This window comes from Centruroides vittatus, unplaced genomic scaffold (genome assembly GCF_030686945.1).
Source record: "Centruroides vittatus isolate TY-2023 unplaced genomic scaffold, ASM3068694v2 contig_880, whole genome shotgun sequence".
Taxonomy (NCBI): domain Eukaryota; kingdom Metazoa; phylum Arthropoda; class Arachnida; order Scorpiones; family Buthidae; genus Centruroides; species Centruroides vittatus.
Window position 1 is genome coordinate 2,738,836 of NW_027122572.1, and position 72,089 is coordinate 2,810,924.

Genomic DNA, 72,089 nt, shown 5'->3' on the forward strand with positions numbered 1-72,089 from the left:
CAGATGCCTTATTTCCTGGGCAAGTTCTGTGTACTTGCTAATTTTTTCAGTGCAAGCGTATTGTATATTGTGAGTGTTCGGAATGGATATGTCTATAATGTATGTGATTTTATTGTGTTTGTCAATGAGTGTGATGTCTGGTCTGTTGTGGTAAATTGTTTTATCTGTGATTATGGCTCTGTCGTAGTACAATTTGTGCGTGTTGTTTTTCAATACTGTCTGTGGAATGTATTTGTAGTATGGTTTGTGGATGTCTACTAATTTGTGTTTCATTGCAAGCTCTTGGTGTATTATATTTGCTACTTGATTATGTCTGTGTAGATAATCTGTCTGTGCCAAGAGCTTGCAACCAGAGGTGATGTGTTGTATAGTTTCTGGCATGATGTGACATTTTCTGCATGTGTCATTTGTGAGTGTTGCATCTTTGAGTATGTGTTTTCTGTAGTTTTTAGTATTTATGACCTGATCCTGTATGGCGATCATGAATCCTTCGGTCTCACCAAAGAGGCATCCCCGAGCTAACCAGCTGTTTGACGCAGTTTTGTCAACAAAATCATGGGCCAGATCATAAGGATGCCTGCAATGGAGTGCCTTTCGAGCCCACGATTGCTTAATGGTGTCTATGTTTTTTATACGTTGTGTTGTGTCCATATGATGTGAGTGTAAGTTTAATGGTGTGTTATTTGAGTCTGCAAGAGTTACTGCTTTATGTAATTGTGATGTTTCTTGTTTTTTGTAGAAAAACTCTCGCAGTGACTGTATTTGTTTGTAGTGAAGGTTAACTATGTCAATCAGGCCACGTCCGCCATCTTTACGTGGAAGGGTTAATCTTTCTGTGGCGGATTTAGGATGATGTTGTTTATGCTTAGTAAGTGTAGTTCTTGTTTTTCTTTAAAGTTGCTCAAGATCTGTGTGAGTCCAATGTATAACTCCAAAAGAATATGTGAGTACTGGAATGACATATGTATTTATTGCTTTAACTGTGTGTTTTGCATTTAACTGTGTTCTGAGAATAGCATTTAACCTACTTTGGTATTCTTTAATTAATCTTTGCTTTATTTGTGCATGTTCTGTTAGTTTGGCCTGTTGGAATCCTAAATATTTGTAGAACTCGCCTCTTCCATGGATTCAATAAGTCTCCATTTCCAAGTGCAAAATCGTCTTTCTTCAGGATTCCTTTTTCTATGTGAAGTGTTTTGCATTTATCTAGGCCAAATTCCATTTGTATGTCCTTGGTGTATGAATGTGTGATTTGTAGGCGTTGATGAAGTTGTTTTTGTGTGGATGCATAAAGTTTTATGTCATCCATGTACATGAGATGTGACAGTGTAAACTGTGTTGTTTTTTCATGTCTGATATTGTAACCATATTGTCTGTTGTTTAACATGTTGGGTGATGGGTTCAGGGCTAAGCAGAACCAGAGTGGACTCAAGGAATCTCCTTGAAAAATCCCTCGCGTAATAAAAATTTTGTTTGTTTGTAGGAAAGTGTTACTAACTTTGAGATGTAGTGTTGTTCTCCAGTACTGCATAGTGTTTTGAAAGAATGCAATGAGTGATGGATGTATTTTGTACATGTGTAGAATATGTAGCAGCCAACTGTGTGGAACACTGTCGAACGCTTTTCTGTAGTCTATATATGCCATGTGTATGTTTCTGTGTTGTTTGTGTGCTTGCCGTAGAATGACTGAATCTATGAGTAACTGTTCTTTGCATCCCCTGTGGTTTCTACGACAACCTTTTTGTTGTTCTGTAAGAATGTCATGTTCTTCAACATGTTTGTATATTTTGTTTGCAATACAGGATGTCAATAATTTGTAGAGTGTTGGAAGACATGTAATTGGTCTGTATTGTGTGGGGTCTGTGGTATTGTTGTTTTTAGGTTTCATGTAGGTGATGCCCTGAGTAAGAAAATTTGGCATGTCTAGTGGATTGATGATGATGTGTGTTAGGTGTTTTGCTAGTTCCTGGTGCAGTGATGTAAACTTTTTGTACCAGAATTTGTGAATGTTGTCTACACCAGCTGTCTTTCAGTTGTGTGTTCTGTTAACAGTGTATTGGAAATCATGTATGTTTATTTCAGCACAGGGCATAGTTGGTATGTTGTGCAAGTTTCTGTTCTCCTCCTCGATCCAGCCTGCATCGGCATTGTGTGTGACAGCACTGGACCAAAGAGAAGATTAGTATGTTGTGAGTTCTTCTTCTGTTAGGTGTGCCACTGTGCTGTGTATCAGTGTTTGCTTTGTTATTAATTTGTCTGTAAAAGAGTTTTTCATTGTTTGTAAATAATTTATTTTGTTGTTTTCGTAGTGTACATGTTTTGTATCGTTTGAGTCTATGTGCTTTGGCTGCGAGTTTTTGTTTTAGTGTATCAATGTATTCTGTAATGCGTGTGTTATGATGTTCGTGTTTTGCGTGTGTTTTTATTTTCTTGAAAATGTTTTTGAGTTGTTTCCTTAATTTGGGTGTTATGTTGTTTTTAGTGTATTGTGTCAGCCTGCCTAATTGCTGTCTAATGTAATTTATTTGTGTATCTATTCTTCTCTGCCAGGCAAGCTTGTGATAGAATTGTGTTTTCTGTGTATTTGTCTGTGATTGTACTTTCAGTCCATGGTGTGTCACTACTGTGACTGCCCCAGCATAAACTAATGTGTGAATGTCTGAGAGTGTATAAATTAAATGAATATAGTGTGGTAGTAAGTGAGTGTTTACATAGTTTAGCGTTTTTCCTACTTTCTTTGACGTGTTGATTTTTGGTATTCGTGGCCGTTGTATGGGATCTGTGTTTGTATATTTAGTGAGTGTTTCCTGAAATATAAGTGAGAGCGTATTAACTAAATCCTTGTCTATTATCAGTGATGGACGAGGAAGTGTCTGTAGTATCATTAGTGGTAATTGTTGTATGTGTGGATTATCAATGCTTGTTGCTGGATTATCCTGACAAGTTACGTGATCTTCATTAATGTTAGATGTTTCTGTGTGTCGATGTATTTGATCAGCAACCTGTTGTTTGATAAGTTCAAGTGTTGTTTGTGGAATAAGGTTGTTGTGTATAATTGTTCTTTTTTGATCAATAACCCTTTGTTCGGTGACAGTGAAATGAGGATATTGTTGTGAGAATCTATGGTGTAGTTGTTGTCTGTATGCTGTCATGTTTGTTTCGAGTTTTGTGATCGTGTAGTAAGTACGGATGATAAACTCGTTCATTTCTACTGTCCATTTCATCCGTTGGCGTGGTTTTCCAGCCTTTGTGGTCTGTGGATGCATTGCCACAGAAACACCAAGGCTGGGTTGGTTCCTCACATCTGTTGAGGGCATTGCAGTAGCCATGCTTGTGTGAGAATTCGAACCCACCGGAATTTAGCCGGTAATGATACATCCCTTTCCGCGCGAGTAGAAGGAAAAGGGATATGAGTCAAAAGATAGAAAAAATGAATCAGGAGGAACAAGAGTCGAAAAACGCGGGTTGGCGAACCTGGAACTCGTGACCGAGAGAATAAAAGGGCGACGACGGAGAAAAGGGGGGTCGGTTACGTTTATCTCTTAGCCTGTGCGCGTGCGGCCAAAAAGTCGAGGGGAACCGCCGGAAATCCACGAAATCGTATCGACTGTGAAGATCGACCCGGATCACGAGGTATGACCCGAAGTTTTGTAAACTCTCCCTCCGCGAATACGAACTCAGGCGACCGACGCTCGCCGTTATCTGTAATTGTCAAGTTAGCTTTAATAAATCTTTGTTATTGTTTTATCCGTTGTAATGTCCTTTATTCGAATGTCATCATCCGCCGCTCTACCGTCGAACCCATTCACTTCCTCCACTCGCATCCACTCGCGTAACGCGTAACTCCTCCGAACCGCCATCTTGACGTGGGCAGGTCTCACGGACCTGTTAGCCGACAAAAAGGAGGAACGAGAAATCGGCCACCTCCCGGCACCCACAAATTGGTTTTTCAGGAGTGGGGTTCGACTCCTTCGAAATATCGATAGAGCGGAAAGGATCATATTCGAATAAAAGGGACCATTCCAGTCGAAGTAGGGACCTAAGTCATAGAACTACTTCCGATACTGTTCCTAGTCTGTCTTCCTAAGCTAATTAAACCTATCGCAAAAAAAATGGAGGGCAATCCACAACCCGCGGTAGGGCCAGCTCAAGCGAATCCGAATCCAAACCCCCTCACCCTAGGAGGGTTGGGCGGAATCATTCCACTCCTGCCCGTATTTTCCGGAGAAACGGGAGGTCTCCGAATTACGGATTTTTTTGACTCGTTAGCGGACGTAACGAAAGTCGCGGCATGGTCAAAGGCCCAAATGCTGGCCGTAGCCAAGCTCAAACTCACCGGGATAGCTCGGGAATTCGTACGGAAGGATAGAAGAATTAAAGAGGTCGACGAATTTGACGAGTTCAAGCGCTTAATGATCGCGCGGTTCGAAAGGGAACCATATTCGTTTAGGCTTAGTAAATTTTATACCTGCGTCCAAAAACGGGACGAGGACGTACAAACGTACGCCGCCCGACTTCAAGCGCTCGCGATGGAAATCGAGATCACGCCGGAGCCCGGAGCCGACGCCGCAGAAGCCGCTATTATTCAGCGCATTCAAAGAAAGGAGTTAGATGAACGGTTAAAGGCGCAATTTCTTAACGGAATAGATATAAAGATCCGTAGACGAGTAATGAGTCGCGAGGCTGAGACCTTCGATGAGGCGCTCAAAGCCGCGATCAGTGAGGAGACGATCGAACAGCTCACCTCCCATCCGCGGGGAATATTACAAACAGTCCGGGACAGCGAGCGAGTGACCGACCCCCCCTCACAGGATCAGATAGCTCAATTGACGTCGGCTATGCAAGAACTGCAAGCCAGAGTGGAAGGGTTAACCCGAACCTCCGCGACCGGTAATGTTAGAATCCCTCCAGGGAGGCAGGGGACGAAGACAGGTGGCCGAGGGCGCCGCTCCAGTACCCGGCCCAGCCGCGCGAGCTCCCCAGTCAGCGGCCCCAGCGGAACCAAACACTGGCTCGTCCTCTTCTCGCCGCCGCCCTACCGACAGAAACCGAAGCCGAACGGCCACTTAAGAAGCACTCCCGTTTGTTTGGATACTTCCGGATCCTACATTGTAGTCAGAAGACATTGTCTCTGTACATTATATTACTTTACATTACTTTGCTTATAGTACATTATTTACATTATATATTATGAGTATTTATCTGTACATATAGTGCTCAATAAATTGTGCCTTATATTAATCCACCCCTTCGTTCCGTGTTCGTTATTTATCCGGTTGTATTCGGGGTCGCCCCTAACTGGAATAATTAGTTAAAGGTTTCGTAACCTACTATGATTTGGTTTTCCTGTTCTTTGCAGAAACCAACCTAAAAAGGTATAATGCTGTTCCTGCCACTAGGCCTTCTTATCTTAAGTAGCAGCTATACGGCGCTGCATCCTCCCTCAGACCCAAAGACCTTTACCAAAGGCGTCCTTTTCTTACATCGGGGCAACTTCCTCATCACGGCAAGCCACTGGACCCTAGTCACCGATATCACATTTGAACCGTTGGAGCGACAATTGCAATTTGTCTCCGAATCGGTAGCCTATCTGAAAGCCTGGATTCAACAACAAGAACAGCAAGCACCAAATCAAACCGGAACCGAATGGAAACTTCCCACGCAAGGCCTCGAATTAATACAGGCCTCCTTCCGGAACTATCAACGAGAATATCAAGAACTCCTCGCGTTAATCACACTTCGTCCTGCTCCACAAAAGAAAAGAGGACTCATAGACTTCGGAGGGAAAGCACTTAAATTCCTTTTTGGAACGGCCACCTCCGAGGAGGTCGAAACGTTAAATACAGAAGTCGAGACTATCAAACGGCGGACCGAAGGAATCGTTCACCTAGTACAATCCCAAACTACCTTGATACAAGACACGTTAAACATAAGTAAGCAAAACAGACACCAAATTTACGTTCTGTTTAAACGAGTAGAAAGCTTTGGCGAGTTGATCAACCTATACCGTTTCAATCTCGCCTATGAAATTATCTTAAGAACTATTGAATCATCCCTCCAAGAGTTACATTTCCAGCTGTTAGAACTACGCGAAGCGATAGATGTCCTAGAACAGAAGCGATTGAACACCTATTTTGTTCCTCGCGAAGTTCTCCTACGTACTCTCCGAGATATACAAACGAAGCTCCCCGACGGCTACGCCATGATCGAACCAATAATACCAGATACGCTCTTCAAGTACTACCAATGGATCACTACCATTGCTGTAGCAGTACCGGGGAAACTACGAATTTTCGCCAAAATACCTTTAATCACTCCTAGTGGATATTTCGACATGTACGAAATTGTACCGTTTCCTACTTACATCCCCACGATAAAAACTTTTATTCAATTCCGTACTGCGTACCCCGTCATTGCGTTATCGATGGATCGACAGTCTTACATGCTGCTACAGCGGCATGAGTTAAGCACCTGTACAACTGCCCACTTCGCCATTTGCTCCGTGGATCTTCCCATCCTTAGGGCTCCCCAACAAAGTTGTGAATACGCCCTCTTCAGCGGGATCGAACTACAGGTCAAGGAACTCTGCAAGCGACAAATTATCCATAATTATGCGCCAATTTTTAAGAAATTAGACCAACCCGGAGCGTGGGTCTACTCCACTCCTGAGCCTCTCACTCTAACTATTAGATGCCCTAATAGGTATCAAAAGACCCCTTTTTCCTCTACAACTCAAAAATTAAATAATACTGGAATCATCAGTCTCCCAAATGCTTGCACTGGCTACTTGCCCGGAGTTATCCTTACCTCACATTTCCAAGGCCAATCAACTATATCACTACAGTGGACCCACCAATTGGTCATTCCACCCATCGACCAGATTATCAATCAAACGGAGATGCAACTCCTATTGAACCATTTTAAGAACCCCGCAATGCAGGAAAAACTACCATCCGCGACGGACTATGATATCCAGATGGCTGAACAATCTCTCTCTAACGTCAAATATGATCTCAATCATTTGTTGCGAATGACGGCAACCCCCGAGCCAGCCTCCTACATGCACCCATCCACTATACTTGCTAGTTGCCTTGGTGCTGCCATAATTCTGATTGGCCTCATCTGTATTTTCCGATCGGTTATACGCCGCCGACTACAACTCTCCGGCGGACGATAATATTCGAATGGAAGACATAAGCAACCGACAACAATCGCAAGATAATCGACCCGAAGAAATCCGTCTTCAAGAAAGGGAAACTAACCCGCTTCCGGGAAGAGACACACCCTTACAGGAAGCACCCCGGAGCGATCCCACCCGCCTTCACCAACGGGCCATTGTTCAAACCTATTAACACCGCCATTTTTAGATCCTTTGTTCAACTTCTTCTTTCGAAGTTTTGTCCTTATTATAATCCATTATAATATATCACCATATATCGCATCTTAACCTATATTATTACTTACTATTACTCAAATATTATATTACTTATATTTCGTTATATTAATATCGTTCGAATTTTATTTAACCATGTTAACCACCGTTTTGAATTGGACCAACGTGTTAGCTTATCTCATTTAGATTTAAGTTAGAATTTTATTATCCTAGCGACCTGAGGGAGAGTAACCCCATTTATAACTTTTTGTAATGTGTACCTCGATCCGAGAACAAATCATCTTTTCATTTCAAATACTGTTTTAATTAACTTTTGTGAGTACCAATAGGACGACATCCTCGCCGCAACGGACTAAGACTATGACGACCCTCCACCAAAATTAATCACCGCTCCGAGTTTCATACCCGACGACACCGCCACACTACAACAAAACGATATCAAGACACCACTCACCGGAATCCTCCAGCCCTCAAGTTCCTGTTTAACTTCGACATTTGTGCCAGACATAGAACTATTACCAACACTACCGAACTACCAGTAGATACACTACTTGTTGCTGTAGCCCGAGGCGAACCCAAAGTTTTCACATAACGTGCGAGAACAACGAACACTCAAGACCTTGAACTTTACTCTCGTGCCCAAGTGACGAAAGAAAACTACGTCTGCACCACGTGCCAGCTAGGAAGCAACCCTACTTCCGGGAACACCGTTGTTATTTACCAACCCACCGTGGTCGGTTTAACATAACAGCTTATTGTAACGCGCGCCCGATTAATCCTTGATTGTCGCGTAATCATTAAATTGTTAATGTCGCCAAGTAAATCGTGAAAAAATTTTTCGCCATATAAATCATTGTCGCGACTGAGTAGCGTCGCCTGCTTCTTGATTCGTCGGTCTTTCCGGACGTCTCCCGTCGAGAAGAGGCAGCCACTTAAATTAGTTCGTGAGCCTCCTATCCGTTTTACTCCGGATATTCTCGCGGATATTCTTGAAAATCGAACCTGCCCTTCAGGGACAGCTTCGATTTTAGAAAGCCCAAGGTGGTGTGAAAATTCGAACCCACCGGAATTTAGCCGGTAATGATACATCCCTTTCCGCGCGAGTAGAAGGAAAAGGGATATGAGTCAAAAGATAGAAAAAATGAATCAGGAGGAACAAGAGTCGAAAAACGCGGGTTGGCGAACCTGGAACTCGTGACCGAGAGAATAAAAGGGCGACGACGGAGAAAAGGGGGGTCGGTTACGTTTATCTCTTAGCCTGTGCGCGTGCGGCCAAAAAGTCGAGGGGAACCGCCGGAAATCCACGAAATCGTATCGACTGTGAAGATCGACCCGGATCACGAGGTATGACCCGAAGTTTTGTAAACTCTCCCTCCGCGAATACGAACTCAGGCGACCGACGCTCGCCGTATCTGTAATTGTCAAGTTAGCTTTAATAAATCTTTGTTATTGTTTTATCCGTTGTAATGTCCTTTATTCGAATGTCATCATCCGCCGCTCTACCGTCGAACCCATTCACTTCCTCCACTCGCATCCACTCGCGTAACGCGTAACTCCTCCGAACCGCCATCTTGACGTGGGCAGGTCTCACGGACCTGTTAGCCGACAAAAAGGAGGAACGAGAAATCGGCCGCCTCCCGGCACCCACACTTTGGGCCGGTGCTGCTTTCGCCACCGGTAACCAAGGGAGACTGTGGCCTATTTTTCGAACGTGAGCCTCTGCCTAACCCACGAACGCGGACCTTGTTAACCCGGGCGACGTCCGAACCGATATCACACTTTGATCTGGTTATTACCATAATTAATATCTCCACAGAATGTGGGTGTGGTCACTCTTAGCTTCATTTCTCCTCATAGATCTTACTGGCATGGGTGTCCCTACCAGGAGCTTGTGATCCAGCCTGCACTGCCTTATGGACCAGTAAGATTACTGGGCTTTCCCACCACGACCAGGTGGTGACCCCGGGAGAGTTATTATTATTATTATTATTATTATTATTATTATTATTAACGAGAATGTTATTGTTAATGGCATTCAGCGTTAATGTCTTTTATATTAATGCTGATACTTTTTCATCTCCCTGATTGTATTGAAAAAACTAGTTTATTTTTAATCGATTATCGTAATAATAAGTTAAAAACAGTAAAGTACAGTAATATAGTATATTCCTTCAGTTATCATTTTTATTCTGCTAAGGAGGTAAATTTAATATAGATTTTTCAACTTATTTCTAAATGAATTGCTTATAATTTATGTATTATATATGAATATATAGTATAATATAACATAGGAATTATTCACGTCACATTAATTCTTTATAGCCTACTTGAGTTTGGGCCTGCGGGCCGCATGTCCCTCTGAGACTCTATAATGTGTCCCGTGGTTCTGAGTTTGAAGACGATGTTATTAAAATAATAATAAGGAATTTTAAAAAGTAAAAAATAAATCATTAATATATTGCAATTTAATTGTCCAGTTGGTGACTAAAAATTTTATTGTTCCATATAAATTTTTACTTTTGGCAAGTTCTTGCCTCAAAGTTGTAGTAACATTGCTCGATGTGGTCAGTCGTCAGTTATTAGTATTAGACAGCATACATGTCAAATCTGTTTTGAAATTCATATATTGAAGAATTAGTAATTCAATTTGAAAACATTTTAAAACAGACTTGAAGGCACAAGGCATGTGAAAATGATTATTTTTTTTACTAATTAGTGTTTCTTTTTCTTTTAATACCGAAGAAGCAAAAAGAAACATCCTAATGGAATTGATTAAAATTCATAATAACACTGTGCTAAAGAAAATCATAATGAAATTAATATTTCAGACTTTTATTTGTATTTGCCAGAATATTTTATTGAAATGTGTGTGTTTGTTGCTAGAAATATTGGCAATACATTCTATGTTTGGTAATACGTACCTATATAAAAAATTACTTTCTATTTTTAAAGACTAATAAGAGAAATACAGGAAGAATACAAATGATTTTTAGAATATTCTTAGAAATGTAGAATTTTTTAAAAAGATGCCTACTTAACCTTATGTGTCTATTTTACTTATAGAGATATAAACTTTACATCTGCACTGAAGAAAATACAACAATAATGGTACCCGAATTAAAAGGATGGTTTACTAACAAGTAAGGTCTGTTATTATGCTTTCTGTGAAATTACTTGAATGTTAAAACTCGGAATAAGAAAAAACTTCGAATCAGTATTTAACTGATAATAAAAAAGTTTTATAAAATTATCTAATCAAATTATTATAGTACATTTAAATTTCATTTTAAATACTCTATAATAATGAATTAATTCAAAATAGCACTAAAAATAAACAGAAATAATAAAAAAGAATATAAATTATTTTTGTATTAACCTATAAAATAATTACCTGTTAACTTGGAATTTCATTAATTTACATGGTATTAAAATTTAATTAAAATTTCAATTAGGCTGGAAATGGTCGAAAATTTTCTAATAATAAAAGTTTATACTAAATATCCTATTAAAAGAGTTTTCAATGTTGATTTATAAACTGTATTGTGCTATTGGCTGTTTTAAAATACTTTGAATGTATAAAACGTAGAAACTTAAAAATGAAATTGTTATAATTATTATCATAGAGAGTTTAATAACATAAAAATAATACAATACAAATTAGCAATACAAAAAGAGAACAATTTATTCAACTTCTATTTCATAGGTATTGATCGCCTTTTTACCGAATCAACTGATGGAATTGAAATAGGAAATAGAATCTTTCATTATATTCTTTTTGCGGATGATCTTGTGCTTCTGGCTCCAACAACGATTTCATTACAAAGGAAAATTAATCAACTTAATAAATTTCTTCAATTACTATATTTAACTATAAATTCGACCAAAACGAAAGTCATAATATTCCGTAATAATTGCAAAATATCTGAAAATAACACTAAAATATATCATGAAAATACTCTTTTACAAACTGTAAATGAAATAGACTATTTGGGAGTCAAATTTGATTGGAACCTATCCTTTAAAGCGCATTTTAATAAAATAAAAATCAAAGCAAAGCAAGCCATAGATAATCTACTATTTGTATGTTCCAAGTTGAAAACTACTAATTTGAAAATTCATATTAAACTATTTAACTCAACTGTCATACCCATAATATATTATGCAAGTCCAATATGGAGTTTACATTATATTTATAAATTGGAATATCTTCACGTCTATTATTTACGCAGATTATTTCATCTGGAAAGAACTATTCCGGGATATGCTTTGCGGCATGAAGTAAACCGAATTTGGTTCTTCCCGTTCTTACTGAAACGTTTAATAAAATTTTACTACAGAATCAAATTTAAAAATGACAATACTATAATATATTTACATCAACAAAATATTAATCAAAGTAAAAATCAGAAATTTAAGCATCTATGGCATTACAAAGCCAAATCCTAAATAGTTTTGGTGTATCGGAGTCATTATTTAAAGATAACATTAATGATTGGAAATTTGGATATTCACTTTTAATAAACTTCGCAATTTCCCAGGCAATAAACAAAGATCAAAATTCACTATACCAAAGTACTTATCACCCGTGGTATATTGATTTATTACAAATTTCGTCTTCACAACCTTATATGTCACAACTAGCTAGTTTAAATGTAAAACGATTAATAATTCAACTCCGTTTAAATAAATATACTCTTTTTATTAATAATATTTATATTGATTTAGCAAGATCTTATTGCCCTTTATGTAATTCTGAAGAATTTTCATTATATCATCTAATTCACAATTGTCAAGAACTTCATAGCTTGCGTGACTATTATAAAATACCTCAAATATGCAATTATAATTCATTACTGGACTTCCAACTTAATTTAAATAATCTCAGTAAAACGAATCTTTACAAAATATACAATTATTTTGTTAAAATCTCCGAAAAGTACTATTTGAAACATCAAAATTAATGATTGTTATTGTATTCATTGTCTTTGTAATTATAGATGAAACATTATGTATGCAATCATAAAATCGTTGTTTATAGTGTTTATGACTTATTTTTGTATCTTTGTATTTTAGATTTGCTAATTTGTAATTCTTCGAACCACTTGTATTATTCCCCCCATAACAGAGAAATTGTTCTCTTTTTGTATTGCTAATTTGTATTGTAATATTTTTATGTTATTAAACTCTCTAAATTGTTATAATTATTTATAAAACAATAAAAAATCAATTTATTAAATATCTTAACAAAAGATAAGCAATGTAAATCATAAAGTAAAATAAGAATTACTAATTTTAAGAAAAATATTAAATTAATTACATAAAAAAATGGAAATCAGTTTTGAATAATTTGAAGATCTTAATGTTAAAGGATCATTGATAAGACTTTTATAATATTATTTTCTTTTCGACTGAGATTTATTAATGGAAGTAATTATTACAATTAAATAATTTTTTTAAAATGTAAGCATTTTAATTAAACTTTTCATTATAAGATAATTTAATCTGTTTATTATTTGATATTTTTGGATAATTGGCGTACAGCTTGATATTGTTTCTGTCATTTTTCTATTTTTTTTTCTTTCCATTGAATTGCGACATTTTGAGTATAAGTTCATTGTCCACTTAATTTACTATATTCGTAATTTATTGATGATATTAAATCATGATTACTATTTTATTTTTTTTAATTCTAAGACTTTTAATTTCTTTTATTTATTAATACTTTCATTTCTTAATCCATCTTTACTAATCTAAATAGGCGTGGGTCATTGTAAAACTCACAGATATGGTTTAAACTTTAAATTTAGTATTTATTCTTAAATTGATATTTTTTAAATTTAATTTAAGAAACTGTGATTGATGATGATTACTTCTATAAAATTAATTCTACTAAAAATTAGAATTAATTTTATAAAAGTAGTGATCCTCACAGTTTAAATATATATATATATATATAAGTTATAATAGTTTTATAGAGTTAAGATAATATGATAAATATTTATTAGGTAAGATAAGTTATAGAATATTTATTAGGAGATTTTATTTTATATCCTGAAGTATATATACATAATATATTTGAAGAATAAATAAAATCTACTAAATAAACACAGTTAAAGTTTATTATTTATTCAAAAACTAACACTTCATTTTCTTTTATTTAAAAAGAAAAAAAAGAAGAAAATACATAACATGGAAAATCAAATGACAAAAATTGAATGCTTCGTTTATCATATATGGAATAGAATTTTTTGATATAGAACTAGTAAATTCTTATAAAAAGATGTTTTCCAAATACAATCATTTGTCAGAAATTTAAAATTTATATTTTTCACTTGGAAGGTTGAAAATGAAGTTATGTTCCGGACATATGTTGAAACTCCTTTCGAATGTTATTATAAGAAAAAAATGCCATTTGTAGAGTATTTTCCACCAAATTACTTTCTGTAAAATTTAAAATTTCTATATATAATTTTTTTAAAGAACAACAATATAAATTCTAAATCCGAAGAGAAGAAAACACTCTGAACTATTCTTATCTTTTTCATTTTTAGACAATTGTAATTTGTTGTGATTTTGTATGACTGCAGGAATATTTTTATTTTTTTCATTTAAGCTTAGTTATAGCTAGTATTATTTGCGAAAACATGTCGTAAAAATGTATTACACGATAAAATATTAAAACTTTTATTTTCGAAATTTTTATATAAATCTTGCTTTGCAATGCATTTTCATAAAAGTAATTTTATGCAATTTTGTTTTCTATTTAAAATTTTAAAAAGTTACATACACTTATCTCTACTTTTTATAAGTTAGAATTATTTAATTTTTGCTTTCAATCAGTACTCTTACTACTTTTTATTTAATTTTTCGTTACTTCGGAAGTTACTTTATTTGAAATGAATACAAATTAACGATGTAAATTTATTTTGCTTTCACTGTGTGTTATTCAGAAGAAAAAAAAATAAAGAAATAAATATGATTAAACTTGTTAACGCAAAAAGCCGTTCTAGATCCATAAATAATTGTAAGATATCTTCGCGCAAAGAATATTTTAGTAGCATGTTATATAATAGTATATGTATACTGTTATATCTTATTTTTGTTGAAATTTCAATGAAAATTAAACATTTTTATTAAAAGTTTTAAATAAAGTAGATATAAAGTTGTAAACAAATTAGATTCATTTGTTTATAATACTTACTCAATAATTAAGCACTGTAAAAATTTTTTGATCTTTATAATAAAGTATTTTATACGATATAATAAAATTCATAAAATATTTTAAAATTCCATAATTATTTACTCATGCTAATATAAAATTTATTATAACAGAAAGTACATATACAGTCAAACCTCCAACAATAGCCACCTCTAAATGTCAGCTTTTTAAAGGAAAGTTTCTTTTTGAAATTCATACAGAATCACCTGCAACAACCGCCATTTTATTTTCCCATCAGTTTCCGTTGTTCAGAGGTTTGACTGTGTTAATGTTTTGAATTTTTAAAAAGTGTATGTACAGTAAAACCTGTCTATGGCGACCACCCACGGTTCCTTCAAAAGTGGTATTTTAGACAGGTGGTGCTGTAATACCGTATTTCCGTATTTATTTTGCACACTTTTTAACCATTTCTACTAAGCAAAACACGAGGTGAGCAAAGATACGCGAATTTTTTCAACGATAGTGCTATATTAGTATTGTATTTTATTCTTATCCTCTATTACTCGATTTACAGGAGTCATCGGGATTTTATAAGACAGATTTAATACCAGTATTTTAAAGATTAATACAATACTCACAAGATTAATACAATTTCTCGATTATAATGCACGCTTTCTTTTTCCCGACTTAATTAATTCAACTCGGTTCTTTTCGTTTGCTCCTCAGTTACGTGTATTACTTCATCGATATACAACTGCGTCGTATCTCTCCATCACTTTGGTTTTGGTTTTCGTTAGTTTAATCTTATTTTAACTTTAAAAATACCGTAATTTTTTAATATTTAATATTTTCTTAAGTACAATAAGAAAAATTATTAATAATAAAACGATTTTATCATTTTTTGTGATAATACGATTTCATTACATTTCGCGATTGTCATTGAACAATGGCAGAATCGAAAAAGGAAGGTTGCCTGTAAAACTGATTTTTGCGTTAATGCCTTTATTGTTTTTTTGAAAATTTTGCGTGGAAAAATTACTTGAATATTATTTTTCTAAAAATATCGTGGAAATCCCTCTCTTGATTCAGAAATAAGTCCTCAGAAACCAGAAATCGCCTTAAAATTTTAAGGCGATTTCTCATATTTTATCTGTTTGATTTGTTTCTTAAAAGAATGAAGTTTCGTAAATCGCCTTAAAATTTTTAAGGCGATTTCTTAAACAGTATTTCTCTATCATCAATTATCACAGCTGGTATAGAAAATATGAAAAGTTGAAATCCTACAAGAAATGAGAATTTTTTTATAAGCGGTTTCTTATATTTAGGCATTAGAAATGTGTTAGTTTTTGCCGTGAGAACGTTGTTTAACAAGTTTAAAGACAAAACATTCTTTGAATCGATGACACCGAAGATAAGCATAGTATTCTTAAATTATTTTCATGGGAAACATGTAATTTATTGTACTGTCTGTCGATAGCGGATCTAGAAATGTTTAGAAGGGTGCAGAAAGAAAATAATATGTCTTACAAAATGTTTTACTACCTGAGGAATCAGGGTTTACTGGAGAAAAACTCTCAGAAGGAAATTGTACTGCGCCGTGCGCACTTTCTAAACACGGCTCTGTTGTCCGTTTAACAGAGACTTCGGAGAATGGGAAGAATAGGAAATTTTTGTCTATTAACCTCAGAAGCTAATGTTTGCTTAATAAATGTAAAAAAGAAAGAAAGACAATTATATATTTGTTTTATAATTTTACAGAAAGTCTGTATTTTGTAAAAATATAACTAAATTAGCGATGGTCGGTTTATGTCAATGATATGAACGAAGAAAAATATTGATTAAAACTAATTTAATTATTCACACATTTTCCGACACTTGAACATTTTTGCGTATTCAGCGACTTCTGTTTAATAACGTTTTTTGAGTTTTCCTGTTAAGCATTTAAATAAAATCTTTACTACCATTATAGACATCGCTTCCGTCAGGGGTGGCCAACGTTTTGCATACCATGAGCCAAATTTTTGACAGAAAAGTTCAGATGCGCCATATAACTCGAACACTTTTTATACCGTCTTACGTTCATTGTTAGGGGTTGATAAATAGAGATAAGAATAAATCTGCTTCGCTTAGAGGAAAAAAAGGAATAACTTAATCACGCAGTTAAATTAATTTATGCCAGTTTATTGAAGCACTAATTTACAATAATCAGCAATGATATCCTGTACGAGAGGATGATCGCTTCATGAAGGTGCTATGGCTGCCAGAGTCTCGTTTGGTGAAGATTACGCTGCACCACAATTGTTGGCACTGAGAACGAGATCAGCTTGGAATTTGGATCTGTCTGTTCTCTCTGCTTGCTAGAAGTCCTGGTCCTGGCGTATGTTTAATAACCTGTTTAATATATAATAGAAGTATGTTTATAGATATAATTAACTTTTTAAAATGATTTAATTATTGTATGTAAAACAATATCTATTACAGCACATACACATTACTTACCATTAATGAAGCTTTTGAGCCTGTTTGGATTTCGCTAGTTTTTTAATGTTTGCTGTTAAATTTGTTACTGAGAGCAGCAGAGAATTCTTCAAATTTGAATCAGTTATTCGCGATCTTGTTTTACTTTTAATCAATTTCATTGTTGAAAATGCTTGTTCACATCTGAATGTCGTTCCAAAGCGACATATATAATTTTTTGCAAATTTTCTTAGCACTGGAAAATGTTCACATGGTAATGATCGCCAGAAATTAATTATGTCAGATGCATTTTGATCTGGAAAAAGCTCATCAAATTTGCTTTTTAAGAATGAATTTGTTTTTAAATCAATCAGTTCCATTTGTATGTTACTAGGCATCTGCATTATGTTTTGTTCACTAAGTGAAAATGGGTTTATAAAAGCGAGAATGCAGTTTTCTTCTTTAGCAAAATCATGAAAACGACTTTCAAATGTCCCTTGCAATATCTTAATTTTTTCAATACATTTGACCAGATTGCTATTATTCTTAGCACATTGACTTTGCTCTTTTAAGCATGGAAATTGACTCAAATCTTCATTTTCTAACTGAGAGATGAACTGTTTTAATTTCATTTCAAATGAACTAATGCTATTTACTACGCTAGGAAATAATTTATTCTTGACTTGTAGTTTTAATTTAAATCATTCAGATGGCTAGTAATATCAACTAAAAATGTCAAATCAAATAGCCAGTTGTTGTCAAATAATAGTGTTCTTTCATCAGGTAATTTATTTTCCTGTTCTAAAAAATTAGAAACAGCATTTTTCAATTTCCAAAATCTACTCAAAACCTGCCCTCTAGCCTAGATAGCCAGCGCACTTCACAATGAAGGTTAAGATCACCATATTCCAAATCTAACAATTCACAATATTCTTTGAATTCTCGTCTGTTTAATGCGCTTGCTCTAATTTAATAACCGGTAACATAACATGATGCATATTTAAAGTTTTGGCACATAGTGTCTCTTGGTGTATAATGCAATGATATTTTAGTATAGGACGATTTAAAAAATTTTCAAGCAAATGTTACAGTGCCATTGACTTTACCTATCATTGATGGTGCTCCGTCAGTACACACACTAATGAGTTTGTTACAATCTAATTTTAGATTTTCTAGGCATGATATTACTTTTTCAAATATGTCTGATCTTGTTTTACCATGCAATGACTCCAGACTGGCAAGTTCTTCAAAGACATTAAACTTATCATCAAGTCCTTTTATAAAAATGTTTAACTGTGCAACATCAGATATGTCCGTTGATTCATCCAAAGCTAGAGAAAAGAAAGTACAAGAATGGATAAGGTCTTCCAATTGCTGGGATACATCTTGAGAGAGTTCCTCAATACGTCTCATAATTGTCTGCCTTGATATAGCAATTTCGTCTGCTTTCCTTTCAATAACTTTATTATCAAGATGGCGTGCAAATATTTGAAGACAAGACTTAACAATTTCTTCTCCATCAGAAAAAGGTTTCTTTTTTTTTCGCCAATGCCAAAGCAATTTCATATGACGCTTCTGTCATTGCTAAGTCTTCACAACTTACTTTAGCAAATATATTTTGTCTTCTTCTGATTTCTTCCTTTTTCTTACTCACATATTCTTTTCGCAACTCAGATCCAAGAACAAACTTCATTTTTTCTTCTATGTATGTCTGATGCTGTTTTATAATGTCTATTAAGATCATGATTTCTATTATGTGAAAAAGTACTTTCACAAACAATGCACAACGGTTTTCCTGATGAATTTGCTATAAATAATAACTCATTTTCCCACTGTTCATTAAATTCACGCCCACTATCATTCCTTGCGCTTCTTTCAGTCATTTTATTTTGCACTGTAATGGATAAAAGGAATTTTAGTAAACGTAGAAAAGTACAGTACAAAACTCTAAAAAAAATGTTGAAATAGAACAAACACTTACGTACATCGTATCACACGAAATAAAAAAAAAACACAAACACACAAAACGCTCTCGAAAAAATTCTGTTTCCAAACTGGACACTACCAGGGCTCACTCAGAACTAGTGTAACCAGATGTTTTTAGTGTTTGTAAATAAAATTGTTTTTAAAAGTAGCCCAAAAGTAGCCAATCCCTAAAATATTCTTTTAATAACCAAGATTTGACGATAAAATTAAAAAAAACTATTCATGATTTTCCGGCAATAACTTTAATCACAATAAATATTTTTGGCCATTACACGCCTGTAAACTGATAGGAAATAAAGATAGCAAGACTCAAAATACACGCGTACACCGTAATTTACTATGTGGAGAACGCTCATTTTATCTGCAAAGTAGATTGTAACGAATTGTGCAACAAATGATCTTGCCAAGACAGACTATAAAAAATTAATTTTTCTATGTAATATTCTTAATCGCATAGAAGCCAAATCTGGCAATGTTGTGGCGCTTCAGTCAGAACTGACTGAAGCCCACTTGTAATCGTCCAATGCGCCAAGTTTGGCGTATGCGCCACGTTTTGACCACCCCTGGTCTATAGGATCTAAACAATTCTGCTTAGTATTCAAGTATTGTACAGTACTGTACAGTACTTAGTGTACAATACTTGAATGGATTCTATTGCAAATAACTTGCTTTCATTGTACAGTATATACAGTATATCACATATTTCTGTGCTTTATTAATCAGTATTGATATATTATTCTGTATGAAAGTTTGGACTAATGTGTATTAAAAGGAATTTTTTAATTTTATTTCGTTTTATTGTGTATTTTTATAATCTGTATTAAACTTTTAGCAAGATTCAATACGGTATTCTGATTACAGTTCTGTATGTCAATTTTTCATAACCCCACTTAGGTGACCACCTCACTTATGTGATCCAAAATTGGTTCAAAGGTGACCACATTAAGTCAGATGTCAATTATATACATATATCGCAAAAAACAAAAACTGAGGTCTTCTCACTCAAAAATTATATTTTTAAAGTTTATTGAACAAATTAGTTTGTTAATATTTATTCGCAACCATTCTAATTCATTACGCGAATAAAATATTAATATAAATCTAGTACTATATACATGGCTAAATAAATTTAATTAAATTGATGTTTTCGAATTTCATATTTTTCCTTGAATGTTCAAATAACAAATTCGTTTAAATTGTAGATTACTCAAGATTGTGAACAAATAAGCAGACAGGTATTAACTTAGAATTACCGCCTCTCAAAAAAATCGATTATTCGAACATAAAATGTTTGAATGTCGAGAACGTGACCTGTTATAAAAGAAACGTGCTGTCTTCGATATAAAACTATAAATTGCATTCTCATAGTTCGAATAAAGTAATAACGCAACTCTTTGTCACGTTGTTATTTAATTCTATTTTTTTATTGTAAACTTTCACAAAACAAAACTGAATAACAGACAAATTATGTAATATAACAATGTAACAATGATTAATATAACAATTATAACAATGATTGTAACAATGATTGTAACCTCTCAAAGTAAATTATCAATTTTTTACATTATTGAAAGTAATTTTATTATTAAAATTGTATATCACAAACTACTTAATATTTAATTGTTTTTACTTTTATTTTAATCGATTGGAATAAAATCAGAAACTTTTTAAACATATAAGAATTACATTTTCTTTATTTTTATATGTTAAAAAGTCATGAAACTTTACATAAATTCAGTCACTCAGCTGATGATAACGATTTTTTTCTTTGGTGTGATAAAACACTATTGATGTTTACACAAGAGAAGAAGCGATAAATACTGTATTTTAAAATAAAAGTTTATTATCCGAAAGTATTCTGCATCACCTGAACTTCATTTTGTTTTATGGCTTATGGGTGCACTTTATAAAATTACTTCTAGTTTTATTATAAAAATCTTTGTGTATAATTTTGAAAATATCCTTAGAAAATTCGTTTTTGAGAAGGAATATAAATACAAATTTCCTCATATCTTTATTACAGTAACGTAAAATAAAATCATCAAATGTTATTTTAATTTAGTTTTGATTCTGACGATGAATGACATAGATTAATTTTAGTTATTTATGAAAATCTAGTTTATTTAATAACTGATTTATTAAATTTTCTCAAAAAATTTAATAAATAAATTATTTTATAAAGTAAAACAAACACGACGAAGATTAATGAATTAATTATTTAAATTTTGACTTTAATTCAGACAAGGGGAAAAGAACTGAAATAAACAGTAAATATAAAAAATATTTACAAATAATATTTAGAACATTTTTATGAGATGATTAGAATTGCCCACTTGTATAAAAGTGAACAAAAAGTTTAATTAATTTGAGTTTTTTAGAAAAATAAATAACATTTAGATATTTCTCATGGTTAAAATTGAAATTATTAGTTATATTAATTGAAAGTAATAAGAAAAATTTTCGCAGATGTTGCAACTGTTCTGAGATATCACAGATTGCTAAAACACTTAAAAATAAACAAAGAAATCCAGCAAGGAGTTGCTTAACTCTTCCGGTGACATTTGATGGCGCCATCTGTTATCACATTTTATTTAAAAACTTTGTATATTTTCAACTATTATAAAAGCCAAAAAGCTTAATTTTGACGGCAGGGACGGGATTTATAAAAAATTGTAAATGTTAATAACGTGTAAAATCGTCATTAATTCTGATCGACAACTATTATCTTTTCACCCCCTCGATCTTTAACCACCATAATTTAACAGCATCAATCTCCCTAATAAGCAAACCTCCCTGCAAAATTTCAGAAATTTTCGACAAAAAGTACAAGAGTTATAGCTTTAGATTTTTAGGAATGCAGTACCCATATATTTATTCACAATATAATCTTTGATATCTATAAAGAAAACATTGCACAGAACACAAAATATAGATCTAATTTCAAAGAAATATTTACGATATGATTCAATACTAATTATCTTTGTATAAGCATGTTTAAACTTAGGCTAAATATTTTGATACTGAAGAAAACTAATTAGATATATATATTTAACTATGAAGCCGATTAATATTATTATTTCGTTCCATAAGATTTTTGTCGCGTTATTAGTTCATATTGGTCCAAGAATTTCGATTCTCAACTTTCATATTTGGTGTTGTTTAAAGTGCTAAAGCATACGATGTGTGCTGTTTTGCCGCTATGCCAATTTTTGCCTAAAAAGTTTGCTTAATGGGGCCCACTAATTTGGGTGAAAGCAAGTAGTTGTGATTAATTTTAAGTACTTTAATAAATTCTAAAATCTACCTGAGAGTAGAAATCACAAAAATAAAAATATAAATGAATTTTAAAACATGCACACGTGCAACAGCAGGATACGTATCTGCGAAATTTGAAAAGATAATTTCGTTACGTGATCGTGCATGTTAAATGCAGATCATAAAGATCAAAATGAGAAGTTGTCATAGAGATTAATAAAAATCAACAGCAATCGTTAACTCTATTGACATCTCGCGTGACGAGCTAAATTTTACTTTATTAATATGAAATTCAATTGTTTAATTATAACAAATTAGTGGGAAGTTTATTACTGCTTTTCGAAATAAGATTATGTATTCTTGACTGTTTTCTACGAATGATGACAATTACAATTCACATTATATATTGATTTATTGAAATTATTATATATTGATAACAGACATTTCGTGTTTGGTTCTAGATTCGAATAAAAAACCCAATGAATGAGAAAATGCAACCGAACATTTTGCATTTCTTTCATAATACTTTGCGTAACCTTGAGTTGATGAATGTCCAAATTTCTCCACGGACTACCAAAATTGTCTCGCGGACCATTAATGGTCTACGGACCAAAGGTTGGCAACCGCTAGTTTAGATCGAAGTGCCTCTATGCTATCAACATAAGAGAACAATTGACCAATAACAACTCTAATGTGATCAATATGATTTTACTTTTAGTGTAACACTTGTTTGGGTGGACTACCCTTTTTTTCTCTTATCTCATAAAATACGACTGGGTTTTCGGATTGAAAAATTGAGCTACAAGTAACAAATTGAAAAATTTGCAGGTCTCTCGCTACTAAATTTGTGCTACTTAATACTTTTTGGGCCACTTTAAAAATAAGTTATGTTCTTCCGCACATAACTTATCTATAACATATCTATCGCACAAATCATTATATGAATTTATTTATAACATATATGTAATAAAACAGTGACGTCTCATTCTTAAATTTAATTCGTTCCGGGAAGCCGTTTACATTGTTCGAAGAACGAATCAGCATTCCAATCTAGAAATAATGGAAAGTTAATTAATCCATTCCCAGACCTTAAACAGCACCCATTTCGATGAACTTAAAACAGCGAATACACGTAATTTAAAGTGAAAATTACAAAATTAAATGCCGTGAATTATAAATTAAAACACGAAAACAATAAATAAAATATGTAAATACTGTATAGTAAAACCAGCAATTATTTATTGTGACATCGTCATAATGCCGGGCTGCAATTTTTAATCATATTTCCTCAAATTAATAGTGGCTTGCCCCTGTATATGATACTTTTTCTGTAACAGTAGAGTCGTGCTGGTCATCTATCTAACAGCTTTCAGCGGAAAATTTGAATTGAAATACATGACTTATATCAGATGTTCGTACATAGTTAATTGGTTCCTCGAACTTCACATTCACCTAAAATCGAGTTTCTACATCTGGTCTCAACTTTCAAATACCGAACATAATTTATCGTACAGTTTGAATTCGATTCTTGACACTACTAAACCCTGATCTGTAGTACTTAAGATACAGTACATCTGTATCTATATATATAATCGAGACGAGTTGATGATGATAATATTAATAATAATAATAATTCTCCCGTGGTCACCACCTGGTCGTAGTGGGAAAGCCCAATAATTTTACTGATCCATAGGGCAATGCAGGCTGGAGCACAAGCTCCTGGTAGGGACACCCATGCCAGTAAGATCTATGGGGAGAAATGAAGCTAAGAGTGACCACACCCACATTCTGTGGAGATATTTATTATGGTAATAACTAGATCAAAGTGTGATACCGGCTCGGACATCGCCCGGGTTAACAAGGTCCGCGTTCGTGGGTTAGGCAGAGGCTCACGTTCGAAAAATAGGCCACAGTCTCCCTTGGTTACCGGTGGCGAAAGCAGCACCGGCCCAAGCATGGCTACTACAATGCCCTCAACAAATGTGAGGAACCAACCCAGTCTTGGTGTTTCTGTGGCAATGCATCCACAGACCACAAAGGCTGGAAAACCACGCCAACGGATTAAATGGACAGTAGAAATGAACGAGTTTATCATCCGTACTTACTACACCATCAGAAAACTCGAAACAAACATGACAGCATACAGACAACAACTACACCATAGATTCACACAACAGTATCCTCATTTCACTGTCACCGAACAAAGGGTTGTTGATCAAAAAGAACAATTATACACAACAACCTTATTCCACGAACAACACTTGAACTTATCAAACAACAGGTTGCTGATCAAATACATCAATAGACAGAAACATCTAACATTAATGAAGATCACGTAACTTGTCAGGATAATCCAGCAACAAGCATTGATAATAACAAACATAGAACAATTAACACTAATGATACTACACACACTTCCTAATCCATCACTGATAATAGACAAGGATTTAGTTAATACGCTCTCACTTATATTTCAGGAAACACTCACTAAATATACAAACACAAATCCCACACGACGACCACGAATACCAAAAATCAACACACCAAAGGAAGTAGGAAAAACGCTATACTATGTAAACACTCACTTACTACCACACTATATTCATTCAATTTATACACTCTCAGACATTCACACATTAGTTTATGCTGGGGCAGTCACAGTAGTGACACACCATGGACTGAAAGTACAATCAAAGACAAATACACAGAAAACACAATTCTGTCACAAGCCTGCCTGGCAGAGAAGAATAGAAACACAAATAAATTACATTAGACAGCAATTAGGCAGGCTGACACAATACACTAAAAACAACATAACACCCAAATTAAGAAAACCGCTCAAAAACATTTTCAAGAAAATAAAAACACACACAAAACATGAATATCACAACACACACATTACAGAATACATTGATACACTAAAACAAAAACTCGCAGCCAAAGCACATAGACTCAAACGATACAAAACATGTACACTACGAAAACAACAAAATAAATTATTTACAAACAATGAAAAACTCTTTTACAGACAAATTAATAACAAAGCAAACACTGATACACAGCACAGTGGCACACCAACAGAAGAAGAACTCACAACATACTGGTCTTCTCTTTGGTCCAGTGCTGTCACACAGAAGACTGACGCAGGCTGGATCGAGGAGGAGAACAGAAACTTGCACAACATACCAACTATGCCCTGTGCTGAAATAAACATACATGATTTCCAATACACTGTTAACAGAACACACAACTGGAAGACACCTGGTGTAGACAACATTCACAATTTCTGGTACAAAAAGTTTACATCACTGCACCAGGAACTAGCTAAACACCTAAAACACATCATTATCAATCCACTAGACATGCCAAATTTTGTTACTCAGGGCATCACCTACATGAAACCTAAAAACAACAATACCACAGACCCCACACAATACAGACCAATTACATGTCTTCCAACACTCTACAAATTATTGACATCCTGTATTGCAAACAAAATATACAAACATGTTGAAGAACACGACATTCTTACAGAACAACAAAAAGGTTGTCGTAGAAACCACAGGGGATGCAAAGAACAGTTACTCATAGATTCAGTCATTCTACGGCAAGCACACAAACGACACAGAAACATACACATGGCATATATAGACTACAGAAAAGCATTGTTACTTAACACTTCCATCAACAATGGAAGTGTTAAGTAACAATGGAAGTGTCAAGTAACAATGGAAATGTCAACAATAGAATGTTACGTAACAATGGAAAACAAGAAAAAGCGACATGCAAGATTTACCGGCACTGGAGGAAAAAAAAAAGGATAATAGGTTAGAATATATTCAATTTTCAAATTTAAAGACATTAGTTCGGTTTTTTCGACCTTTCTTCTTTAGAACATTCGATGAAAATCGAACGATATTAGAACATTCGATTTTCAAATTCGACCTTTTTTTAGAAATACTTAGTTCGTTGATGAAATTACTCTTTTTCTTTTGTGACTGTAATGTAATAATTTTAATCTTCGCTATCGTTACTTTTGCCCGAGCAACGCCGGGCCTACCTGCTAGTTATAAATATTATAGATCAGCTGCTTCAAAGAAAAAATATGACTATTAATAAGATTTTAAATCTCTTAATACTAAAGTAATTTCTAAAATTTCGATTCGTCTAACTAAAGTTACTATCTTTATTTTTTGAATTGAAAATGTTTTTGAAAGTTGTTTGGAAAATTTTTAAATGTAAAACACGAAATTTACTTAAAATATTCTTAAACAATTTATGATATTCTTAAAAAAATAAAAAGTAATATTGAAAATATTATTTTAAATAAACTTGTTTTGTATTTGTGACATTAACGTTTCGATGTTTCAAGAAATGTAGACAAAAACGAAAAAAAATGTTACGAGATGAAAGATAGATAAACAGATAAACTTTACTAACCACCAAGGAAATGTAATATTAGAAATCATAATAGCAGAAATCAGTTCAATATGATTTATCTAAATAGAGAAAATTCACTTTAATAAGAATAAGGATAGGTTATTGAAGATGACAATAATGATAACAATTAATCAAGAAAAACTTGATCAGAATATGATTCTTAGTTTTTATCAGTAAAAAAAAAAAATCCAGAAGCGAATTGCTTAACTTTCACGGGAATATTTTAAACTGCGTGTGTGGCGCCATCTGTTATGATGTTTTATTATTAACAACGTTTTATATTGTTTTTATTCTAAAATGGCAAAACAATTGTAAATGCAATATTAATAATGAGGAAACTTGTCATTAAGTCCTATCCTACTCGAGATATAACGCTCGACCCCTTTTATCTCTTTACTGCATCGACCGTTAACCACCAAAAGCTAATAATGTGAGACCGCAGATTTTAGCGGGAAAATCTGTGTAAATGAAAGAAAACTTTCATTTTTTTTCTCACAAATTAGTGTAAACAATCCTGGAGAGAAACAATTCCTTGCGGAGAAACAGAGCAAAGGTCTCTGCACTATCAACAGTCAGGTGGGAAATTTGACACTTGGCTGTCAAGAATTCGCAAGTCATCGTCAACAATGGACAGCTTCCCACACTGACTCTATAAAAGCTCGCACAACCAGAACTTTGTGCGCTCGCATAGGAAGTTGTTTCTATATTTCTGTCTATCATTCTCCATGTCTAAGACCGGAATCCCGTCAGAGAAGACCTTCAGCGACTCTTCCATATCTTTGGGGACCGCTACACTTCGAGATATCGTCCAATCTCACACACACAGAGCTATTTTGTTAGAACCTTTGTAAACTCTCTCTCTCCCGCAATGGCAATAGGCTTAACGCATAGCCGTCTTAGTTAGAATATATTTACTTGCATATAACCGCATTTAATCTCAGTCTATCGTAGAATAGTTTGTAATCGCCTTATATGTTATTCTAGGTATTCAATAAATGTTTTATTTGTTAACCTGTCTGCTGTCAATCCAAGATGCCTGCCGACTTACCGACGCACCTCCCCACTCACTCTTTTTTGCCCTCCTAGCCATCCAAAACGACAACGAGATTGGGTTTTACCAACCCGTGCAGTGTAAGTGGTCAGCGAGGATAAACCCCTGAGCCTCTGCTTATCTCACACTGGTGTCAGGAGTGGGGTGAAGCCAACTTCCAAGCTTTCGACAGGTTTGTCTGTCAAAGACAGGTTTTGTTCGCTTTAGACAGGTTTTCGTAATTAGCTAGAAATGGAAGGAGAGAATCCACGAGCTACACTCGGAGGACTGGGATCGCTTGTCCCGTTACTTCCCTCTTTCACTGGAGAGACGCAAGGCATCAGAATCACAGACTTTTTCGACTCCTTAGCTGATGTTGCAAAATTATCAGGATGGACCAAGGCGCAAATGCTAGCTGTCGCTAAGTTAAGACTCACAGGCATAGCAAGGGAATTCGTTAGAAAAGATCGACGTATTAAAGCAGTGGTAGACTATGAGGAATTTAAGAAAATCTTAATTGAACGTTTTGATAAGGAGCCTTTCGCAGTTTGGCTGAGTAAATTTTATGCTTGCTTCCAACGCCCCGATGAGGATGTGCAAACCTATGCGGTTAGGCTACAAGCGCTAACCTCTGAAATAGAGATAAAACACGAAGGTGTGGATGCAGCTGAAACTGCAATTGTTCAACGCATACAAGCGAAGGAATTGGAGGAACGACTGAAGGCGCAATTTTTAAATGGCCTCGATATGCGGATCCGAAAAAGGACCATGAGTAGAGAGCCTGAGACTTTCGATTCTGCTTTAAAAGTCGCCATTAGCGAGGAAACCATTGAGGGCCTAACGACCTGTCATCGCGGGAGCCTTCGAACTGTTCAATCGAAGCCGGAATCATGGAAATTCACCTTAAAGGACCACATAGAGAAATTAGCAGAAGAAATGGACGCCCTTAAGAAAAACTTGGCAAGCCTCCAGAAAAGGTCGGCAACTCCGGAACCCGAGGATCGAAAGAGATGAGAGAAAAGACAGTGGAAACTCAGATCAAGTGAACAAATCCAACAAATTCGTCAAACAGACCCAGATTCAGAGGATGAGGAACGGTGGAAAGGCGTTGTTCGAGCCATAGGGACTCAATCGAATTCGAAAATTATTTTAGGATACATAAATAATGTCCCAGCGAAATTCATCATAGATTCCGAGTCGAATGACACAATGTTGTTGAATGAAGTGGCAAATCGGCTTAAAGGAAAGGCATCTGTTAAGTTTGGCATGCGAAGAAAAATCAACGGCTCAAGAGGAGAGTCGATTCAAACAATTGGCATGGCAGTTTCCACTTTCAAGTTTAGGGGACACACGTTCCTTATGTCATGCAGCATAGTTCAAGAAGATGTTACTTCCCTGTGTGCAGGAATCATCGGAAGGGACCTCCTTGAGCAGGGGAATCTGACGATCGATGAGGACCGAAAGAGAGTTCTCTTGCCCAATGGCAAGGTTGTTTATTTTTGTTATTCGAAAAAGCCAACGAAGACCAAACGTAGAAGAAAATCTGAGAACAAAGAAGAATTGAACGTTCTCCGATTCATGCATCAGTCTCAACACCTCTCCCAAAATCACAAAGATCAACGACCCGGAAAGAAGAGAACCCAATCACTTGAACTGAGCTACATTCGCATCATCCGAAACAACTCGATCAATCCCGAAAGGTATACAAACACGGAAATAGAGCGAATTAAGGTCGAGACAGGAGAAACTGAGCCTCCCTCGGACCCCGAAGAACGCAGTGAATCCGAAGACACACGACAGCGGCACTACAAAACTGAGTCACTAAAAGATACGGAGAAACAAGAACGAGGTCAAGAAGGAGCGACACGTCGAATTAATCTGCTTCACTTCATATTATTCATCCTATCTCTGATTAGAGGAACCTTCCCCGGCAAGAAAGCACGGAGAGTTCAACAAGGCGGCAGTTTTAGAGAAAATGAGCTGAATGCAAGCTAGAGGCGAATTAGCAAATGCGATGCTGAATTAGAAAAACCACCTAGACTTAACCCTTCTTATCCTTTAGAAAAGGCCCTTGAACGTCAGCGCAAGCCTTTGTACATTAGCGCATGTAAGCGATTTTATTTAACCCCAAAGTTTGTAAGAGAGAGTATTTAGCTTTTGACTTTTTGTATCACATTTACCTCTCACACATCGAGAGAAAGACATCGTCGAACTTTTTGTGAACAAGTGAACTTTAGGCATCGAAATCCTGTAACTAGACATCCGGAAGGTGAGACCGACGTCGATTCAACGACCCACACCGCAGTCTACAAACACCGACCACTGAAGCTACATCGAAGAACTTTGAACTGTTTCAACAACCAGCCACCTCAGCAGCTGTGACCATAGATGAAAGACCTTTGTAAATCATCAATGAAATTTGTAAACGCGTCGGAAGTGCCGATTGCACATGTCACGCGATGATGTTTGAACTCGTCCCGCGCAGATTTTTGTCGAAAAACATTTGTATTTCCGTGAGAAGACCTGCGCATTCCTTCGTGGCGTTTCAGTTTCACTTTTGAAAAGTAAAATATAATGAAAATATATATAAAGTAAAATTTAAATCTAATAAAAATAAACATAACTTTCCCTGATATACATGGCTTATTTGAAAAATACAAAAAGTATTTTAATAAATTTGATATAGTATAGGCCGCGAAAATTAAAACAGGATTAATTTAAAATGCGTCAATCCAGTAAAAATTAATTATTTAAATATTAGAGTAGTAGTTTTCAGGCTAAACTGTACAGTAGAACCATTAAAAATAAGATAAAAAGTGCATGAAACGGCCATAAGATTAAAATATCAACTGTCTCTTTGGGCAATATATTGTGAAGAAAATAAATGTATTATTGATAGAAATATTATAAAAATTCTGCATAAAAAAATTTATATTTGAGAAGATTCAAGGAACGTTTCGTGATAATTCATTGCAAAAACAATTGATTTAAATAAAAAAATGGAGATCGATAACACGAGGTCATAGTTGACTATAAAAAGTATTGTAGACACGAGGCAGAAAAGCAAATTAATGTATTATATAGTTTGTTTTTATCGTTTTCTTGTGAAAGTTTTTATTATTTTAAGAAACATATATAAATTTTTTAAAAAGTTTTATAGCCCGAAGAAGGGTTAAAACAATTTGTCACCTCGAAATGCATTGCTGAATAAAAGTAAAAAAGGAGTTAATTTTTTAACCTTTATTCTGTTTTACATTTTTGACTATATATTGTCTACTTGGACCATGTTTATAAATAGGACTTATTATACTGGCGTAGTTTCTGATTAGAAAAGAGAGGAAATCTTACTCAAAAGTCAAAACAATATATCTTTAGTTTCACCTGTATACTCTTTTTGTGTATTTCGGACCTGAAGGCCCCTATTCAGCAGGTTTACAACATTATTTTTTTTATTGTTCAATATTAATATAACACCAATACTGACATGTATCCAAAACAGAGCTTATTATACCTATCTTAATGTTCTTTAAAATACGCTGATCTTGGTTGGTTATTTTATCAGTTCGACGTCTTTTCATTTTGTTATTTCCTTAAGCCCTATTAATAAAAAAAAAAGTTGATTAAGCATCTTGGTCTCTGTTCCGGCTAACGGAAATCTTAGCCGGCCACAAGTTCAGGGTGGTCGACACTCGAGAGTCCGTACCCCAAGGTTCAAATCTATTATGGGGTATACGTTCATTCTTCTTGCTTCGCACTCGCCGACGTCCTAGCAACATATGACCAAGTAACAAAGTGTTTGAACTTGCGGTTTCTCTCGTACCGCGCAGGATTACTCTCGCAACGACTTCCGTTGTCGGAGCTAGGGGTCTTCTTCCTTAGGGGCGTTTAGTCATAATCTCATGAACAATAGCTTCGCGCCACTGGCCACTCGAATAAGCACATGTACGAAGTGTCCGTTACAGTCGCTAATCAATTTTGGGAAAGGCTTACTATATCACTCGTATCCAAGATTAAAAGAAGAAAAGTTTATATAAAAGTTTAATATGTTTAACTTACTAAAAGAGGGGAAGTGAGATGGATGTGGTTCATAAATATTTTAGACCTATTGTTGTATAGGCCTGCTATGTTTAGACATTGTGTAACATTAATAATAATAACAATAATATCATCTTTATTGATACAGCTTCTTGCTTTTACGAGGGGAACCTAAAGTATATATAATATATTTAATCATCGAACGAAAAAGTTATAAAATTTACACAATATCGGCGTGCAAAAGAAAGTTATAACAAAAATCTTTAAACAAAAAATCAAGTATAACATCTTTTAAATAGGAAAGACATATGCATGAATCAAATAGGTCATCCTCATTATCACCATTAATTCTGAGCTGTATGCCCGTTGGTGTCTTATGCCTTTTCCACTATTTTCTTCCATTTCTCTATCCATTGCCGATTTTCTATGGTCTGCCTCTTTGTTAGATCTATCCATAAGTACATAGACTAGTCTTAATTTTTCTGTTTTTATTCATTCTTTTGATGTGTCAAACAGTTGAAGTTTTCGATGAATAATTTTTGTAAGAGATTCTTTTTCATATATATCTTATTATAAAGTTCTCCTTTTGTGAACTTCTGCATCCATCCTATTTGTAAGATCTTTCTGTAACAGTGTCTTTCAAATGCTAATATTTTTTTTCCATGTCTTTTGTTATTACCCTTGTCTCACAGGCATGCAGAAGAAGATGCAAGTGTTCAATACTTGTAATTTTGTCAACAAAGTAATTGCTTTACTTTTCCAGATTTTGTCTAGTGCTTTCAAATTTGCTTCTGCGTTGACTATTCTAATTGCTGTTTTTTTTTGCAATCCAAATTATAGGTTAGTTTGCTTTCTAAATGTGTATAGCTCTACTACATTTTCAATTTCTTTCCCATCTACTAGCATGTTTCTTGTCATGTTGTTATCACCAAATATCATTGTCATAGTTTTTTCGCTATTGATAGTCACTCCATATCTTTTTCCTTTTTCATTAAAAATACGTAATGGTTTCTCTAGTTGTTTTTCATGCCTTTTGGGAGATCGTTTTAACGGTAACTGGCTCTTATTCAGGCGATACAGACGAGGAGAAAACACGGAAAACTACACGTGGCCAGCCCATCCTGGAGAGGCACGAACCCACGACCGAGTTCCCAGTATATAGGGAACGAAACCGCTTGGCCACGGGCGATTTTAAACTTAAAAGTCGTCATCAGTAAACTGCTGGCGACACTTCCAGGTCGATCAAAAATCACGAGGTTTCCACAGATCAATTTTCTTTTGTTGTTCAATCATACTTACAACGATAAAATTGCATGGAAACGAACGATTTTCATGCAAAATGTCATGCAAAATAAGCTTAAATTTATATATATTATAAAACATTAAATTTATGTATATTATAACTTTTTATAGCGACTTTACTAAAGGCGTATCGATAACGTTCAATCAGCAATCGTCGCGTCGCCTAGCATCGACCGAACTTTAAGATACGTCATCACAACACAGTCATTAACCAAAAAACCATTTCATATTCAAACAAAATTATCTGATATTGTTCCAAGAAAAGAATTATGACAATGTGGATGGCAGTCAAAGTCTTTTCTTTTTATTACTTTTTCTTTGATAAAAATAAGCTTGGCGTTTTGAAGTTTTACCCACAAGATTTACCTGTATTAATGTTTTTTCCACTTCGCTTCGAAACACCAAACTTATGTTTACTAAAGGAAAACTCTTAAGAAAAAAATTGACTGACATCCAAGTATTTATAATTTCTTACTTAGCACAAGTTTTTCCTTCTCACATGTGTTTGTTTGGTTTAAAAGTTATAAACATAAAAGATTCACGTGTAGCACTTTTAAGCCTCTTTTTAATGTCTTCAACATTCTTTAATGAATTACACTATAAGAGTAGTAGCACTTGCAAATTTTATTCGGATAATCAGGGTTCCACTGTAATATTAATTATACTAATGTTGTTCAATAACATACATTTTATATATTTTCTGTAGAGGAAATCTTTTGACTTATTACATATGAGCAGATATTTATTGAAAATATTTTATTACATATTACTTATGTCAATTATGTAAAGCAGTTATAATCAAGATGTTAAAACAATTTAACATTTTGTATACATTTATCAAACTATTTCTGAAATTTTTTCTAAAATTTCTACAAGAGCTTTGGTTTGCTCAATTGCAGCTTTTAACATATCTACAGCCAAAGAAGCTTTACCCGTCAACCGTCCACTGTAAGGAGTGATTACAGGTTCAATACCAGCTTTGCTGAAGAGAACTACGAAGCATAAACAGTTTATATTAAACTCTTAAATAAAATATTAAATCACTTTAAAAAATTATTTCGGTTAAGTTATGTCTACTTAGGATAACAAGTAATAGTTCTTACTTTCATTAGGTGGTATTATATGTCTCATATCCGTACCTATATTACGTAGAAAGGTAGGGAGGTACCTATTTCTCTTAGTTCTCGTGTTGAATGTCTCTCTCTTATATCTAGAATCTACGAGTGAGTAAATTGACAAAAATTAAATAATGTGTAAATCAAAAACATAATAAATAAATAAAAACGGTTACTGCAGACAGGCTCAAAAGTCAGTTAATCATCATATATTTGTGATTTGCAATAACTTCATGTTTTTATCGCGAATTCACTTGTTTCAGTCGGTTTCAACAGTTCTTAAAATGTGCATCAATTAACGGGTATTTTTCCATCCGGTATAGGTTAAACAATCTATCATTAACTCAAAAGAATTTACTAATATTAAGATAGAAATATCTAAACAAACAAGGAATGTAGAAGTTTTTTCCTTCTTTTGATATATCAAAACTAAAGAGCAAAATACGTTTGCTTATACATATCAAAGCATACGCATTTCCTTTACTCCTTAATTTAAAACCAATGATCTCTGGCTGAAGATTTCGGATTCGCGCCTGACCGACGGACTGGCCACGTCACATTTTATGGGTAATACCTAAGTAGGGGTCAATTTCTCGTAGAATATTGTCCCGAAAAGCATCTACTTTTGGTAGATAGCCCAAGTGCTGCTTTTCGTTATCCCATCATCTTCAAGCATTTTCTAGGAATTTAAAGATTCACTTTTGCTAAATGTTGGAATTTGAAAATTCGTTTTTCTAAATCATATAATTAAGTACAATTGTTCAAAGTTCCTTTTGATTATCAATGGATCTTTTGAAATTATACTTTGTTACTGCACTCGTCTGCACCTACTCATTGTGGTTCCTTTATACAACTCGATATGTAACGCACACTCGAAAAGTTTAAATAATCATTATCTTAAACTGCTGCTCATTGGCATCAGTTATGTTATAGTGCATCAGTCTACAGAGTGTACAGTACTAAAACGAATATTTTGTAAGTAATTAAAGTTTGAAAGTAATTCCTGGCATCACAGCTTGGTAGTTTATGATTTTTAAAAACTGTATGTTTCTTACTGTTATGTAATAATGCTTTTTTGAAAAGTGATCCAAATTATCAATATATATATAAAAAATTCATTATTATTACTTTCTGATGAAATCAATGGGCATAAGTTTAACGTCTATTCTCTGCTTTTCTTCTTTAAATGAAATCGACTTAATGCACTCGTTTTGCATCTTTGAATTTATAATGTTATAAATGCACATTCCTGCTGAACAATATTACAGCTTTGGTAATTTGAATTTAGTATTCAATGCGTTCGGCCGAATGGCGGTGGCGATAAAAAATTCAGCCTTCAGTCACTGGATAAACTGGATCGAATCCAGGTGCTAATAACTTCCAGAAATTATTTATTCTCCACCGTCTGTCTCGAATATGTCGAAACCTGTTTCTGAACATCGATCGTTCTCATAGTGGGCCAGGCGAATCCATAAGAATTATAGAAAATCACCTTGTTAGTACCCGTGAGAGATACTGGCCGGAAATAAGAAGCAAATTCAATAAGATATGATTATCTGTCTCTAGACAAATTTCGACAATGAACGACTAAATGTATCGTAGAATAGCTCACATAATACACACATTTATAGCTAAATCAAACCGACTTATATTATTAACTACTGATTAATTTACGTGTTTTCTATTAATACTTAAATAATTCTTAGACCTACCATTCTTAATGTCGTTGAAAGTAGATGAGACTGAGTTTAATCCTTCTTCAGTAGCATTCGCTGAATCTACAAATAAACGTTTTAATTATTAAGACAATTAAATTGAGTAATGAACAATCATTTATTCACATTCACTTACCAGAAACGTCTTGAACATTTTCTGAAAAATGTAGAAGATATTTTGGTTCAGTAAGCTTATTCACAATCGAGAATTGAGTTTCCGATTGTTGAAGTTTGCGAGATTCGTCGCTTTTTCCAGAATAAATCATCGCCTGCACGATGATAACTAGTAGAGTTGCGCGTGAAATCATCATGCATCAATGGACGTTACTGAATTGTGGCTTGTATTCTAGTTTAGACGCATTTATATATTGTAGAGTATTACTGACATTGATATATATTTAAATATAAATATTTTAAAATTACATGTTCATAATAATAATTGCGTATCAAATAAAAAATATTCGTGCATCTACATGATAATATTATACAAATGATATATCGGTGAAATTATGGATACTGCTTTAATGTTTGATTTATTCAAAGTTCCATAGTTTCATAAACTTTATAAAAATAAAAAAATAATTTTAGAAATAACACGGTTGATTTTATTCAATTATAACTTTGAAGTTCATAAAAAATTTATTAGATGTTTTTGGAATTTTCATAAATATGAAAACTTATCCATCGTATTGCCGCGGGAAAGATTATAGCTAAACGACGTGGCGAATTGTTGTTTTGAGTTAAAGTTAAGTGGCGGTCTCAGTTCAACCTAAGTTGTCAAGGATAATATAATCCTGTACAACGTTTTCCATCACATTAATCGATTTCATGAGGCTTAAAATAGCTATAACCGTAGTTACGTTACAGCCTATAACGTACTGTGCCTTGGGATAATCAATCAATTAATTAAATATGAATATATAGTCTACACATTCAAACCAAATTCGTTTATTTTCATAATTGTAATGTGTAATTTTAAAAATATACCCAAGTAAAATAAAAAAAGAACATTACAAAATAACTTGATTTACTACCTTTCCTGCTTTTTGTATGTAGGAGGGAAAGTGTAGCGATAGGTGAAAAAATGGTTTCCTGAAAATTTTTATATTTTTGGACTCAGAGTGTCTTGAAACGCCGAGAAATTCGAAAAAGGTTCAAGGGGTTTTTCTGTATGTATGGATGATAGTGTGTTTGTGTTTGTGACACAAATTTGTTTATCCTCTTTGAAGCTTAATAATTTCTATGCCTTTTGTCGAAAATTTCTGAATTTTGCAAGACGATTTCTGTATTAGGAAAATTGATGTTATTGTGAGATAAGCAGAGGCTCAGGGGTTTATCCTCGCTGACCACTTACACTGCACGGGTTGGTAAAACACGATCTCGTTGTCGTTTCGGATGGCTAGGAGGGCAAAAAAAGAGTGAGTGGGGAGGTGCGTCGGTAAGTCAGCAGGCGTCTTGGATTGACAGGAGACAGGTTAACAAATAAAACACTTATTGAATACCTAGAATAACATATAAGGCGATTACAAACTATTCTACGATAGACTGTGATTAAATGCGGTTATATGCAAGTAAATAGATTCTAACTAAGACGGCTATGCGTTAAGCCTATTGCTGTTGCGGGAGAGAGAGAGTTTACAAAGGTTCTAACAAAATAGCTCTGTGTGTGTGAGATTGGACGATATCTCAAAGTGTGGCGGTCGCCGAAGATATGGAAGAGTCGCTGAAGGTCTTCTCGACGGGATTCCGGTCTTAGACATGGAGAATGATAGACAGAAATATAGAAACAACTTCCTATGTGAGCGTGCAAAGTTCCGGTTGCGCGAGCTTTTATAGATTTAGTGTGGGAAGCTGTCGGATGACTTGCGAATTCTTGACAGCCAAGTGTCAACTTTCCCACCTGACTGTTGATAGTGCGGAGATCTTTGCTCTGTTTCTCTGCGAGGAATTGTTTCTCTCGGGGATTGTTTACACTAATTTGTGAAAAAAAGTGAAAGTTTTCTTTCATTTACACAGATTTTCCCGCTAAAATCCGCGGTCTCACACCATCCTTTGCTTTCTTTAAAATTATACTTGGAGTATAATTTTAACTTTAAAATTCTCTCTCTCTCTCTCAAAATGTCGGGGTCGACAAAATTTCTGACAGACATGTAGCTACGTTCAAATTGAATGACTGGTAGAGATGACAGAGATAACCATATGATTTCGCTTGCGTGCGCATCTGGTAATGTGGTACCCAGTTTCAGGCTAAAAGACCAACAGTCGGAACGGGTCGTAAATGCGATTGACGCAAGAACATCTGCGAACACGCTGGAAGAAAGAGTGGATCGCACTGGCGACGACAGAGTGCATAGACTGGCAGATTCGCCAAACGGTCTGTCAGGACCCGTTCACCACGGCACGTAACATCCAAAGACGCCTGACATCTCAGCGGGTACTTTGTGTCCGCCCAAACAATTTGCAACAGGTTGCACGAAGTAGGGCGACCAACAACAGGGATGCCATGAACCGCTCTTCGTAGGGCTGTATGCCTGTCGTGGTGTCGTCATCATGGTAACTGGACCACTGAATGACATCAGGTATTATTTATGGATGAATCTCGCTTCTGTCTGTGGAGAAATGGATGCTGTCGATGGGCTCGACCCATCCACAGCAGCCATATCTCGGCTTTTTTTGCCAAGTGTATCGTGGTTTGGGAAACCAGCATGTTCGATCAGCGGACAGCCCTGGTACACATTTCCGGTACTCTACAGCGGGCTCGTAAATCACGAATTGTGAGGCCTGTGGTTCGGCCACTGGTGCAGGCTGTACCCGACACGTTGTTCCAGCAACATAATGCTCAACCGTGCGACACATGTGAACTCTCACTAGCCTGAACAAAATTCACATCTTTCCTTGGATAGCAGCCTCGCCGGATCTCTTCCATCAAACACCTGTGGAAACTCGTCTGACGTCAGGGGCACCGGGAACCACCGGGCACATATCATAGATGACGTGCGCCTCTCAGTGGACGCAGCTTGGCAAGAGATACCTCAGGCAATCATTAATCGCCTCGTTGATAGTATGCCTAGCCAAATAGCGGCCCGTGGAGCCAAATTTATTACTCAATAAGCAGGTGTCTGTTGTATTTCTTTGTTTGTTCTTTTAATTATTTGCATATCTCTGTCACCTCTACCGGTCTTGCAATGTGTATGTGGCTACGTTCATTCTTATGTGATGTTGTAATTTCAGTTTTGAGGAATGTATATCGTTATTTAATAATTTATTTAGATACCCATTAAAAATTTATACTGGCGCTAGTTTTTTTTTATCAAACAAATAAGTCTACCATACATAATTTTGCAAGTTTCGGGCCTATTACTGTCACCATGCTAATATTATTTGATTGCCTAAAATTTATTACCCATTTTAAAATAATTATTACGAAAACGATATTTTATTAAATTTATGAACCAAGCTTATGTTTCTTAACATATTTCCTATTTTACTCCATTTTATTGAAAACTGCATCGAGACTATATCTTAATTTAAAATTCTATACGTAGATTTAAATTTAATGCTATTCTTCTTATTAATTTATCAGTTTTTTTACACAGAATTCTAAATTTTTTGTAATCACATAATTTTCGTTTAATGAATCATTAGAAGTTACATAAATCTGAGTTTCTAAAATTCAAAAGTGGATGGCACTTCTCTTCAGATTTATGCGTTTTCAATCTTATTTTTAAATACGTTGTTTATATTCTGCAAAATTTGAAATTCTATAGACCATTTTTTTATTATTTTTGAATGTTTTTATACGTCGATTTCTTTAATTTCCTCCTTTCGGTTTTCTTGCAATTCTTTAAATTTTTTGCTTGATGTAATTTCGAATTTTTATCCTCTTTCCATTGCAACGTCTGCTTTATAATAGCTAGATTATTTTTTTAAGTAATGTTTTATTAAATTATATTTTTTATGATAGTTTATCCCTTTCTTGTCTTAAATTATTTATTTATCTGATTTTCACGGTTTGTCATCTTAGCAAAATTATTTTTTATACAATATTTCAGATTCTTTTTCTCTTCATCCGTAATATCTGAAGTACGTATCATTTGCCTTTCCGATACTATTTCTATTGCTTTAGTAGATGTAGGAGCGTATTAGCCGCAAAATACAAAAAACGATTCGGCTTAATTAAAATGTCACAGTCCAAAAAAATAAATAGTTTGAATATTTCAAAAGTAGTTTTCAGGTTCAATTGTACAATACTTGTAGAGAAAAAGTATATTATGTAGGAGAAATCAAAAGACCAATAGAAGTAAGATTAAAATATCAATTGTCTTGGGCACTACATTGTGAAGAAACTAAATGTATTATTGACAGAAATAATAAAAAACTCTGTACAAATAAAAATATTATATTTGAGAAGATCCAAAGAACATTTTGTGATAATCTATTGCAAAAATAACATTAATTTAAATAAAGAAATGAAGATCGATGACATATGGTACGACGTAATTGTTGATTATAAAACGTCTTGTAGACAGGAGATAGGATAGCAAATTAATGTATTATAAAGTTTGTTCTTATCGTTTTCATGTGAAACTTTTTATAACGTTAAGAAATATTTATATACATATATTTTAAAAACTTTTGTAGCGTGATGAGACATTGAAACAATTTACGTCAATTCGAAATGATTTGCCGAATAATAGTAAGAAAAGCGTTCGTTAAGTATCTTAGTCTCTGATCAATACGGATTACAAGAAAAGACGAGTCAAATTACTAATCAAAGACATAAAGAAGAAAAGTTTACATAACTGATATCTGTTTCCATTTTTAGAAATTTTATGTATATTATTAATTAAATTATTATTTTGAAAAAATATATCACAAGTTACCAATTCGACAATAATCCAGTCTGAGTTATTTCAATTAGAATCTATTTTAAATATTTACTATCGTATATACCACACCTGACTCTCACATTGAGGTTACGCTTCTTCGAAGAAACTGCTATTCCTTTTGATTCATTGTTCCTCTTACCTATTAACATTATTGGTTAAAAAAAAAAAAAAAACTTATGGTATGATGTTATACGATGAATGTAGGAAGTCTGTCGGAAAGCAACCTGTGTTAGAATTATCACGTAATCTTATCTGCGTATAATTATAATAGCCTATAAATAATAACATAATAAAATTGAAAACAAACATAGTAAATTTTTATATTTTTTTTGTACTGTTTATAAAGCTTTCAGATGAATTAAGAATTTTGAACACGTGCTCAGAATCCCTAATTCATCTGAAAGCTTTATAAACAGTACCAAAAAAAAAATATATATATATAAAAATTTACTATGCTTTAGTAAGCAATCTTCAAATTCCTGGCAAAGTTTCTCTCTTATATATAACAAGGCAGATAAGGTAATAAATCAAATCGTTATTTTGCAAACCTATATAATATTTTAATTGGGGATATTTGTAAAATTACACATAATCATTATAAAAATAGATGAATTTAGTTTGAATGTATACACTATATATTCATATTTAATTAATTAATTAACGCGAGGCACCAACATTATAGGTTATAACGTAACTACAGTTATCGCTAATTTGGGCCTGGTGAAATCAGTTAATGTGATGGAAAATGTTGCACAGAACAATATTATCCTTGATAATATTGTTCTGTGCAATTGAACCGAGTTCTAGGTTGAACTGAGACCGCCACTTAACTTTAACTCAAAACAACAATTCGTCACAACGTTTAGTTATCATCTTACCGCGCGGTAATATGATGAATAAGTTTTCGTATTTATGAAAATTCCGGGAACATTTAATAAATTTTTTATGAACTTCAAAGTTATAATTGAATAAAATCGACCGTGTTATTTCTAAAATTATTTTTTTATTTTTATAAAGTTTATGAAACTATGGAACTTTGAATAAATCAAACATTAAAGCAGTATCCATAATTTCACCGATATATCATTTGTATAATATTATCATGTAGATGCACGAATATTTTTTATTTGATACGCAATTATTATTATGAACATGTAATTTTAAAATATTTATATTTAAATATATATCAATGTCAGTAATACTCTACAATATATAAATGCGTCTAAACTAGAATACAAGCCACAATTCAGTAACGTCCATTGATGCATGATGATTTCACGCACAACTCTACTAGTTATCATCGTGCAGGCGATGATTTATTCTGGAAAAAGCGACGAATCTCGCAAACTTCAACAATCGGAAACTCAATTTTCGATTGTGAATAAGCTTACTGAACCAAAATATCTTCTACATTTTTCAGAAAATGTTCAAGACGTTTCTGGTAAGTGAATGTGAATAAATGATTGTTCATTACTCAATTTAATTGTCTTAATAATTAAAACGTTTATTTGTAGATTCAGCGAATGCTACTGAAGAAGGATTAAACTCAGTCTCATCTACTTTCAACGACATTAAGAATGGTAGGTCTAAGAATTATTTAAGTATTAATAGAAAACACGTAAATTAATCAGTAGTTAATAATATAAGTCGGTTTGATTTAGCTATAAATGTGTGTATTATGTGAGCTATTCTACGATACATTTAGTCGTTCATTGTCGAAATTTGTCTAGAGACAGATAATCATATTTTATTGAATTTGCTTCTTATTTCCGGCCAGTATCTCTCACGGGTACTAACAAGGTGATTTTCTATAATTCTTATGGATTCGCCTGGCCCACTATGAGAACGATCGATGTTCAGAAACAGGTTTCGACATATTCGAGACAGACGGTGGAGAATAAATAATTTCTGGAAGTTATTAGCACCTGGATTCGATCCAGTTTATCCAGTGACTGAAGGCTGAATTTTTTATCGCCACCGCCATTCGGCCGAACGCATTGAATACTAAATTCAAATTACCAAAGCTGTAATATTGTTCAGCAGGAATGTGCATTTATAACATTATAAATTCAAAGATGCAAAACGAGTGCATTAAGTCGATTTCATTTAAAGAAGAAAAGCAGAGAATAGACGTTAAACTTATGCCCATTGATTTCATCAGAAAGTAATAATAATGAATTTTTTATATATATATTGATAATTTGGATCACTTTTCAAAAAAGCATTATTACATAACAGTAAGAAACATACAGTTTTTAAAAATCATAAACTACCAAGCTGTGATGCCAGGAATTACTTTCAAACTTTAATTACTTACAAAATATTCGTTTTAGTACTGTACACTCTGTAGACTGATGCACTATAACATAACTGATGCCAATGAGCAGCAGTTTAAGATAATGATTATTTAAACTTTTCGGTGTGCGTTACATATCGAGTTGTATAAAGGAACCACAATGAGTAGGTGCAGACGAGTGCAGTAACAAAGTATAATTTCAAAAGATCCATTGATAATCAAAAGGAACTTTGAACAATTGTACTTAATTATATGATTTAGAAAAACGAATTTTCAAATTCCAACATTTAGCAAAAGTGAATCTTTAAATTCCTAGAAAATGCTTGAAGATGATGGGATAACGAAAAGCAGCACTTGGGCTATCTACCAAAAGTAGATGCTTTTCGGGACAATATTCTACGAGAAATTGACCCCTACTTAGGTATTACCCATAAAATGTGACGTGGCCAGTCCGTCGGTCAGGCGCGAATCCGAAATCTTCAGCCAGAGATCATTGGTTTTAAATTAAGGAGTAAAGGAAATGCGTATGCTTTGATATGTATAAGCAAACGTATTTTGCTCTTTAGTTTTGATATATCAAAAGAAGGAAAAAACTTCTACATTCCTTGTTTGTTTAGATATTTCTATCTTAATATTAGTAAATTCTTTTGAGTTAATGATAGATTGTTTAACCTATACCGGATGGAAAAATACCCGTTAATTGATGCACATTTTAAGAACTGTTGAAACCGACTGAAACAAGTGAATTCGCGATAAAAACATGCAGTTATTGCAAATCACAAATATATGATGATTAACTGACTTTTGAGCCCCCCTGCAGTAACCGTTTTTATTTATTTATTATGTTTTTGATTTACACATTATTTAATTTTTGTCAATTTACTCACTCGTAGATTCTAGATATAAGAGAGAGACATTCAACACGAGAACTAAGAGAAATAGGTACCTCCCTACCTTTCTACGTAATATAGGTACGGATATGAGATATATAATGCAACCTAATGAAAGTAAGAACTATTACTTGTTATCTTAAGTAGACATAACTTAACCGAAATAATTTTTTAAAGTGATTTAATATTTTATTTAAGAGTTTAATATAAACTGTTTATGCTTCGTAGTTCTCTTCAGCAAAGCTGGTATTGAACCTGTAATCACTCCTTACAGTGGACGGCCGACGGGTAAAGCTTCTTTGGCTGTAGATACGTTAAAAGCTGCAATTGAGCAAACGAAAGCTCTTGTAGAAATTTTAGAAAAAATTTCAGAAATAGTTTGATAAACAATGAAATGTATACAAAATATTAAATTGTGTTTTAACATTTTGATTATAACTGCTTTACATAATTGACATAAGTAATATGTAATAAAATATTTTCAATAAATATCTGCTCATATGTAATAAGTCAAAAGATTTCTTCTACAGAAACTTTATAAAATGTATGTTATTGAACAACATTAGTATAATTAATATTACAGTGGAACCCTGATTATCCGAATAAAATTTGCAAGTGCTACTACTCTTATAGTGTAATTCATTAAAGAATGTTGAAGACATTACAAAGAGGCTTAAAAGTGCTACACGTGAATCTTTTATGTTTATAACTTTTAAACCAAACAAACACATGTGAGAAGGAAAAACTTGTGCTAAGTAAGAAATTATAAATACTTGGATGTCAGTCAATTTTTTTCTTAAGAGTTTTCCTTTAGTAAACATAAGTTTGGTGTTTCGAAGCGAAGTGGAAAAAACATTAATACAGGTAAATCTTGTGGGTAAAACTTGAAAACGCTAAACTTATCTTTACCAAAGAAAAAGTAATTAAAAAAAAACTTTGACTGCCATCCACATTGTCATAATTTTTTACTTGAAATAATAATTTTACTTGGAGCAATATCAAATAAGTTTGTTTGAATATGAAATGGTTTCTTAATTAATTAATGACTGTGTTTTGATGACGTATTGTACAGTACTTCAGCGTAGGCGACGCGACGACTGCCGACCGAACGCTTTTCATACCTTGTTAGTAAAGTTGTTATAAAAAATTTTAGTATACATAAATTTCAGCGTTTTTTATTCTAGATCAGGGGTGGCCAACAAGTCGATCACGATCGACCGGTCGATCGCCTAGCCAATTTTGGTCGATCGCTAGCGATGTCTTGACTTAATGTATTATATTTGTAACCGAACGCAACTGTATGCATGCAGTTATGACTCGACTCATAAGCAATGAGTGCACTTCGTACTGAAACAGTGTATAAACATAGTATGTATTTCACACTTTCCCCACCCCACTTAGACTATGCCTATGACAACAAGTCGATCGCCACACATTTTTACGATAAAAAGTAGATCTTATGTGCACAAAAGTTGGCCACCCCTGTTCTAGATGACATTTTGACTGAAAGTCGTTCGTTTTCATGCAATTTTATCGTTGTAAGTATAAAATTAAAGGATAAAAATAAAATAGATACGTGGGGAACCCTGTGACTTTGACCTAGCGACCTGGAAGTTTCAACGGGTTTTCTCTACGTGTGTAATGTCTACATCCGTCACCTTGAAAGAGGAAACAACAACCGACAAGTCCCACCGCTCCACAACTCTGCTAGAAACTAAATTGTTTCATATGTCAGGCTATGTGCCCTTGTAACCGGTCTCTCTCTGTAATTCTCCACAGCTGGCATCCAGAGCCCTTGTAATTGTGTCTCCTTTACTTTGTCACTTTCTACAGGCTATGCGCCCTTGTAAAACGCGATTACTATTACTATGTCTCGGGTCCAATACCCTTGTATTAACGCGCCTTTTCAGCTGGCATTTTGTGCCCTTGTATACGTGATTTTTGTTATCACCTATCGGGTCTATATCCTTGTAAAAACGCGTTTTCTCAGCTGGCATCTTGTGCCCATGGAGCGCGTCTTCACTCTTGTACATCTCTGGCTTGGTCCATGAGATCTCTCATCTTGACCCTTGTTTTAACTCGATCAGGGTCCTACTCGCGTTTACCCAGTCACTTCTTTATGTGACTCTGCCTCATTGTATCAATAGCTGGCTATGTGCCCTTGTTGCGCGCTTTGTACATTACGTCTACTCATCGTTTTTTCTTTAAATACCATACTGTATATATTTATCATATCAATAAAAGGCTTTTAAACCTGAATAGGGTCCATTTACACTTAAAAACACCTCCCGGAAGGTATTTCAGTATGCAGAGCGCCCAATTGTTGCGTTGCCGTTACTTAACTAAACAATCAAACAAGTTCACAATTTGAGCTTTACAGACCGAAACGGTTTTTATCTAGAAGCGTGTAAGTTCTGGATGAAGAAAAGAAGAAAATGCGGCTTTTTGGACGATTTTTGCACTTTTCGATTGGTTATATTTCGGCAACCTCTTTATAAAAAACCTGAAATTTTGCACCCTACCTAAGAAAGCAAGTAACTTTAGAAGGAAATATTCAGAATTACTATAGGAGTTTGGGAACGAAAAAATCCCCCCTCCCGATAATCGAGAACTCTGATTTTTGTATATAAAGTCAGTTGGTGATTTTCGCTTGGCAAGAAATCACTTCCGTGAATCTCTGTCCGAAACGTCTATTGGCTGTGCGATTACCCGTGTTTTCGGTTATCTAAAGTAGTGATTCTCAAAGTGGGGATTGTGAAAAATATTTGGGGGGGTAACTGAAAAATTGATGCCAGATCAATTTTTTTTCAAATATTTTATAAATTTTGGATTTATGTTTAGAAATAATAGAAATAAAAAATATATAAAATAATTTTTACTTAAATAAATTGCACATATAAATAATAAAAACAATATAAATATTTAAATACGAGCCTAAATATAACATTCATAAATTTGTGCGCTATTGGGGAATTCCCCGAGTTCCACTCTCTTCCTAAACAACGATAGAACAGCGTTGTCATTTGGAACGGTGTGCGCTAGCAGCGTTGCGTCTGTAGGCAAGTCCAGTTAGAAATACAGTAGAGCGTCGTTTATCCGAAAGCCGATCAACCGAAAGCGTTTTAGTCGGCAAATTTGAATTTCCGCTAGTGCTATGGCGCTGCAATATTTGGCTATCTCTTAGGCTACTCCGATATTATTTTAGTTGATATGCGTTTTTAGCTGGCAGCACTGGCATGACCATGAGAGGGTACTTAAGGACGCGCCAGTATTTGAACGAGACTTTTTTCCCATCGTGAATGATAAGTTTCGCTTGTTTTTCTGAGGACTGTGTTGTGCTGAATCGGAAGGTTTTGAGACTAGATTAACTTCCGAAATATAATGCTTTTTGTTTTTATATTTTTCAATATATTCATTTTGGGTTAATGTTACCTTAGGATCCAAAATGGCGGCCAGGGAAATTTTTCCCTACTTCGGAGACTGCGACGGGGAAAAAATTTTTCTCTAGAGTCGCGACGTCAACAACGTGGGGAATTTTTCCCCGTTCGGTTTCTACCCTGCGTTCGACGTTGCCGAGTCACTGTAACCTCGAAACGGAGACGGTAGTGTGTAAATTTGCGACGGTAGAGGGAGCCTTTTCGTGATGTCGTGCAAGAGTAAAATCGGCAGGAAATTCTTAGGTGTGTTACGAATGAATATGCAAATGCATGATCTGTGACGTGATTTCTGGTCATTTCTGAGCAATTTTATGCAAATCGAATAGTTTCCAGTTGGAATCGTTTACTGCTGTGTTGCGACGAATTGCGTATTGGATTAATTGCTGTGTTTTTTTTCGTAACGATATTTCATTCGCACACAAATTGCTATCGTTGAATATTTATTATTATTATTTCCTCCAGTATTAGTAAGTACCCGTTATTTCTTTTATAACAATTTAATCCTAAATGTTAGAGAACCAAGTAATCAGAAACTAAGGAAAAAGCGTGTTTTTTCTCTATCCTTAACTCCCCTCGTTTAGTTTATTGCCAATTGTTCGATAATGACTAGTTTTGCCGATTTGAGTTGCAACGACGAATTTTGGTCGAGATGTACTTCCCGTGATTTCTACAAGTTGATGGAAGACGACTTTTCGGAGCTAGGTTTGCCTCTCCGTATCGATAACGAATCGAATTTTGCTGTAAAATTAGGCATACAGCCGACCGAGTCCGTTTGCATTCATTGCGATGAAGATAAGAATTGCTTCATATGTCAGGTGAACGACAGATCAGAAAACACTGTGAATTGGATCGTTTATAAATACGTGAATTCCGGCAGTACGATAATAACGGAAGAATGGAAAGGATATATGCATATTGACGACATAGAAGGAGTAGTAGTCGAACATAGAACTGTCAACGATTAGAAAAATTTCGTCGACCCCCAAACAGGAGATCATACTCAGAATATCGAACAATCGAAAAGTGAGTAAAAAAACTCATCTTTTTGTTGTTTTTTATTGTTTATTTCAGTGAAAAAATCCGCGGAATCTGCAGAGAAATTCAAGATGGCGGCCGGAACCGCGGCCATCTTGAATGGAGGGGAAAATTTTTTCCCCGTCTCACTCTCCAACGTAGGGAAAAATTTCCCTGGCCGCCATTTTGGATCCTAAGGTAACATTAACCTCATTTTGTTTGTGAATAATAAAGAAATAATTTTTTAAAAAATTTCGTTAGTCTTAACATTGACAAAAATTCAACGCAAAGCGACACACAACGGAGCGAAATTTCAACATGGAATAGATTAATTAAACAAAAGAAATTAACTCCTCCTGAATTTAAATTAACCACCTCCTTCCGGGATGTTTTTATACACATACTCATTCTTCGGGTGTCCATTAAAATTTATATGTGCAAAAGGGGGTCGAGGACCAAAAAGTTTGAGAAACACTGATCTAAAGTACCATTGGTCCATGTTACCTTGTTTATATAATCAGGGTTCTACTTTATAAAATAAAATTTTTCTTTTAATTTATTTACAATTAAAAGATACTGTCTATAAAATATATTGATATTTTATCACACAAACTACAGAATATAGCTCTATCAAGAATTCTGTCATCATTATTCGTAAATGATAGTATGACCATTTATTCATCTATTACACTGAAGGATTCGGTTTTAAGTTCATTCACAATTCGTGTGACTTTCATAAGAAATTTAATTAGATGGGTCGTTCTTCATGTGTCTCACTGTTGCCGAGTATCAGGAGTACCTTAATTAGCAAAATTAAATCTATAATGTATGGGCGTCTGATTTCAACAATGTTAACTTCATAACAAATTTAGATAATCATAATTATGTTCTATATCTGTAAAATAAAATGTCTGAAACACAGTATAACGAAGGTGTTTCCATTGTATCAAAGGGGACGCCGCACGCTGGATCACTCATCTTGTTTGAGATAGTTTTAATCAAGATTAGTCATAATTAGTCTTTTTTTTTTTTTTTTTTTTTTTTTAACTCTTTCCGCCCTGTGGGCACTAAGAGGGCCTCTTTTAGTAGGCCCATTATGGGTTCGGCCAGGCCCACAATGGGGCGACCGGGTGGTGAGGGACGGGGCCCGACATATCCGAACGGACCACCCCCCGAAAACATCACACTGGTATCAGATAAGACAAAACCGTCTGAAACAGAGTATAGCGAAGGTGTGTCCATTGTATCAAAGGGGACGCACGCTGGATTAGTCATCTTGTTTGAGTTTTAATCAAGATTAGTCATGATTAATCAAAAAGACGATAGTAGCTTGCTCTACGTCGTGTCTGTTATTTGTATCAGACAGACTGTTGTGCGCTTGCTCTGGCTGTCACACTCCAGCCGCAATTACAAGCGCGCAAGTAATGATGCAATTAAAATAGAACTTAATAGTGAAAAGTGGACTATTTATCTATAATTATTGTTTGAAGGCTCTAGCTCAAAAATGATTGTGCAGGCTTTGAAAGTGTTGACCAGAAATACATACATACATGTAATTTCATTCTACTGTAGGCACAACAAAAGTATTAGGCTAACACTAAAATAAGGAATACAGAATTTTTAAAAAAAGTAAGTTTGTTTCAAATTTCATTCTTGTTTTCAAAATTATAATCAGATTTTATCACTTTCCTTCATTAAACAATTACCAACTTGGAAACAACTGAGTACAGGTATCCCTTGCTTAACACGGGATTTGATTAACGCGAGAAATTAATTGCGACAAAACATTTATATATAGATATATAGATATATATATATATAGATATCTTTTATTAGGTACAAAATAGTACATGCCCGGTACCGCAAAGCATTGCCGGGAGTGGAACAGAAATGTGATATAACACGTTGTGGATAAAGTATAATTGATTACAGGAGACAGTACAAATACAATAAGCAATGTTCACATAGGTGAACAGTGATTACAGGATAAAGCTAAATGGTTACAGAATATAATGAGATGATTACAAAAATATACAGTAATAAAATAGCAAATACAGAATGGTTACAAAAATAAAAGTAAAGATAAGATATAAAAAAACAGGTATAATACAATATTATATACAATATGATACAAGTGCAAAGGTACGGTATACATTGTAGGGTTGAGCACAACTAGAAAGACAGTCAGTCAATCCCTTATGGTGTTGGTTGCAATCCTCGAATAGTTGTGAGCGAGTTTTTGAAGAAGAGGATAGAGATCCTTATTGTTAATAAGTTCGTGGTGTGGACAGGGCCAGGGAATGTTCATATCTTTGGCAGTGATCTCGATGGCTAGCCTATCCCGCTCAAGACACACACATCTGTACAAGTAGTGGTCTGGACCATCAACCTCCCTGCAGATGGCACAGAGAGTGGAGTGTTTGCCCGTGAATCTGTGGAGATAACTAGAGAATTTACCGTGTCCAGTGATGAGTTGGATAGAGTCAGGGTCAATGGTAATCTTCTGGTTGAGGTACGTAGTGATGTCAGGAATAAAGTTGAAGGTAGAATTGCTATGGTTTTGGCTCCAGGAGCTTTGCCAGCAGTTAATCAGGTCTTTATGGAGTAGGTTTTTAATCGTAGACAGACTGAGTTTACTGTAAATGGGTTGGAGTGAGTTGTCATTCGCGGCCTGCTTAGCAAGCTGGTCAGCTCGCTCGTTGCCGATGGTACCCTGATGTCCTTGGGTCCAGCTGATGTAGTATCGGTTGCTAGAGTGGAGGACGGCTTTTTTGATGGCAATGGTTATGGGATGAGGTTTGTCGCTGTTGATGAGAGAGATAGCTGACTGGCAGTCAGTGTAGATGGTAATCTTCAGGTTGTTGTAATACTCTTCAATCCAGATTATAGCTAAGTGGATTGCTTTCAGCTCGGCCTGAAAGACCGAGCAAAGACTGTCAAGCTTAAAGCCCTGATGAAAAATTTCGGAATTGTTACCATAAACAACAAAGGCACATCCAGTATTGCCGTTGATTCCAGAGCCATCAGTGTAGATGTTTAGGTCAGAGTCCATGGGAGAGTCAGTGATAATATAGTCGTTGATGTAAGGAGCAGGGAGATCAGCAGTAGTGCACATGCCCTCATACCTGGCAGCAGGGATAGTGAGGCTGGTGGTGTGTATGTCTTGCCCCATCTTGAGGCTCCAAAGCTGGTACCTATTGTTGATGATATCAGTGATGGGTGGTCTCTTGGTAATCACCTGAAGACTAGTATTGGGAGTAGTTCTGTAGGCTTTTGAAATGAGGATGAGGCCTTTGCGCTGCGAAGAGATCAATTTCCTGTGAGAATGGACCTTCTTGGCAGCCCATCCCCAGCTGCCGCAGGCATAAGTAATGATGGGCATATAGATGTAATCGTAGATGACGCCCATAGCTTCGGAGTTTAGACCCCACTTCCTGCGGGCAATCTGAGAGAAAGCCTGAAAGATTAGGTTGGTCCTGTATATACGCGACAGAAGTTTTAATTTACGCATCTTTACCTGCTATCTTTACTTAACGTAGTTACAGTATTTTAACTAGATTTTAATATACGCGGTAGGATTGAGGGATTAATTAACCGCGTTAATCAAAGGATAACTACACTGGCTTTTTGTTTCAGACACATTGACTATTAAATTGACACATTAGCTGATAAAATATCAATTTATTTTATAGCCAGAATCTTTTAATTGAATAAATTAAAATAAAAATTTTATTTTAAAAAGTAGAACCCTCATTATACGAGGTAACACGGACGAACAGTACCTTAGATAACCGAAAACACGGGTAATACGGTCGGTCAATGCCGTTTTGCATAGAAATTAACGGAAGTGATTCCGCTGCAATATATCAGGTTTCACTATACAGGAGTTGCCAAAATATAAGCAATTGAAAAGTTCAGAAATCGACAAAAAAACTATACAGTAAACCCCCTATAACACGGGTTCATATAACACGGATTCGTATAACATGGCGAAAAATTTGGGATTGTGTTCGTACAACACTCTAAAACAGCTCGTATAACACGATAAAACGTCGTGTTATACGACGTTTCGTGTCGCGACTCGTTTCGATATCGCCGACTCGTGTCGCGACAGGATTGGTCGAATCTGGACCAATAGCGGATATTGTACAAACCGTTGAGTTTAAACGAGCACTGGACCTACTAAAAAACATTTATTATTCAACGGCCATAAAAATTATATTTTTATTAATGATGTCACTAAAGTTAAGTTATTTTTCTGCGAAAAATTCGCTGATCAGGAAACAGGCGCCCGCCGTTCGATGAGCAGCTCCGCGACGAAAACAAGCTTAAGCAATAGCGTCGTCGAACGGTGCACACTTGGTAAGTAATCCTACAAATTTTTGTTTATAGCATAGTTTATATGGATTACTTCCAAAAATTATACGTGATTTGGAAATGTTGAATCAAATTAGTCTAGAATCGATTAATTTTATGGAAGAAAATCTTTCAAACAGCCGTAGCTTCTAAACTGCACACGTGCCGGAAAGTGATTGGCTCATGTATTTATGTGTCTCGTACAACTCGCATTCATATAACACAAAACGTATCTACCGTGTTATAGGGAGGTCTACTGTATTTTCGTCTTTCCTTCACCCAGTACTTACACGCTACTAGATAAATAGCAATTCGGCTGAAGCTGTAAAGCTCAAATTTTAAACTCGTTTGATTAGTTAAGTTACGGCAACGAAACGATTGTACGATCTGCCTAGAGGATGCCTTTGTAAGGGTCACTTTCCCGTATTCAGGCGATACAGATTCGGAGAAAACACGAAAACTCGACGTGGCCAGACCATCCAGAAGAAGCGGGAACCCACGACCAATCTACAAGTGTTTAGAGGACGGAAACTCTTGGCCACTGGTGATTTTGAAGTTAAAAAGTCGCCATCAATACTTCCAGGCGACACTTCCAGGTCGATCAAAAATCACGAGGTTCCCCACAAATCTATTTCATTTCGTTTTTTAATTTTATACTTACAACGATAAAATTGCATGGAAACGAAAGATTTTCATTCAAAATGTTATGCAAAATAAGAAAAGCTTAAATTTATGTATATTTAAACTTTTTATAGCGATTTTACTAAAGGCGTATCGATAGCGTTCAATAAGCAATCGTCGCGTCGCCTACGTCGACCGAAGTTTACAATACGTCATCACAACACAGTCATTAACCAAAAAACCATTTCATATTCAAACAAAATTATCTGATATTGCTCAAAGTAAAGAATTATGACAATGTGGATGGCAGTCAAAGTCTTTTTTTTATTACTTCTTCTTTAGTAAAAATAAGCTTGGCGTTTTGAAGTGTTACCCACAAGATTTACCTGTATTAATGTTTTTTCCACTTCGCTTCGAAACACCAAACTTATGTTTACTAAAGGAAAACTCTTAAGAAAAAAATTGACTGACATCCAAGTATTTATAATTTCTTACTTAGCGCAAGTTTTTCCATCTCACATGTGTTTGTTTGGTTTAAAAGTTATAAACATAAAAGATTCCAATGTAACACTTTTAAGCCTCTTTTTAATGTCTTCAACATTCTTTAATGAATTACACTATAAGGATAGTAGCACTTGCAAATTTTCTTCCGATAGTAGGGGTTCTACTATAATATTCAATATATTAATGCTGTTTAATAACATACATTTTTATATAGTTTCTGTAAAAGAAATCTTTTAACTTATTACATATGAGCAGATATTTATTGAAAATATTTTATTACATATTACTTATGTCAATTATGTAAAGCAGTTATAATTAAGATGTTAAAACACAATGCAATATTTTGTAAACATTTTATTATTTATCAAACTATTTCTGAAATTTTTTCTAAAATTTCTACCAGAGCTCTCGTTTGCTCAATTGCAGCTTTTAACATATCTATAGCCAAGGAAGCTTTACCCGTCGGCCGTCCACTGAAAAGTGTGATTACAAGTTTGGTATTATGATTATTATTATAGATACTGTCATCCTCCTCTTCGTAGTAATCCTCATAATCATCAATTCCAGCTTTGCTAAAGAGAACTACGAAGCAAAACAGTTTATATTAAACTTTTAAGTAAAATATTAAATCACTTTAAAAACTTATTTCGGTTAAGTTATGTCTACTTAGGATAACAAGTAATAGTTCTTACTTTCATTAGGTGGTATTATATGTCTCATATCCGTACCTATATTACGTAGAAAGGTAGGGAGGTACCTATTTCTCTTAGTTCTCGTGTTGAATGTCTCTCTCTTATATCTAGAATCTACGAGTGAGTAAATTGAAAAAAATTAAATAATGTGTAAATCAAAAACATAATAAATAAATAAAAACGGTTACTGCAGGGGGGCTCAAAAGTCAGTTAATCATCATATATTTGTGATTTGCAATAACTTCATGTTTTTATCGCGAATTCACTTGTTTCAGTCGGTTTCAACAGTTCTTAAAATGTGCATCAATTAACGGGTATTTTTCCATCCGGTATAGGTTAAACAATCTATCATTAACTCAAAAGAATTTACTAATATTAAGATAGAAATATCTAAACAAACAAGGAATGTAGAAGTTTTTTCCTTCTTTTGATATATCAAAACTAAAGAGCAAAATACGTTTGCTTATACATATCAAAGCATACGCATTTCCTTTACTCCTTAATTTAAAACCAATGATCTCTGGCTGAAGATTTCGGATTCGCGCCTGACCGACGGACTGGCCACGTCACATTTTATGGGTAATACCTAAGTAGGGGTCAATTTCTCGTAGAATATTGTCCCGAAAAGCATCTACTTTTGGTAGATAGCCCAAGTGCTGCTTTTCGTTATCCCATCATCTTCAAGCATTTTCTAGGAATTTAAAGATTCACTTTTGCTAAATGTTGGAATTTGAAAATTCGTTTTTCTAAATCATATAATTAAGTACAATTGTTCAAAGTTCCTTTTGATTATCAATGGATCTTTTGAAATTATACTTTGTTACTGCACTCGTCTGCACCTACTCATTGTGGTTCCTTTATACAACTCGATATGTAACGCACACCGAAAAGTTTAAATAATCATTATCTTAAACTGCTGCTCATTGGCATCAGTTATGTTATAGTGCATCAGTCTACAGAGTGTACAGTACTAAAACGAATATTTTGTAAGTAATTAAAGTTTGAAAGTAATTCCTGGCATCACAGCTTGGTAGTTTATGATTTTTAAAAACTGTATGTTTCTTACTGTTATGTAATAATGCTTTTTTGAAAAGTGATCCAAATTATCAATATATATATAAAAAATTCATTATTATTACTTTCTGATGAAATCAATGGGCATAAGTTTAACGTCTATTCTCTGCTTTTCTTCTTTAAATGAAATCGACTTAATGCACTCGTTTTGCATCTTTGAATTTATAATGTTATAAATGCACATTCCTGCTGAACAATATTACAGCTTTGGTAATTTGAATTTAGTATTCAATGCGTTCGGCCGAATGGCGGTGGCGATAAAAAATTCAGCCTTCAGTCACTGGATAAACTGGATCGAATCCAGGTGCTAATAACTTCCAGAAATTATTTATTCTCCACCGTCTGTCTCGAATATGTCGAAACCTGTTTCTGAACATCGATCGTTCTCATAGTGGGCCAGGCGAATCCATAAGAATTATAGAAAATCACCTTGTTAGTACCCGTGAGAGATACTGGCCGGAAATAAGAAGCAAATTCAATAAAATATGATTATCTGTCTCTAGACAAATTTCGACAATGAACGACTAAATGTATCGTAGAATAGCTCACATAATACACACATTTATAGCTAAATCAAACCGACTTATATTATTAACTACTGATTAATTTACGTGTTTTCTATTAATACTTAAATAATTCTTAGACCTACCATTCTTAATGTCGTTGAAAGTAGATGAGACTGAGTTTAATCCTTCTTCAGTAGCATTCTCTGAATCTACAAATAAACGTTTTAATTATTAAGACAATTAAATTGAGTAATGAACAATCATTTATTCACATTCACTTACCAGAAACGTCTTGAACATTTTCTGAAAAATGTAGAAGATATTTTGGTTCAGTAAGCTTATTCACAATCGAAAATTGAGTTTCCGATTGTTGAAGTTTGCGAGATTCGTCGCTTTTTCCAGAATAAATCATCGCCTGCACGATGATAACTAGTAGAGTTGCGCGTGAAATCATCATGCATCAATGGACGTTACTGAATTGTGGCTTGTATTCTAGTTTAGACGCATTTATATATTGTAGAGTATTACTGACATTGATATATATTTAAATATAAATATTTTAAAATTACATTTTCACAACAATAATTGCGTATTAAATAAAAAATATTCGTGCATCTACATGATAATATTATACAAATGATATATCGGTGAAATTATGAATACTGCTTTAATGTTTGATTTATTCAAAGTTCCATAGTTTCATAAACTTTATAAAAATAAAAAAAATGATTTTAGAAATAACACGGTTGATTTCATTCAATTATAACTTTGAAGTTCATAAAAAATTTATTAAATGTTCCCGGAATTTTCATAAATACGAAAACTTATTCATCATATTACCGCGCGGTAAGATGATAACTAAACGTTGTGGCGAATTGTTGTTTTGAGTTGAAGTTAAGTGGCGGTCTCAGTTCAACCTAAGTGATCAAGGATAATATTGTTCTGTGCAACGTTTCCCATTACGTTAACTGATTTCATCAGGCCTAAAATAGCGATAACTGTAGTTACGTTATATCCTATAATGTTCATGCCTCGCGATAATTAATTAATTAAATATGAATATATAGTTTATATATTCAAACTAAATTCATCTATTTTTATAATGATTATGTGTAATTTTAAAAATATAAGCAAATAAAATATTAAATAGCATTTAAAATAACAACTTGATTTACTACCTTTTCTGCTTTTTTATATTTATAAGGGAAAGTATAGCGATAGGTGAAAAAATGATTTCCCGAAAACTTTTCGTCTGAGAGTGTTTTGAAACGTCGAGAAATATGAAAAAGTTCAAGGGGTTTTCCTGTATGTATGGATGATAGTGTGTTTGTGTGTATGAGACAAATTTGTTCATCCTTTTTGAATCTTAATAACGTCTGTGCTTTTTATCGAAAATTTCTGAAATTTTTGAAGGCGGTTTCTGTATTAGGAAGATTGATCTTATTAGCTTTTAGTGGTTAAAGGTCGAGGCAATGGAGAGATAAAGGGGTTCGGGTGTCATATCTCGAGTAGGATAGGACTTAATGACGAGTTTCCTCATTATTAATATTGCATTTACAATTGTTTTGCTATTTTAGAATAAAAACAATATAAAATGTTTTTAGTAATAAAACATCATAACTTGTGGCGCCACACACGCAGTTTTAAATATTCTCGTGAAAGTTAAGTAACTCGTTGCTGGATTTATTTTTAACTGATAAAAACTAAGAATCGTATTTTGATCAAGTTTAACTTGATTAATTGTTGTCATCATTGTCATCTTTAATAACCTATCTTTGTTCTTATTAAAGTGAATTTTCTCTATTTTGATAAAACATATTGAACGGATTTTTGCTATCATGATTTCTAATATTACATTTTCTTGGTAGTTAGTAAAGTTTATCTGTTTATCTATTTATTAACTCGTATCTTTTTTTTTTCGTTTTTGTCTAGTTTCGTTTTAACCTGACTGAATTTTGATTTAACAAGTATTGTTTTCTACTCATCTTTCTCTTTTTCATAAAGTTGCATGAACTATTATTTTTAATTTTCGGCTCTTTGGTTCTGTGGACAGTAAGAGGCTGTTTGTCCCATATTTACTGTGGGTCGATGAAGCTTACAATAGAGTAATGTGGGACGGGGTTCCACACATCAGAAACGGTTTGTTGTGAAAAATTTCTGGGGCCGACCGGACTTCGTACACTCACTTTGAGCACCCTAGTCCCTGAACACTGGGAGTTCGTTCGTGTTTTTGCGCCTCGCTCGGACCGGCTGGCAGCATGGAGTTTTGCGGGTTTTCTACACGTCGATGACGTCTGAATAGGGGTCAGTTTGCCAGAAAAGTCCTTCCAGAATATTGAAGTGAACCCACTCAGCAAAAATTAAATCACAAACAACCAAACACCTTAAGTTGCTGAGAAAAATTTAATAAACAACAAACGTTTTCAGCCAAATCTGTTGGCCATCATCAGGTTAAACAAATTCGAATGCGAATGCAAACATAAAATGGAACAAAAAATTTAAATACAAATAAATAAAATAACGGATAAAAAATATACATATAAGAAAGTAAAAATTAAATATAAATAACAAAAATATATAAAAAAATATGTATAGGTTAAATAATAAACTACACGAAACTCTAATAAATGCAAGAAGTGCATTTATCAATAAAATTATATGAAATTCTGACATATACAAGATATGCAGTGATAACAAAATCAAGGCATTAAATTAAGAGGTATCAAACCTCTTAATTAAATATTTCCATGCCGAAGGCAACCCTTCAGCATCCCTGGCATTAATGCAGGCATTATGTAATCTGCTCTTAAATATTTCAATTTTTTCGGCGCAAAGCGCTAAAGTCGGTGAGTGTACAGGTTTAATGATGTCTGCTTCACCCCACTTGACTACCGAGCCTTCAACCTGTGCCATCTGAGATAGAATTGTGGCGTTAGATCTTTTGCTGATGTTGTATTTGTGCTCCCTCAATCTAATCCCTAAGCTTCTATTAGTAACTCCAATGTAGTTTTTATTAATGCCTAGTTCTTGGTTTTCATAAGGAATTTTGTACACTCCAGCCATTCTTTCTTTATCAATACGGTCTTTGTCGTTCCTTAATAATTTGTACAAGTTGGGAGCCCTCTTGAAAATTAACTTGGTATTTTTGCGGGCTGAGATTTCCTTCATGATAGCTTCTTTCTTTCTGTCATACGTGAACTTTGTGAATTTGCGGAAATCCCCTCCTTGAGCTTTTGTTTTGTTATTCTTGTAGTTTTTGATTAGTGTGGTTAACATATCCGCCCTGTACCCTAGAGTTCTAGCGATATGCGATATCCTGTAGATTTCTTTTTGTCTATCAACCACACTACTGCAGTAGAGAAAAGCCCTGCGAACAAGGGCACGGAAAGCAGCCATTTTGTATTGGTAAGGATCATTCGAACGCGATGGAATGTACAAAGGGCTATGCGTTGGTTTTACGTACACTTTAGTAATCAAATGTCCTTCCTTGAATTCGATGTCAATGTCTAAAAAATGTATCCGTGAGGAACACGTCTGTTCAATCTTTAGCATGAGGCCGTCATCGTTGTTGTTGATTCTATTAATAAATTCCTCGATTTTCCGGTCATTCTTCCATATTACAAGGACATCGTCCACGTATCTTTTAAAATACATAATGTCATTTATGAAGCCACAAATAACACTCTTTTCTAACCTTCTCAATACAAGTTCACACAACAATCCTGACATAGGACTTCCCATTGGGACTCCCCTTTTTTGTTTGTATTGACGGCCATTAAAAGCGAAAAAAGATTCATAGCAGACAAGGTTAGCTAGCTCTATCAAATCATTACTGTAATTTGCCAAATCTGGGCTTTTGCTGCGCATGAAATCCAAAAGCGCTACCTTGCATGACTCAATTTTTATAGAGGGGTATAAGCTCTCGTAGTCCATTACGGTTCCAACCTCATTATCCATTAAAATTAGATCTTGTATCTCATTAACCACATCCCTTGGATCCTTTGCCACATATACGTTATTTTCGAGCTGAGAGGTGAGAAACCTATGTAATTTCTTTTCAAGAAAAAAGGTTGGTCCTCTGCATCTTTCAACTATGGGTCTTACTTCCTTGCCCTCTTTATGGGTTTTGGCAAACGCAAATAATCTCGGCCTACCTGGCCTAGGCTTCCACTAGTAGTGTGGTTGATAGACAAAAAGAAATCTACAGGATATCGCATATCGCTAGAACTCTAGGGTACAGGGCGGATATGTTAACCACACTAATCAAAAACTACAAGAATAACAAAACAAAAGCTCAAGGAGGGGATTTCCGCAAATTCACAAAGTTCACGTATGACAGAAAGAAAGAAGCTATCATGAAGGAAATCTCAGCCCGCAAAAATACCAAGTTAATTTTCAAGAGGGCTCCCAACTTGTACAAATTATTAAGGAACGACAAAGACCGTATTGATAAAGAAAGAATGGCTGGAGTGTACAAAATTCCTTATGAAAACCAAGAACTAGGCATTAATAAAAACTACATTGGAGTTACTAATAGAAGCTTAGGGATTAGATTGAGGGAGCACAAATACAACATCAGCAAAAGATCTAACGCCACAATTCTATCTCAGATGGCACAGGTTGAAGGCTCGGTAGTCAAGTGGGGTGAAGCAGACATCATTAAACCTGTACACTCACCGACTTTAGCGCTTTGCGCCGAAAAAATTGAAATATTTAAGAGCAGATTACATAATGCCTGCATTAATGCCAGGGATGCTGAAGGGTTGCCTTCGGCATGGAAATATTTAATTAAGAGGTTTGATACCTCTTAATTTAATGCCTTGATTTTGTTATCACTGCATATCTTGTATATGTCAGAATTTCATATAATTTTATTGATAAATGCACTTCTTGCATTTATTAGAGTTTCGTGTAGTTTATTATTTAACCTATACATATTTTTTTATATATTTTTGTTATTTATATTTAATTTTTACTTTCTTATATGTATATTTTTTATCCGTTATTTTATTTATTTGTATTTAAATTTTTTGTTCCATTTTATGTTTGCATTCGCATTCGAATTTGTTTAACCTGATGATGGCCAACAGATTTGGCTGAAAACGTTTGTTGTTTATTAAATTTTTCTCAGCAACTTAAGGTGTTTGGTTGTTTGTGGTCCTTCCAGAAGGCATTCTTTTCCCCGCTCGCGTATTGGCCAATCTAGAAGGATGGCTTTTCGGTCGCCTAGCGACTAAAAACACGATATTAGGAATATTTGGCCTTGTGCTGAGCACTCCATAATAACACTCCATCAAAAGTAGGAAAGAACGAAAAATTTCTGGAGATTTGTTAGCTATGATTCGATTCGTGTCAGAACAGTAAGCAGACGCTGTTACCATTTATATCGTTCTGCCATCAAGCTTTGTGAATATTAATGAACCATAATGCTTGATACAGACTTTTCCTCTAACTGAAAATGTTAATTTACATGGAAGAACTGTAAAAAAACAGTAATTTTGGCACTACATTTTAACATTTTTTGAAACATAGAAACGTTAATGTCACAAATACAAAACAAGTTTATTTAAAATAATATTTTTAATGTTAGTTTTGAATTTTTTAAAAGAATATCATAAATTGTTTAAGCAAATTTTAAGTGAATTTCGTGTTTTACGTTTAAAATTGTTTCACACAACGTTAAGAATACTTTCAAAAATATTTTCAATTGAAAAATAAAGATAGCAACTTTAGTTAGAATAATCGAAATTTTAGAAATTATTTTAGTATTAAGTGATTTCAAAATCTTATTAATAGTCATATTTTTTACTTGAAGCCGCTGATCTATAATATTTATAATACAGATGTACTGTATCTTAAATAGTATAAATGAGAGTTTAGTGGTGTCCAGAATCAATTTCAAACTGTACAGTACAATAAAGTTATGTTCGGTATATGAAAGTCGAGACCAGATGTAAAAACCTTTGAAGTTCGAGGTACCGATTAACTATATACTAACATCTGATGTAAACCGAAAGTCATGTTATTTCAATTCAAATATTTTCTTTTGAAAGCTGTTAGATAGATGACTAGCAAAACTCTACTGTTATAGGAAAAGTATTATATACAGGGGCAAACCACTACTAATTTGAGGAAATATGATTAAAAAATGCAGCCTGGCATTGTGAAGATGTCACAATAAATAATTGCTCGTTTTACTGTACAGTATTTACGTATTTTATTTATTGTTTTTATGTTTTAATTTATTAATTACGGCAGTTAATTTTGTAATTTTTACTTTAAATTATGTGTATTCGCTGTTTTAAGTTTATCGAAATGGATGCTGTTTAAGGTCTTGGAATGGATTAATTCACTTTCCATTATTTCTAGTTGGGAATGCTGATTCGGAGATCGAACAATTCAGCGTTAAACATCCTCTGGTGCGAATTAAATTTGAACAACGAGACATCATTTTTCTATTACTTAATACATATTAGAAATAAATTTATATAATGATTTATGGGATAAAGTCATGTTCGGCAAATACTTTATCACAGAGATTAACAATCCGGTGATAAATTATTTGTATTAAATTACTACAATTTTTCGATACGAAGTGTATCACATAGCAGTGCTTAAATCAATCTAAATAATTAAAAATATAAATATTAAAATAGTAATTTATAATTAAAACTTTGTAAATACATTTAATTAAATAAAAATAATAAATTCTGGACATAAAATTTGAAAACATTTGTAGATGCATTAATGTTCTATATGTAAAGACATTAAAAACTCGTCAGATTAAATTAATTATAAAGTTTTATTAAACATTCTCGACGTTCCAAATATAATATAATTAATAAAGAAAAAGTAGGTCCAACAATATCAGCTTAGAGATATTTTCAGACAAACTTTCGAATAAATCAAATCTTCAATGGTATTAAACAAATTAATTTTTGAAGATTTCCATATGTATGTGAATAATGAAAATGCAGTACGTCGTAAACCTATTAATAAAAGAAAAATAAAAAGAAAACAAGTACAGTAATCAGCCTACATAATACTTATATCTGCTATTACTTAATTTATTAATTACTTTCGAAGGATTTTATCGAAGACATTTCCATTGCAGAGGGATGGAAATTCCTACATTAGGTCTTCTTTTTCTTGATTAATTTTATTAATGTTGCAGTTTTGAAAATGTTTTATTTGTAAATATTTGAATTAGTACATTAAATGATATAAATTTCCTATTATAATTTACTATCAAAAGCCATATTTTACTAAATTTTTAAAATTTTTACATGAAAAGAACTCATTTCTAGCCATTAACGTGTTAATTGCTTTACAATCTCATGTTTTTTTATTAAAACCATATTCGGTAAGTGATTATAGAATACTTGAGTTTTTTCATACTATTAAAGATAATATGTAATGTTTAAAAACAAAATAAATTTAATTAGCGATTAAAAAATAATTTAAACTGTAGAATAATCTCTGTTTAGCAGACTAGAGTCCGATTTACACGAAGCCTGAGAAGCCAATATCTGTTACGTGAAACTTTTTCTCCACTCCGTTTTCTGTAGAGCAGTGATTTTCAACCGATGTGCCCCCAGAGGATCGTAGATGTGCTGCGAAATTTTTGAAAGAAGCCCAAATTACAATAAGTGTACTGTACATGTTAAAATTAAAACCACTTTAAATTGTTTATACGAGTTTTTCGTTGTTATAATAAATAAACGTATATATAATGTAGTTAATTATGTATTCATAAGCAAAATTATATGTGAATAACACTTGGTTATTTCATTTAAAATGAAATTTTCTTTAAATCAAACAGATATCTATAAATATCTACAGTTAGTTCAAATTATTTTAACTTAGAAATAGCAGGACATTAAGCAAGTTTCTAATGACAATTGTCATAAAATGCAAATTAAGACTTATGTGCTTTCTTTTCTTATGTAAATAAAAATTATTAATTTAAATAACGATTGTTGTAACCTGCTACCCTGCGTAATTAAGAAAACAGCAATAATGTTTTATTAATTACGCGAAAAGTATAGGAAAAAAGAATTAGGCTAAGTGGCAAATAGTATGATGATAAAATGTTTACAAACACAATTTTAAATTATGCGAATTTTTCCGCGTAAATTTAATTATAGGTTCAAGTGTTCCGTGAGATAGAAAAGGTTGAATAACAATGCTGTAGACGATCGCGATTCCATGTAGCAACGCACGTCCGTATACGGACGATCGTGTCGCAGAGCAATGTTGTCATTGCTAGTGATTTCAGGTGCTTTTCTGTCAAAAATCTAGTAATTTTTAAAGATATTGATATCTCAACATTAGTTACGATAAAAACATGTTTTTAAACCATGAAATACATTTTTAGTATATAAGTAAAATATTAATAATCTCACAAATTCTAATTTTGGTAATGTTTATTTTTTAGTAGTGATGAGCAAAGTGTTAATTTCTAATAATGTTATCAAGTTGTTGTTATTTTAGAAGAGAATTAAATCAAGCATTAAAATGCTTGATTTAATTCTCGTCTATGACATTAAATGTACAGTACATGCGATATACAATACAGTACATTTATCAACTCTCGAAGAGTAAACCCTTATTGAATTATTCTATTCGATTTAATAGTACTGTATTACTATATGTTAAAAATTTAGAGTAGTAAGGATTTGTTCGATAAGATCTCGTTTATGTTTTAATATTTAATTAAAGTTAAAATATCGATTTAAAATTTCAATTTTTAATATGAATTTGAAATATCAATCGAACAATATGTTTAGATTAAGCACAGGTATTTTAAGCTTGAAAATATCTGAAAATTGTATACATACATAATAAATAAATAGCCCAATTAGTAGATAATTATATAAATTATTATTAAATCTAAAATTGCAGTTACTAACTTTAAAATCAGATAACTTCAGAACCGATTTAGATTTGCCAGATTATTGGATATAGCTACAGGGCAGCGGTCACGGGATGTGATTAAAGAATTCGTGCCGTTATGCTACCAGAAGTAATTCCGCACTGACGCGATATGAATATATAATCCTTTTGGTTTAATGAAGATCGTTCACTGTATTATAAAACGAAATTAAAGAAAATACATGGTCAAAATAGAATAAACACAAAGTGTTTATAGCCTATTATCAGAAGAGGTAAGTATTTACTGGCATTTAAATTACTATTTTTAAAAAGAATTTTATATAATTAAAAACACAAATGAGGGTCCGTGTGCATTATAACGTGGGTTTGATTAATTCATCAGGTTACGTTACAATATCGTTAAATACGTACACCAAATAACTATGTAAGTGGCAGCTTCAATATTCAGGAAAGTCATGTTAAAATTCCTTTAGTTCCTTTCAAGTTTTTCTGTTTGATTTAATTAAAACTACTTAAAACAAACTCAGTTGCGCATTTGTGTTTTGAATTGATATCAGAAGGTATGCTTGAAACAATTTTTAAACTTATGTTTTCTTCAAGAGTTTTTAATTTATTAATCTAAAATTGAAAATAATAAAGTACAAATTAAATACTTATCATTAATAAGAAGGAAATATATCTATTAACTACTTCAGAGTGACTACTTATAAAACGAAGACGAAGTTCGAAATCAATCAGGACGACCTATTCAAAGGGCCGCGTTAATATAAGCCTGTGTCTCAAGGACACAAGGTTCGTCGTCTTCCGAAATCATAATGAAGTGCCATCCATAAGGTTCTTTCTCCAAGACCCATTTTTAAGCATTATTTCGGCAAGTCTCCATTTAATCAGCTATCTTGCCTTCTTCCTTTTGTCGAGTTCTGCCGGATATTTAGTTTTATTCGATTTCTGCCACTGGTGATCGTGATATGGTGACTCTAATCTTCGACGAAACCTTCGACGATAATTTCTTTATCTCGGGATCGACCGTCAAACCACTGATTGCCGGGCGGTTCTCCATTCATTCCTGCGCCATTTGTATAGATCAACGAGGAGAATATGAAACCAGAATTATCTCCGGGGCTATCGATTGGTGATCGTCCAAATATCTTTCGGTATTCCTTTAAGAAACTCCCATCCTTCTTCAAGGAACTAGAAATGGAATCTTCTACTTATTCTGTAAGTCAATAATCAATATCTCAATAAACGCTAGTTGTTTAATTGTGAAGGAGTTTTAACTTAATGTGTCAATCAAATCCAAATATTATTTCTCGCTTCTTTTTTTGTTCTAAACGTAAATTACGTTGAAACTCTGCAACTTCACACAAGTAATTGTAAGCGGTCCTCTCTTAGTCCTTTTTAAATTATAGTTTGGATGTTTATTAACCCAGATTTTTAATTTTTGATTAGGAGTCAAGGCAGTGACTTCTAATCAAAGTCCCTAATCTTTTTAAAATTAATTCTTATTTTTTTTATTTAATTTTTGATCAGGAGTCAAGGCAGTGACTCCCCGCCAAGTAAAAAAGTTACTGACATACAGGAATTAGAGTTTCCGACTTTCGGGAGGATCGATTTCTCCGCACCCCAAACACCTGAAGTAATTCCGAGTATCTTATTCGAAAAAAAAAAAAAAAGAATTTTTAGGTTGTGTGCAAAATTTCAAGATTTTCTATAAAGCGGTTGCCGAAATATAAGCAATGGAAAAGTGAAAAATCACCAAAAACTATTATTTTCTTGTTTTTCTTTATCCGGCACTGCAGACGCTCATAGGGAAAAACTACTGGGTATAGAAAGCTCAAATTTTAAACTTAAGCCTTTCTCGTTTTCAGTGAAGTACTGACGAAACTTTCGGGTCAAAATTTACGGGGGTTTACTAGGATTAATTTAATTGAACCATAGAGCTAATTCAGTTTTACAGCCAAATTTTATGCTTATAAGGATAACATTTCATTGAAAGAAATTAATTTTATTCAAAGTGTTATTCAGATTAACAAAAACTGCAATTTATGCATATTAAAACTTTTTATAATGATTTTTCTAAACGGCGTATTGAATGTGTCAGTTGGCGGCGCGTTCGATTAGCGGTGCATTCGGTCGTTGACGACCGAATTGTATGTCATTGTCTTATGTCTTGATGAAATAATTAAATTAATAAAGAATTGAAATCCAAACAAAAACATCTGACATAAAAAATTGAGCCAAGTACGAACTTATGACAATTTAGAGAACAGTCAAAATTTTTCTTAGTTATTCTTTTGCATTTGGAAGCGGTACCCACAATATTTTTACCGGTATTATTCTTTCTACATTTCGCTTCCAAGCTCCAAGTTTATCTTTATGAAAGGAAAACTCCTAAGAAAAATTTTGACTGTTGTCTAAATTGTCATAAATTTTTAATTGGAGAAATTTTTACATCTTAGATCTTGTTTGGATTTAATAAATTACATTTAAATAAGAAAAAGTTTAGTCATTAATATAAATTTTATTTATTCAGCTAAAGAATCGAGCAATTGGGCTAATAAGTAAAGCAGTCTGGGTACTGAACCCAGCATATATAAAACGTCTTCTACTCTTCTTGCTTTATCAGCATCTGCAAAAAATGATGACTTATTACTAATTTATTGTACTGAATTAATTGTAATTTTAATTATAATTTAATAACTCTAGAATTTATTAAAATATGAGAAACATTTGGAAAAATGTTTTTAAAATTGCTTGTTTTAATTTTAAATTTAATTATTTAATATCTAGAATTTACTTCTTTGCTCCCTTTCCTTTAAAAACTAGACCTACGAATGTTTGTCTAATTTATATTCTACAGAAGGTAAAACGTTTTGATTCAGAAATGAAAATTGTTTAACTGTTCACATAATGTCATTCATAAAAAATTGTGTTATTTTTAATTTTGCCCGTTTCAGACGGATATAATCCGAATTAGGTTTAATAGTTTAAGCAGAGATGAGTAATGCTACTATTTAAACTAACTATAAAAGATAACGATACTCTGGAATAAATATAAGTCCAGATCCTGTGCCACTTGGCTGACAGATAAAATATTAAATATGCTTTCTAAAAGTATAAAACTGTAAATACAAGTAAATAAAGTGAAAGAAAAAAACGAAAAGAACATATTAAGAAAACATAATCAGGTTAGACAAAGAAAGGCTAGACGAAGAAAACATGTTAAGAGATCATGCATGTGTGCTGATCTGAAATGGGTATAGTAATGTAAGGCGAGATGAGAGCTACTATGGCAGCACTACTTAGCATGGGCGAACATGTCAAAAGGGGTGCTTCTAGGGAGCACTTTTTATAAAAAACTGCAACCTATTTATGTCAAGAAAACCAAGAAACCCTCTGTATGGTCAGCCCATTCGATAGGTACGAATTCGATCCAGAGTTCAGTGATTTTGTCCACTCAACCATTGGTTGCCATTTAAATCAGGATTTTTCATTACGATTCATTTATCATTCTGGCTGATAAAAGAAAAGATATATATATTACCAAAAAATATTATATTTATATACGTATATACAGGATGTATCAAAATCGGTGTCCATAGATGTAGGGATGTGTAAATTCCTGACACCAAAACAATACAAAAAGTTCATATGAACATGGTCCGAAAATCCTTCGTTAGGGAGTTATAAAAGGAATTGTAGTGACGCCGGATTATGTAAATCACTTCAAACTTGCATTTTTACGCACTTTCTTTTTTACAGTTGGCCAATCGTACTTATGGTTTCTCCGAAATGAGTTACTTCATTTACTTGATGATGTACTGTACCTCTAGATGTCATCCAACGAATGTGGTTTATGCACGATGGTGCTCCACCTCACTTTACTCTGAGAGTTCGCCAGTATGTCGATAACCAGTTTCCGAACAGATGGATTAGTCGAGGGAAATCCATTGCATGGTCTGCCCGATCGCCAGATTTGAATCCTATGAATTTTTACTTCTGGGGACATGTAAAATCCTTGGTGTATTGAATTCCAGTACGTAATGTCAATGTTCTGAGGGAACGTACCCAAAATGACTTTCACCAAACTTGAAACACTAGGAATTTTCAACAGAGTACGGCAAAGCATTGAGCACAGGCTCAGGGGATGCATCGAAGCAGGAAGAAGTCACTTCGAGAAATTTTTGTAAATCTACGTTGTTAAATGCCCCACATGTACCATTAGCAATAAATCCTATAACTCCCAAATGAAGGATTTTTGGACCCATGTCTATATGAACATTTTGTAATGTTTTAGTGTCAGGAACACACCTACATTTATGGACACCAATTTAGATACACCCTGTAAATTTAATATATTATATATAATGTTATATAATATATATATAACATGTAATATAATATAATATATATAATATATATATTATATATATTATATTATATTACATATTGTTACTGTGAAAGACCGAAAAATGGCGAATGTCAAGAATCACTGATGAATGTCAACATTCAGCAGGTACTAATGTGAATGTTGAATAAAATATTGTTCCTAGCATTTAGCCGTGGAACACTTCTTGCAATTACAGTGTGTATAGCCTTGCCTTCCACTTCTCGAATTAGTTTTAGCTGTTTCTCTCAGGGACATTTTTACCTAACCTAACCAATCTAAACTAACCTAAACTTAACGTAACCTAACGTAACATTAATAATATAACCAAATATTTGGTCTTTCACCGACGGTCTTTCGTATGTGTCGATATTTACCGGAGAATCTTGACATTCTCTAATTTCGATCTTTCACGGTGTCATGTTATATAATACAATATTATATTATAATATATATATATACAAATTAATATATATATATTAATCTGTTCATATTGTGTTCTAATAGGCAGAAAGATTAAGGAAAACAAAGAAACAAGCAGAAAAATATGTTTTGAGATCGTAACAGATAACTTGTTTAATTTTTGGTAAGAATTCTTATAAAATCTTTACTAGACTACACGTGCAAAGCATACTTGTTAATTAAATAAAAGTTGCATACAATTGAAACAATTTATCGACAATAATAAATAATTCAATAATGTTAATTAAATAAAATAATTCAATACACGTACTTCGTTTTTTCTTGATATCACTGCTGCTCCACTGAATCCTAAAGTCTTCTTTCTCTCGATCTACTTGCAAAACAGAAAATGAATTTAACAGATTTATCAGCGTAAATCAATTATTTTAGTGAATTTACTTACTGCTATTAAATCTCGTTTCCTTATCCTGTCCACTACCATCAGAGTAAAGTTTTATAGATTTTAAATCAAGAGGATTTAGCAACTTAACGAAAGAATTATTTCTGAGTTGTTGTTTATCGTTAATATTTTCATTGAATACATCAGAATTTCTAGCATAACAAACTGTAATGACGATTAGAAGCAAAAACACGAACTTAGTCATTCTTCAATTAATCTGTTTAGTTTCGTAGAAAAATAAAGAATATATAACAGTGCAGAAAATCCACTACTTTACGTATAAAATTACTAGAAATATATCCTTTCCACTAAGTTTAATAAACAAGTTATGTTCTTTATTCAAAATAATAAAAATTAATAGAAATTCGAGCTTTGTTTCAGTTTGATATTGTATTTCTGTTAAAATTAATATTCTTTTTGGAAAATAGTTATTTGTATTACACGATTTCTTGCTGAAAATAATTTTGTATTTCTGTTATAAAAATATCCTTTTTTTAATATAACAACTCAAATTCTTTATTCAATTTAATCAAGATTATATAAAGAAAAATTCTCTACGTGACTTGCTGATGTTTCCTCAGAAATTGTAATGGTTTCAAATTTCACATATAATGGATATATTACGAGAGGGTGTACTAATATTTAAATATTAAAAGTTTTTTTTAAAAAATCAGATCTTTATTTAAAAATGCATGTTTTGTAAATAAAAACATATTGAATGTATTAAAAAATAAATTTAATTTGTCAAAGATGTGATAATTTGATGCAGCGTTGTATTAAATGCTTGTCTTTCATAAAACAATAAAATAGTTATTGAAAACAACAAAAAAATATATAAATTTGAAAACATTATTTAATTTTATGTTTGAGTAGATGATTGCGTTATAAGGAATTAGTATACTGCCGAAAAAGATCCAAGTTTTAATTCGATTCTTGACACTACTAAACTCTGATGTACTAAAATCTGATGTACTAAACTCTGATGTACTTACGATACAGTACATCTGTATAATAAATATTTTAGATCAGCGGCTTAAAGTAAAAAAAAAAAAAAAAAAAAATATGACTATTAATAATATTTTGAAATCTCTTGATGCTAAAATAATTTCCAAAATTTCGATTATTCTAACTAAAATTACTATTTTTACTTTTCAATTGAAAATATTTTTGAAAGTATTCTTAAAGTTGTCTGGAAAATTTTTAAATGTAACACACGGAATTCACTTAAAATTTGCTTAAACAATTTATAATATTCTTTAAAAAAATTCAAAACTAATATTGAAAATATTATTTTAAATAAACTTGTTTTGTATTTGTGGCATTAACGTTTCGATGTTTAAAAAATGTTAAAATGTTGCGCCAAAATTACTGTTTTTTATAGTTCTTCCATGTAAATTAATATTTTCTGTTAGAAGAAAAGACAGAATTGTCATAGGACTGCCATTAAACACTATGGATCATTAAGATTCATAATACTTGATGGCAGAACGATAGAGGTGGTTACTGGGTCAGCTTACCGTTCTGGGATATCCGAAACGAATCCTAGCGAACAAATCTCCAGAAAATTTTCGTAGGAATCAGTTTCTGATATTTGGAACCCGTCCCTCATTACTATATTGTAAGCTTGATCGATCCACACTAAATATGGAAGAAAAAGTATTTTAGTGTCCACGGGGCGTAAAGAGCCGAAAATTTAAAAAAAAAAAAAAAAAATATGCAGCTTTATGAAAATGAGGAAGATGTGTAAAAAACAATGATCTTTAAATAAAAATTCTGTCG

The 72,089-nt window shown here is 33.6% G+C and overlaps 3 long non-coding RNA genes across 3 annotated transcripts; 1 reads left to right on the forward strand and 2 right to left on the reverse strand.

Moving 5' to 3' along the window:
* Nucleotides 1-34,226: 34,226 nt before the first annotated feature.
* Nucleotides 34,227-36,201, reverse strand: LOC136983282 (uncharacterized). Its single transcript, XR_010882011.1, has 3 exons — nucleotides 36,024-36,201; nucleotides 35,885-35,950; nucleotides 34,227-34,274 (listed from the first exon to the last, which is right to left on the reverse strand). It is a non-coding gene; the product is annotated as an uncharacterized lncRNA (long non-coding RNA).
* Nucleotides 36,202-42,048: 5,847 nt separating this feature from the next.
* Nucleotides 42,049-44,015, forward strand: LOC136983280 (uncharacterized). The gene is made up of 3 exons (XR_010882009.1): nucleotides 42,049-42,217; nucleotides 42,291-42,356; nucleotides 43,966-44,015. It is a non-coding gene; the product is annotated as an uncharacterized lncRNA (long non-coding RNA).
* Nucleotides 44,016-67,569: 23,554 nt separating this feature from the next.
* Nucleotides 67,570-70,610, reverse strand: LOC136983326 (uncharacterized). The gene is made up of 3 exons (XR_010882029.1): nucleotides 70,314-70,610; nucleotides 70,182-70,244; nucleotides 67,570-67,690 (listed from the first exon to the last, which is right to left on the reverse strand). It is a non-coding gene; the product is annotated as an uncharacterized lncRNA (long non-coding RNA).
* Nucleotides 70,611-72,089: the final 1,479 nt, after the last annotated feature.